Source organism: Littorina saxatilis, linkage group LG7 (genome assembly GCF_037325665.1).
Source record: "Littorina saxatilis isolate snail1 linkage group LG7, US_GU_Lsax_2.0, whole genome shotgun sequence".
Taxonomy (NCBI): domain Eukaryota; kingdom Metazoa; phylum Mollusca; class Gastropoda; order Littorinimorpha; family Littorinidae; genus Littorina; species Littorina saxatilis.
The window spans coordinates 11,374,795-11,446,883 of NC_090251.1; the positions used below are offsets into that span (position 1 = coordinate 11,374,795).

Sequence of the window (72,089 nt, forward strand, 5' to 3'; positions counted from 1 at the left end):
AACCACCTCCTGGAACCTGAGAGAATTATAATCATTGAAATAAACAAGCGACTTTTTTTAAATTTTAAACATGAGAAAGTTTAATCCGGATGCCGATAGAAATAGAGATCAAAGAAGGCGAGAAAAACAAAAAATATAGGCTACTAATTTTTGCAAAAAGATCCCACCCCGGAAGACGAAAAAAATGTTGGTCGTATTTACACATAACGTTTTTGTTCGACATTGCGTTTCACCCAGCGGATCCGGTGGCAGTGACAGAGATAAGGTGAAGCAGGGAAGCTCTTCTGCGGCTAAAGAGAATGAAGAGATCTTCTTTGGTGGATTTATCGAGGACGAGCGAAGAGACTGCATTGTCTGACACGCTATGTCGTTCTCCAGGCAAGAGATTGTCATAACAACCCACCTTCCTGTTTAAAACTTTATTCTGTTTTAGTTTTGTGACATATAATATATGACATAGGGAATCCGAACTCAAGCATTAAGCTAATATTAAAGAATCCAAGAAAAAACATAAAAGGAGAAAACACGATGGCGGACAAAATCAATATGGTTTACTGATTTGAGAATATTTATAATGTATGCAAACTCCTTAGGCCTAAAACAAAAATAGGTGTGGTTACGGTAACCCGACCTACCCTATTTTTAGGGGCCGACCCTATAACTTTTTATTACATTTGTCAAAAAAAAAAAAAGAAAAAAAAGAAAACGAGTGCAGAAAACGCAATGAAAGCGAAAGCGCTCGAGTCGCACACTTATTTCCCTGTCATGTCAAGTAGGTTTAATTTGTAGGCTACACATTAGAAAAAAAAGTTTAAAAAAAAAAAAGGGATTGCCTACCTTCCTACCTTATTTTTTGGGCTATGTTACCGTAACCACACCTATTTTTGGGGGGGGCCTTACTCCTGTCAAAAACATCTTTCAAAGACAAATGTGAGATTTTATGTAGCACCTGTTTGAATATTGTGATCATTAACTTCAACTCTTGATGTTGGTTTTTCATTGCACATTTATTTTGTTTTGTTTGTGTGAGAATTGAATATTTGATATAACTTTTTTGTTTGTTTCTGGTTTCAACCCATACACATATTTCTGTACCGGGTGCAGTATTTAGTAAACATCCGTCTCGTAATTTGAGGCGAAATCGAGTAATAGTTGGGGGGGCATATATCAGATACTTTACGGGTCTACGGCAACCGGAACATTATCAACCTTCCTTGACATTGCGTTAGTATGCAGAGCCGCGTCTGCGCTTGTTATTCTCTCGAATTTATTAGACCGGAAAATTATCAACCTTCCTCCTACCCCTGATTTAAAGGGATCATACAACACACACAAAATAATAATAATAATAATAATAATAATAATAATAATAATAATAATAATAATAATAATAATAATAATAATAATAATAATAATAAAAGGATTCCCCAGATTCTTCAGATTCATCAAAAACTGCCCCCAAACGGTCAGATTAATAGTATCCCTTTAAACAAAACTTTGCGAATCATGATGCAGCAATACAGTGAAAACCTGTTCAGAAGCGACCCGAGTCATGCGAATCTTTAAAGTATTTGACCCGGACTAAACGTTACTATGATATGTGCGATGTCGAACATAACACACACACACACACACACACACACACACACGCACATACTGTGAACAAAAGCCGCCCACATGCACGCGCACACACACACAAGCATTCACGCAAGCACAAACGAACTGACGGGCGCGCGCGCGCACACACACACATACACACACACACACACACACACACACACACACACACACACGCACACACACACACACACACACACACACACACACACACAACTTGAACACTCACAAACACACACATAAACACACCCACAGTCACATACACACACACGCACAATAAACATGCACACAGAGAAACACACACAGAGACACACACACAAACACACACACACACACACACACACACACACACACACACACACACACACACACACACACACACACGCGCGCGCGCGCGCGCGCGCTTCTTGTTTTCATCTGTCCTGTGCAAGGGAAACAATCAAGTTAACACTTCCAGCCACGTTTGCGCAAACAGCTGTGGTCTCCCCTGAAATTCGAGAGGACACGACATGTCGATTCTGATTGTTTGTAGATATTGACATGTATTCTTCTTCTTCTTCTTCGTTGATGGGCTGCAACTCCCACGCATACTTGTGTTTTGCACGAGCGGGTATTACGTGTATGGACGGGTTTTTTTCCGCGCAGTTTCGGCAGCCATACTCCGGTTTCCGGGGATGCGTACTGGGTGTTTTCATGTTCAGTGTGTGACCCACCGAACTCTGACATGGGTACAGGATCTTTACCGTGCGTACTTGGTCTTGTACACGAGAAGGGGGATAAGGCACTAGCAGGTCTGCACTAAAGTTGACATGGTGAGATCGGAAAAATCTCCACCCGGCTTAACCCACTCGGCGCCGCAGGGATTCGAACCCCTCACCTTCTACACGGCAGGCTTCTTTGTGCAATTGATGATTCACGTATATTGCCGTTGAGAAACCAACAATCATTTGTACTCATTTGACAGGTTGATACGATCAAAATGCTGTGTTCACAATAATTCTAAGAAAATCATCAACAACTAACGTAACCGTCAAACATAACTTCATCCACAACTGATGGAGGGCATGAAATATTATCTCTTTTTATAAAAATTCATGGACAAAATAAATCAGTAACACTTACAGATAGATAAATAATAAATTTAATGTAGTGTTCATTTTAGGTCTTCCTAACTATTTCTGCAACACCAAAATCGTAAAGCAAGGGAAGCAACTGGGAGATAAGCAGAGCCTATTTCTTCACATACAGTTTACACGAGTTACGTCCCGTCTGTCGACAATCACCGGACGAGCAATATCATGGGCCAACGATATCTGTGAATAGTTCATGATAGAAATACAAAACAAAACCAACAAAACCCGATCGTATCTACATGTTCGGATTCGGAATGAAACTGCATTTACAGGCAAAATTCTTCGGTTGTTGGGTTGTTATATCGCCTTGAGTCTCCTTGTGGTAAAAAAAAAAAAAATGTGCGCGTTATAAATTCTCGTAGAAGAAAATGTAAGTTTTACGCCCTCACGGCAAAGCCATCAGGGGCATGTTACACGGGAAAACCCGGCTTTGTATGAAAATAAAAAATAAAAATGCGGGGGGGATGTAGACAGCTGGCTGCCGGCTGCTAAAGGAGACCTGAAATGGGCTAGGGACCGGGTTGGGTCGTCTTGAGTCAGTAGCGAGATTTAAGAAACAGCACGTTTCGTTTTGCAGCTCGTTTCGTTTGGTGAATGAGTCACCCCGCGAAACGGAACGTGTAACGAGACGGCATAGGCCGCAGACAAGATTTAGATGTATTCACGTTTCGTTTCGGAATGAAAGGCCGGGCATGGCAGGATATGATCCGCTGACTGGGCATGGCATAATTTCAACTCCACGAGTCAATAAAGGATTGACATACTCGCATTGCACGCACAAGAGCTTCACATTTTTCAATTCATGCACCTGATCACATACGAAGCCAGAATAAAAATTCGATGCGATGACCTACTTCTGCTTCGCCATTTGCTTTCTCACCATGAAGTTGGATAAATGTACCAGGATCAGCACCCTTCAAAATATTTCAGTTCACAACAGTTGTCTACCTCCAATGAACACATTCTCAGCGCTGAAAGACTGTGAAAGGGTTGATGAATCTAGCAATGCATAAAATGGCCAACAAATAAAACTGTTAGTGTGCAAAAATACTCACAAAAGTTGACGAAATATTGTTCGTTTTTTGGGGGTGGAAAACGTGACTGCGTTTTGACGTTCCACGTTCCGTTTCAGTTGACCTTCACCTTTCCAGCGAGAGACCCCCGAAATAATGACGTTTACCACAACTTCAAAACGAAACGTCCCAACGTTTCGTTTCTTAAATCTCCGTAGTGCTGAAATGGTTACTTTATTGGCTGTTGGCCGAACGGACACCCGGGCTTCATTTTTTTGCATGCATGTATTCGTGTTTCCAAGGCCTGAGGCTTTCGCTGTGACCCTGGGATCTTTATCGTGCGCATGCGTGCACACGGGGGTGTTCGGACACCGAGGAGAGTCTGCACAAAGTTGATAGTAACAACCGGTTTTAAAGCCAGCGCCTCTACCGACTGGGCAAACTCCCCCCCCCCCCCCAATTTGTTGGGGTCAAGAAGTTCCATGGAGGGCGGGGGGGTATGGAGTAACACACTAACATTCCCACCCAAGCAGAGCAGCGCTTGGGGTACGCATTACCGTCAAGCTGGCAGTCAGTGCTACCAAATGTCGTCTGTGTCTACCACTCCGTGGTGACTTAATGTGGGTCTATGTAAGCAGATGCCAGCGCAAGCAATCTGATGCAGAGTCAGGAGGCGGTTTGGTACAAGAGAATCTTAGAGGCCACAGCCTCGGCCGTCTAAGGGGATCTGTGTGTCTGGAGGCACATTTGGTTTCTGAGGTTCAAGCGGAGCTGTTGCCTCTGCTCCCAAGTTCCCGTGTCTGGAGGTGTTTTTGGTGTGGAAGCAAACCTGTAAATTCTCGTATTATTATTATCATCTTATATAGCTATTCTGATAGACACGTGGGGGAATTCGGGGGCTGTGATTGGATGGTCTCACACATCCGTATTCCGATCATCAAAGCATAACGCTACGGAAGTTGGTCATTTTTTGCCGATATCTAAAAGCATTATCGGCAATAACAAAGACGCATGGTTCCGGTTTACCCATCTGCACCACACGATGTTTCAATCGACAACAGCATACACTGACAACTTGAAATTCTACTCGGCAATGTTTTTCAGCTTTACAAATGTCGATAGCATAGATTACCCTTTTCTGTTAACTTCCAGATGAAAAAGGACTAAACCAATTATTTTCTGTCCCTAAACACCACAAAATGCCCAAAGTCGAAAGATGTAGTTCAAACAGGGGGTAAAACATATTTTATGGAACAGCCGTTTGTGAGTGCCTGTGTGAGCTCAGTTGCCGACTGAGACAAACTTTCGCATTCGGTTTTTCTTACCTCGTAACTTCACACTGAATACCCCACTTCCCCTCTGAAGTATTGATGATCGACCCATGGTACTAACATTCATGTAGTCGTTTATAAGTGAGGTTGAAAATTTCGCTTCATGACGAGACAAGTATAAATGCCATTCACTCAAAATGAAAACATACTGCCGTCTGCTCGCGTTGTACGGATTAGCTGTTCCGTTATCTCTTCTCCTCCCCTTGTTGCTACCTAGTTCTTCAGTTGTTTCTAGTTTTCCGTTGATGTTATGTTTTGGTCTTCTTCATAAGAAGCCTTGTTCGAAATTAAAAAACTCAAACTTCTTTTTGTTGCATACGAATTAACTAATAACAGCCTGTTTCAACAGCTGTGTTGTTCAATCGAGTGGGTTTTTTTCAAAGTCAGTGTGGCGCCTGCGCGAAACTAATGCGCATAAGAAACGGCGTCTGCTATTAAAACCTGAGATCAACGCATCGACGCAAAAACTGTCATTTTGTAAGTTTGGAACAACAAATCAAGGTCAGAACATCGTCGGCATCATTATACTTGTCTCGCCGTCTAAATACGCCACCTATCGGACCCTATTGCTACGCTGAAAACACAATAGCTGTTAATCTTAAATTAATAAGTCATGTCAAATGTGTACCACCTTTTTAGTCCAGGCATCTTAGCCACTTTAGTGAAGGGAACGTTGAAGTGACAATGACTAGGTTTAAAATGTCCCTTATCAGAAAGTTCAACCTCAGTCCTTTGATGTTTATTAAACACATTTTCATATAAAGTTGGCGCTTCATACGGAAAAATGGCTTTGAAATTGACCCAAATCCTTCTTTGGGCTCTGTAAATGTCGTTTGGGGGTATGGTTGTAAAATGGTATCTACTGGTCACCCCAATGTATAAACTGAAAACTCTTTCTGCACCAGAACACGCAGAAAGGATTGTATCTGCCTGATGTCTGATGCTTTTCAAAATCCCCAACCACTAACACCTTCAAAACGGACTTTAACTGACACTGTTGTTTTTCCCTATATAATCCTTACTATTTTTCCGAGACGTCGTCGTGTTGTGTATTTAGCTTGCCACAACCTCATACATGGTCCTAAAAGTTAAAGTTGAAGAAAATACTAAAGATAAATGAAAAAGCTGACGCAGTGTCATTCGCACCGTGAATCCCCCCATGGGAACATACTAAAGTCTGGTTCCAAATAGGCTCAATTTCCTTCTATGTCTTTGTATTTCTGCCTCGTAGGGGTAGGGGTGTTCAAACCAAAGGCACCTTTAAACCAAAATTCAAATCACACATCTTACAATACTAAGACACTCAGCAGTAAAAGGGTGTCTGCTGGTAAAAAATTCCAAACAATCCTAAAAGTACTTCACTACTAAAAGTGCTTTTAAAAAGAGCCGTTATTTTTCCCTCTATATTCAGTATTGTGTTTTCTGCGAACATGTAGTCTATTTAGATGGTTGTCGTGTGCACTTGAGTTGCTAAAGCGTTTTCAGTTGGGCATATGTCGAAAAGCAAAGCATTAGCCCTTTGAAAACCATCAGAACTGTCACACAAAAATAACATTTACCTATCTCACCAACTGACCAAACATAGGGCTTTTCCTTATGTATTATGTATTGTCGTGTTTTTTGTAGCATACTTGTGAAAACAGCCACCACTGTTGTAAATGATACTTTAAAGAGCATTATTTCATTTTTACAGTTGAAGGACAACCTGGACTGCCGTATATTACAGCTGTTTTACAATCAGCCAAAATTTTCTTAACAAACGTATGTTAAGAACAACTCCCATAGTGAAATTGAAGGAAAACAAATTGAAAATCCCCCTGCCATAGAGGAGCTAAAGAATCAACAATAAACGACTGCATGGATAGCTTGATGCACGAATGCATTGCGGACATGTTTGTCTCCAACCAAGAGAAAGTTCCAAAAAATCCCTTTTGTGCTTCTTATTATACAGTGACGTCAAAGACAGCCTTTTCTGCTGTTCATACATTCAGGGGTTATGGTTACACTAAACGACGTAGTTGTAGCCATACTGCCATCCAGATTTATTTTTTCCTTGCGAGCAGTCACAGGGTGTTTGTGCTGTCTGCCAACCGTTAGATGACCCCGCCCAAGTCTGTTAAGGGACCGTTTGACCGTTATAGAACGCGTCTTTTTGATTTTTTGGCACAGTTGGAAACGGTTGATTTTTATCCCTACCATTGTTTCCAAACATTATATAGGAATGTTTTGTGAACAACGGATAATAGCCGCTACTCGCATGTGTAGCAAAAGTGAGCGTACATACTCACCCTGGTCGTCCAGCCGTTGTCCGTTGCCCGTCTTTATCTGTCTGTACTGAACATTACCTTTGGATATTTCTCCAACGCTATGAAGTGAAGAAACACCAAATGTTGCAAAATGTTGTATGACCCCAAGAGCTCAAAAAAGATACTTGAGAACCTTGACCTTACCTTAAGGTCAAGGTCACAGGGAGAATGAATGTGGTCTAAAAACTGCAAAATTTCACATTGTGCCAGTTTTCTGGAAAACAAATTAAAAACAGCGGGCTTAGTTTTGTATGGTATACAAGAAAAAGAAAGCCTTATCTTCTGATACCATTTTGGTTGACCTCGCTTCAATGTCAAGGTCAGAGGAGCCCTTCAAAGTTGAATTGTAGACATATTTTGATGTGAGCTTGCCCCTTTAACTTTACTATGGACGATATCTCTTACAAACTTACACACTGAGTGGGCCTTTGTTAGAATTTCATAGTGATCCACATCTGGCCACATGTCGTCAGTGTCAAGGTCACATTGACCCCTATCAAAAATGTGACCAAGACGGGTAAAGAAATCACTATTTAAAAGTGACCATGTGTCTTGATAAAAAGTGTTAAAAAGCACCATTATCCTTTGTATAATTATGTTGAATTACTGGTCTTATGTTCAGTGACCTTGGCCCTTGACTTTGGGTCAAGGTCATATGTATTTTCTTAAGAGAAATGTGTAAAACAATTTGTATCGAATGATGCTATTGACAGTTTCAATTGTTTGACCTTGAATTTCGAGGTCACATAAAGGTGAAAGTCATGTAAAGGATACAGTTAGCATGTTTCAATGTATATTTTATGAACCAGCTGTAAGACAAGTCCTACGGGCCTAACGCTTTCTTGCATTGAAATGCCTTTTCTCTTTTGCCTTCTTCTACGGTACCCCTTGGTTATAGAGGATCCAGCTCTGTATACTTGGTTTTACTAAGTGCCTGTCTATAACAGCGAAGGGTGAATGTCGTAAACCAACTCACTGCGCACAACTTGCTTCAAGGTCAAGGTCACAGGGGACATAAAATAATGTTGTTCAAAAACAGTAAATTTTCACATTTTCACAATTTTCTCCCACGTTATTGAGAATGACGACCTTAGCTACAAGTGTTATTTAGGTCAAAGCAAGCCCTATCTATTGATACCAGTTTGGTTGACCTTGCTTCAAGGTCAAGGTCACAGGGGACCTTCAAAGTTGGATTGTATACATGTTTTGAAGTGACCTTGACCCTGAACTATGAAAAAAATCTTTCAAACTTCATAATTGTGTGGGGCACATGTTATATACTGATATTGAGCCACATTTAGTCACATATCATCAAGGTCAAGGTCACTTTGCCCCTTATGAAATGTGACTGAAACGGGCAATTGAATCTCTAAAAGTGACAATGTCTCTTTGTAGAAAGTGCCAATAAGTATGTTTATGCTTCCTATGTCTTGAATTGATAGCCTTGTGATGTGTGACCTTTGATGATCTTGACCTTGGCCAAAGGTCATGTGTAATTTGGTAGGAAAAATCTGTAAACCAGTTCTAATAGTGTACAATGTCCTTGCCAGCTTCAGTTGTTAGACCTTCACCTTCAAGGTCACCTGAAGGTCAAGGTCACTTTAAGACAAAGGTCAAGCATGAGAGTCGCATGGGCTTTGCTTTGTTAAGATTTTTTACCAAGAGACATGGATTTCTTTACCCGGCTTGGTCACATTTTTCATAGGGGTCAATGTGACCTTGACCCTAACGATATGTGACCAGATGTGGCTCACTATGAAATTCTAACAAACGCCCCACTCAGTGTTTAAGTTTGTAAGAGATATCGTCCATAGTAAAGTTAAAGGGGCAAGCTCACATCAAAATATGTCTACAATTCAACTTTGAAGGGCTCCTCTGACCTTGACATTGAAGCGAGGTCAACCAAAATGGTATCAGAAGATAAGGCTTTCTTTTTCTTGTATACCATACAAAACTAAGCCCGCTGTTTTTAATTTGTTTTCCAGAAAACTGGCACAATGTGAAATTTTGCAGTTTTTAGACCACATTTATTCTCCCTGTGACCTTGACCTTAAGGTAAGGTCAAGGTTCTCAAGTATCTTTTTTGAGCTCTTGGGGTCATACAACATTTTGCAACATTTGGTGTTTCTTCACTTCATAGCGTTGGAGAAATATCCAAAGGTAATGTTCAGTACAGACAGATAAAGACGGGCAACGGACAACGGCTGGACGACCAGGGTGAGTATGTACGCTCACTTTTGCTACACATGCGAGTAGCGGCTATTATCCGTTGTTCACAAAACATTCCTATATAATGTTTGGAAACAATGGTAGGGATAAAAATCAACCGTTTCCAACTGTGCCAAAAAATCAAAAAGACGCGTTCTATAACGGTCAAACGGTCCCTTAACAGACTTGGGCGGGGTCATCTAACGGTTGGCAGACAGCACAAACACCCTGTGACTGCTCGCAAGGAAAAAATAAATCTGGATGGCAGTATGGCTACAACTACGTCGTTTAGTGTAACCATAACCCCTGAATGTATGAACAGCAGAAAAGGCTGTCTTTGACGTCACTGTATAATAAGAAGCACAAAAGGGATTTTTTGGAACTTTCTCTTGGTTGGAGACAAACATGTCCGCAATGCATTCGTGCATCAAGCTATCCATGCAGTCGTTTATTGTTGATTCTTTAGCTCCTCTATGGCAGGGGGATTTTCAATTTGTTTTCCTTCAATTTCACTATGGGAGTTGTTCTTAACATACGTTTGTTAAGAAAATTTTGGCTGATTGTAAAACAGCTGTAATATACGGCAGTCCAGGTTGTCCTTCAACTGTAAAAATGAAATAATGCTCTTTAAAGTATCATTTACAACAGTGGTGGCTGTTTTCACAAGTATGCTACAAAAAACACGACAATACATAATACATAAGGAAAAGCCCTATGTTTGGTCAGTTGGTGAGATAGGTAAATGTTATTTTTGTGTGACAGTTCTGATGGTTTTCAAAGGGCTAATGCTTTGCTTTTCGACATATGCCCAACTGAAAACGCTTTAGCAACTCAAGTGCACACGACAACCATCTAAATAGACTACATGTTCGCAGAAAACACAATACTGAATATAGAGGGAAAAATAACGGCTCTTTTTAAAAGCACTTTTAGTAGTGAAGTACTTTTAGGATTGTTTGGAATTTTTTACCAGCAGACACCCTTTTACTGCTGAGTGTCTTAGTATTGTAAGATGTGTGATTTGAATTTTGGTTTAAAGGTGCCTTTGGTTTGAACACCCCTACCCCTACGAGGCAGAAATACAAAGAAATAGAAGGAAATTGAGCCTACTTGGAACCAGACTTTAGTATGTTCCCATGGGGGGATTCACGGTGCGAATGACACTGCGTCAGCTTTTTCATTTATCTTTAGTATTTTCTTCAACTTTAACTTTTAGGACCATGTATGAGGTTGTGGCAAGCTAAATACACAACACGACGACGTCTCGGAAAAATAGTAAGGATTATATAGGGAAAAACAACAGTGTCAGTTAAAGTCCGTTTTGAAGGTGTTAGTGGTTGGGGATTTTGAAAAGCATCAGACATCAGGCAGATACAATCCTTTCTGCGTGTTCTGGTGCAGAAAGAGTTTTCAGTTTATACATTGGGGTGACCAGTAGATACCATTTTACAACCATACCCCCAAACGACATTTACAGAGCCCAAAGAAGGATTTGGGTCAATTTCAAAGCCATTTTTCCGTATGAAGCGCCAACTTTATATGAAAATGTGTTTAATAAACATCAAAGGACTGAGGTTGAACTTTCTGATAAGGGACATTTTAAACCTAGTCATTGTCACTTCAACGTTGTTCTCTAATATGCCTGGACTATTTCTTTGTTGTTGTTGTTAATTGGAATACGATGATATTATTTTGTTTGTTTGTTTGTTTGTTTGTCTGTTCCTGCTATCATTTTTTTGCGTGTGTTATTCGTACGTTGCATTGGTCAGAAAGGGGCAAGAAACTAGTCAAATTGACACCTCCCGCAGAAAATACGGGAACAAACTTTCAGTCCAGAAAATCGTAGTATAGAAGCCGGCCGTCTCACACACACACGGACACGCCATGATATCAAGCAGCCACCTGAGAGAGAGAGAGAGAGAGAGAGAGAGAGAGAGAGAGAGAGAGAGAGAGAGAGAGAGAGAGAGAGAGAGAGAGAGAGAGAGAGAGGGGGAGGGGGGGTGAGAAACAGAGAGAGAGACAGACATCGACACAAACAGAGACAGGGGGAGAGAGAGTGGGTGGGGGAAGAGAAAGAGAAAGAGAGACACAGACAAAGTGACAGAAATAAACAGACACAGAGAGACAAAGAATTAAGACAAAATTCCCCCGTCCCCACCCTAACGTCAACCACCACCCCCTTCCCACCCGTCCCACCCCACCCCACCCCACCCCAAAGCCCTCCAGCTATTGGCCGCTTCATAACAAACTATCATTGTTCAGTATAAACCTTCAATTCGTTCAATACTCATACAGTTTCTCCGGCTCTTTTCAAAATGTGTCTGCGAACAACTGGAGCACTCGCATCAAAGAGCTTTGCAATAACAGGAACGGCGTGCAAGCTAAAACAAAATCCATTGCTGACCTTTATAAAATATTCATTCTCGACAATCGTGTATAATAGTGCAGCATTCGGCACTACCAATATGTCTGAGTCACTCGTTCGCTGGTCGAGAGGACTGCTGCAATTCTGACATCGAGTGTGTTAAGAAATAATCCAAAACAAATTTGCTCGTATTCACTGCCACTCTCAGCCTTACATTTACGTACTTTCGGTGTTATTTTTTTTATTAATCACATACACGTACAAACTCTCTAAAATTCGAGAGGCCAAAAATATAAAGGGTATGTCATTATGGAACAACGGAGATATGAATAAAGTTTTGAAAGTGTTGTTGTATGCTGATGATGTTACATTGTTTTTGCAAGATGTACATGACATGTTCCAAGCCCTGGCTTTGATTGGTAAATTTTCGGAAATATCAGGTTTGAACATAAATCACCAAAAATCCAAACTAATGTGGTTTGGGTCGCGGAAGAATTGTAGGAATGAGTGTTGCAGTTTTGCATGTACAGACAAAATGAAAATTCTAGGTGTATATTTCTGTAATTATATGCGTGCGTCAAAAGTGAAAGAGAATTGGGAAGAGAGAGTGAATGTTGCAAAAAGGCTCATCTGCGTGTGGGAGAAAAGGAATTTGAGCATTATTGGTAAAGTCTGTGTATTCTAAACGTTTATTCTGCCACATTTTGTCTATATAATGCAGGCGCTGATTGTACCAGACGACGTTCTAACTGAAATTAATAGGTTAATGTTTCGCTTCGTGTGGCGTAAAAAAGACTGCAACAGAAAAGCATTTGAAAAGGTGAAAAGAACTGTTTTATGTAACAAAGTAAAGCAAGGTGGATTAAATATGATTGATTTGCGTCAGATGCAGTGTTCCTTTTTGTTAAGCTGGGTTGTGAACCTAACTCTGTCTAATGAAGACCAGAAATGGTCATGGCTCCCAAAAGCACTGTTTTTCCGTTTTGGGAGTCGCTTTGAGTGTTTTTTTGCGAACATTAATAGCAAACCATTTAAAGGATTGAATAGTATTAAATCGGAATTTTGGTCCGCTGTGTTGAAGGCATGGCTTGATAACAATCAAGTCGATAATAATGGTAATTCTGTTTCGGGTTTGTTGTGGAACAACAAAGATATAATTTGTCAAGAAAACCCACTCTTTTTTGCGGATTGGATTAAAAGTGGTATAATGTATGTGAGCGATGTGTGTGAGAATGGACGTTTTGCTTCCTATGAAGAAGAGTGTGAAAGAACTGGCTACACTGCAAATAGATTGCTTGAGTACAATGTTGTTCGAACAGTACATCTCCTTGAAATGTCGATATAAACGATGAAAATTGTTCAGTCTGTGACATTCCGACCTTTTGTGGAGAAAAAATTTAAATCAGTAAAAGAAATTCGAAAGATTCTGGTAGGAAAACAATACAGCCCACCCTGTTCAGAAGGATTTTGGAGAAGAAAATTAGGATTTGAAATTGACGAAAAGAATTGGAACTTAGCAGCCACTGTCACTAGTGAAGTTCCATTACGTGTACTGCATTGGAAAATACTGCAAAACATTTATCCAACTAATATTTTATTGTGCCAAATGAAAGTGAAGGCTGATAAAAACTGTACATATTGTAAGGATGAACTTGATGTATTGGAGCATTTTTTCTTTGAATGCCCAACAGTGCTCAGGTTTTGGAAATATATTGAAATGTACATTTTAGTAAACATTGGCGAAAGAATTAGGTTGAATGTTACATATGTGCTTTTTGGTATAAAAAGTAACAGCAAAAATATGAAGAAGATTAATCACATTATTTTAATCGCAAAGATGTGCGTTAGCATTTTTAAAAAAACCGATTCACGATTAACACTGGAAATTATTTTTGGAAATCATGTTGTTTTGAGATTTCGTTAGTTTGAAGTTTTATTAAGGTAAAGACAGCCATACATTATGATGCGAATATTGTTTTTAAAAAAGATCAATATATGATGACATATGATCATTTTGATGCTACACATGTTGACACGTATATTTTTTTCACGTATGACTATTTTTAGTCCTTTTGTATAATGTAAAAGTTTGTCTGAACCGCATGTAAATGAGAGAGTATGTGTGCAAACAGAAAATACAGTTACCACCCCCCGCGGGTTAGGGGGAGTCCCATATTGGTTGGGACGAGAAAGAATTTACCCGATGCTCTCCAGCATGTCGTAAGAGGCGACTAACGGATTCTGTTTCTCCTTTTACCCTTGTTAAGTGTTTCTTGTATAGAATATAGTCAATTTTTGTAAAGATTTTAGTCAAGCAGTATGTAGGAAATGTTAAGTCCTTTGTACTGGAAACTTGAATTCTCCCAGTAAGGTAATATATTGTACTACGTTGCAAGCCCCTGGAGCAAATTTTTGATTAGTGCTTTTGTGAACAAGAAACTATTGACAAGTGGCTCTATCCCATCCCCCCCCCCCCCCTTCCCCGTCGCGATATAACCTTCGTGGTTGAAAACGACGTTAAACACCAAATAAAGAAAGAAAATTTCCAACAAGCTTACTCCCTATCACCAGGCACCCAATAAAAATCCCCCAAACCCGTGCTGAGGTGGATCAAGCGGAAGTGGCTGCCACCCACCCGGATGAGAACAAACCGCGGGATCTGATTCGTTGAAATTACAACAAATCTCAATTTCAACCAATCCAACACCGCGGCTGACTCCTACGCGGTTGTTAAATTTCTCGTGCATCTCGGCCCAGGCATCTCATAGCAATACAGTACATGATCGTTTACCTTGGAAAGAATTAAGATATCTGTTACCGTTTTTTTGTGAGAAGCTCTTTTTAGTTTTGGTGACTTTCCCAGTTACGTAAGGGTGATTTTGTTATGTGTTCTGTACAAATGACGTGAAATCATTTTTTGTAAAACCTTTCACGAAAAAGATCGCACATGATGTAAAATAAAGATTTTGTGACAATGAAAAAAAAAAAAAAAAAAAAAAAAAAAGAAAATACAGTTACCATGTTTGTTATCTTGTGTTTTATTAATTGAATAAAATTTAAAAAGACCAACAAACAAACAAAAAACTCTCTCCCTCTCTCTCTCTCTCTCTCTCTCTCTCTCTCTCTCTCTCTCTCTCTCTCTCTCTCTCTCTCTCTCTCTCTCTCTCTCTCTCTCTCTCGCACACACACACACACACACACACACACACACACACACACACACACACACACACACACACACACACACACACACACACACACACACACACACACACCCGCGCGCACGAATGTACGCAAATATAATATAACAAACGTATATTATTAGTAACGTCACCAATGCTTGCTGTTCGTTACACAAATGAAAACAATTTAACATGGGGAATTATGAGCAAGTCAGAATTTATGGTAACATGGCATTTTTCTTTTCTCTTCTTCTGGGGAAAGCTTACGAGTAGGGTCTTTTTCAAAAAGAAGTAGGCCGACTTTATTCCTTTTGTACATTTTGTTGTTGTTGTTGCTTTTACTGGCTTAATACCTGATTCTTGACAGCACCCCCAAATATACTTGTGGTTTTCTGTTCTTGTTTTTTAATATCCCTAATTGTTCAACATCTCATATGTTTTTCAATATCCCTAATTGTTCAACATCTCATATGTTTTTCAATATCCCTAATTGTTCAACATCTCATATGTTTTTCAATATCCCTAATTGTTCAACATCTCATATGTTTTTCAATATCCCTAATTGTTCAACATCTCATATGTTTTTCAATATCCCTAATTGTTCAACATCTCATATGTTTTTCAATATCCCTAATTGTTCAACATCTCATATGTTTTTCAATATCCCTAATTGTTCAACATCTCATATGTTTTTCAATATCCCTAATTGTTCAACATCTCATATGTTTTTCAATATCCCTAATTGTTCAACATCTCATATGTTTTTCAATATCCCTAATTGTTCAACATCTCATATGTTTTTTCAATATCCCTAATTGTTCAACATCTCATATGTTTTTCAATATCCCTAATTGTTCAACATCTCATATGTTTTTCAATATCCCTAATTGTTCAACATCTCATATGTTTTTCAATATCCCTAATTGTTCAACATCTCATATGTTTTTCAATATCCCTAATTGTTCAACATCTCATATGTTTTTCAATATCCCTAATTGTTCAACATCTCATATGTTTTTCAATATCCCTAATTGTTCAACATCTCATATGTTTTTCAATATCCCTAATTGTTCAACATCTCATATGTTTTTCAATATCCCTAATTGTTCAACATCTCATATGTTTTTCAATATCCCTAATTGTTCAACATCTCATATGTTTTTCAATATCCCTAATTGTTCAACATCTCATATGTTTTTCAATATCCCTAATTGTTCAACATCTCATATGTTTTTCAATATCCCTAATTGTTCAACATCTCATATGTTTTTCAATATCCCTAATTGTTCAACATCTCATATGTTTTTCAATATCCCTAATTGTTCAACATCTCATATGTTTTTCAATATCCCTAATTGTTCAACATCTCATATGTTTTTCAATATCCCTAATTGTTCAACATCTCATATGTTTTTCAATATCCCTAATTGTTCAACATCTCATATGTTTTTCAATATCCCTAATTGTTCAACATCTCATATGTTTTTCAATATCCCTAATTGTTCAACATCTCATATGTTTTTCAATATCCCTAATTGTTCAACATCTCATATGTTTTTCAATATCCCTAATTGTTCAACATCTCATATGTTTTTCAATATCCCTAATTGTTCAACATCTCATATGTTTTTCAATATCCCTAATTGTTCAACATCTCATATGTTTTTCAATATCCCTAATTGTTCAACATCTCATATGTTTTTCAATATCCCTAATTGTTCAACATCTCATATGTTTTTCAATATCCCTAATTGTTCAACATCTCATATGTTTTTCAATATCCCTAATTGTTCAACATCTCATATGTTTTTCAATATCCCTAATTGTTCAACATCTCATATGTTTTTCAATATCCCTAATTGTTCAACATCTCATATGTTTTTCAATATCCCTAATTGTTCAACATCTCATATGTTTTTCAATATCCCTAATTGTTCAACATCTCATATGTTTTTCAATATCCCTAATTGTTCAACATCTCATATGTTTTTCAATATCCCTAATTGTTCAACATCTCATATGTTTTTCAATATCCCTAATTGTTCAACATCTCATATGTTTTTCTGGCCGCCCTTTTCTGTTTGTTTTGCTTGGTTTTGGCCAAACATGATTATTCTTTTTTGTTCTTTTCATTTCATTTTTCATTTTTCATTTCATTTTCATTACTTTATTGTCCCATCGCTGGGAAATTCGGGTCGCTTCCTCCCAGTGGAAAGCTAGCAGCAACGGAGTCGCGCTACCCAGGTGTCTGCGTGTTTAGGTGTATTCAGCCACCTGCACTTATGGCAGAATGACCAAGGTCTTTTACGTGCCATTGTGATGACACGGGGGTGGGACATGGCTTCCGTCTCTGGGTCTGCACATAAAGTTGACCCGTGTCCGTCCCGGCCCGAATTCGAACCTGCGACCTTCCGATCACAAGTCCAGTGCTCTACCATCTGAGCATACCATGAATAATGCTTTCAGTCCTTGTTTCCTTATCACGCTATTCTCTACTTCACAAACTAAGATAAAAGGTCAGGCAAAATCTACTTACAATCATCTCCATATCTCCTTGAAATCTTCGCTAATTTCCTTCATCCTTTTTCACATCTCACCGATCAAAAGTTTGGAGCGCTTAATCTTTCGATCTTCGCGCCAATGGCATAAATGGCGACTGCACGCAGACGAGAAAACGAGCCAATGGGAGCGCTGGTCTAGGTTTTCCCTTCGCGAAGAGCCAGCTTGGCGTGCAGACGGCCATTTCCACGCGCAAGGTGGCACACTGTCAGTCTTAGTATTGAGTGCTTGCTTGCTTGCTGGTTTTTAAGGTGAATTGATCCATACCAGGAAAAAAGACAAGTTGAGGAAAATATCTTTCCTGTGTGTGCTGTGTGTGTGTGTGTGTGTGAAACATTCGGCCGGATATTCTGTGTAGTTTTCAGTTTTCCTCATTGTTGGTAAGTGACATTTTTGCTTCCTTTTCACAGATTGAATTGTATCCTTTTCTGTTATTTTTCTCGCCAGTGTTCTAGCAAAAATGAACGAAAATTAGTCGACCTTGGTGTACAAAGCATATTTCGTTATTTTTACTGAGGAAAATGCGAATTGAGAGCCTGTATGGTCGTGAAAAGGGCAGTGTTGGAACCTGATGGAGAGAAGGAATGTAGCTTTTGTCTTGATTTCACGCACTTTATACGACCTGTTGAAAGAAATATGGCGGGTGTCCTGCTGTTGTTTGCTTAGTGGGCGTGTACCTGCGTCTATATATAACTTTGGTATACTCACTTATCCTGCATTCTTCATGTCTGAAAAGCTCATACGGGTCTGCCTTCAGACCAGACCTGTCGGTCGGGGGTATCTTCTCCTAAAGACGTCTCTCGCAGCTTGAAAGGGTGGTTTTTGTCGTTGTTCTTGAAGGCGAAAACACGATGAAAAAACCCACTATTCACAGAGAGAGCGATACATTTTTGCCATGAGCGTGAGCGGTTTACATTTACTTAGGTCTGAAGTTTTCTTCTTCTAGCACTGAATAACCGGACCGCCTTTGGGAGGATATCGGTATAAAAATCCCCCATTACACGCGTCAATGGATTAAGTGTCGACCTACTGCAAACAACTGACCAGGCCAAAGAAACAAATCAAAATAATCCCCAAATGTTGTTCCTCAGTGTGAGTCGTGGGTGTCTTAAGTCTAGCCGGAATGTGTCTGGGCGAGGCTACTTTCGACTGACGTGTCCACTAAGAAAGACTAATTTCCTCCTATTTCGAAATCAGTTATCTCGGGCTGTGCACGAAGAGGTCAATGCCTGAAAAGAATGAAGATTGTATTTTATCTTTGCACCAGAAAGAGCAAGAAGGTTGGGTGAATATTTCGAGTTTTTGTTTTGTAGGTCACAGTGCCCGACAGTTCGGTAGAAATGTAGGACAAAGATGGCCGCTCGTCTGGTTAGCTAAGATTATGTTAATAATCAGCCTGATTATGTGTTGCTGTTTGATACAAAAATGAGGAAGCAGCAGAAATATCAACCATACTTCAAGCTGATTTAATTTCAGTAAGGTAAAACAAAATCGATGGTCATGGTGTTACGAGCAAATCAATTTACTCTAACTCTGCACGATGCGGTACATTCCTCTGCACGATGCGGTACATTTCTCTGCACGATGCGGTACATTTCTCTGCACGATGCGGTACATTTCTCAAACGTGTAGTGTGTCGTGTCTGTTTGTGGTTTCAAACCACTGTAGTTCATGTTTCGTGCACGCGTACAATGAAATTTCAACGTTTCCCGTTAGTACAAAAACAAAACAAAAATCCATTCCAAGCTGTCGCATTTTTGCAGCTGTTGGCTCTAAGCCATTACAGTCGCCAAGGTTACCAATGTAGTGATGTAAACGTGCTGTGAATATTTCACACGCACGCCGGCAGGTGGCGTACTCATCAGAACTCCTGTTGTCTGATTGGTTCGTCAAATATTCATTACACGTGCTTGTCTCATTAGTAACAAGGACATGTTTCACGTTTGAACCCAAGTTTTCACAGCGACAGTCTCAGGATTTGGAAACATGAATACACGCTTGCAGGAAAAAGACAAATATTTGGTAGCGCCGTACTGTATTGGCAACTCGCTTTCCACAGTGAGAAAACTGCCCGAATTTCCGTAAGGTTAACCTCAAAGGACTGTATACAATCTTAACCTTAACCTTAACCTCCATGCTGCAAAGGAGGACGTCAAATCTAAATTTTTTCAAAGATTTTTCTGTCGTTTCATTTTTGTCCAACTTCTATCTGGTTGGTTGGTTAAATATGCATTACACGTGCTATCGTGTGAGTACAGGAAAACTGGTGTGCCACTTTTGAACCATAGTATCAAAGTATGTTCCTAATTGGCCACTTCTGCCACTGAGTTGTGGGTTTCTTTTTTCTTTTTTTTCATTTTTGCTTTTCAAGGTTAGCCTACTGTTGAATTCGTTCATCTGCTGAATGAATGAGGCGTTAAATATACATGCTGCCAAGAAACTATTTCTGACGTTTCAGTCTCGTTCTGATTAGGTCGGTAAATATTGACTGCATGTGCTGCCATGTGAATAAGCAGATCACTTTTGTTTGAGCAATTTAATTCAGATCGCAAGTTTATTTTGTGAAGTGTTAGGGAACGTGTGTACTAAAGTTTGGGCAAACTTTAAAGACTTTTCCCTGAATTCAGTTTTGCTTGGTGTATTTTGTGGAGGGACGTGCCTTGGTTTTCTTTCCCTTTGTGGCGGCTTGAAAGTATGTTTCGTTAGGCCAAAAAAAAATAGGTCTGTTTACGGTAACCCGACCGACCCTATTTTTTTTCGCGCGACCCTAGACTTTTTTTTGGCATTTGGGGAAAAAAAAAAAAAAAAAATTGGTTTTTTTTTGCAAAATAACGTAAAAATATGGGTTTTTGGAAAAAGAAAAAAAAAAAAATCCTCACCTACCGACCCTATTTTTTGGGCCTATGTTACCGTAAACAGACCTTCTTTTTTTTGTGGCCCTAGTAGAACTCTCTTTTCAGGCAAAGGAAAAAGGGAAACTACTTTGTGTCTTCAGTACCTTGAAATATTTTCAGTTATTACACAGCATCGACCGCTTCTTAATATTTTAGAACACTCAGGCCACACTATTTGAAAGCTGAGGAATTGAAAATTGTAAAAGATCTATCTTTGCTTTGATCTACCTTTGCTTTGAACACGTGCGCGGGCCCACGTGTATACAGATCGGAAGGCATGGAAGTCAATTTTAAAAGAGGATTGAAATTGTCTGTCATTGTGAGTGAAAAACGTCCAGAGGCAAATTTAATTCGCCCGACCAGTGTATAATAAGGAAAGACTCCACGACCTTTTCGGTTTTTGTTTCGTTTTTGGGACAGATTTTCCTCACTGAATCAGCCATATCTCACTAAAAAGCCAGGCGACGGGTGTTGTTATAGTTTCTTCTTTCATAAGGCCAAAAAAAAAAAAGGTCTGTTTACGGTAACATAGGCCAAAAAAATAGGGTCGGTAGGTCGGGATTTTTTTTTTTTCTTTTTCTCCAAAAAAACATTTTTACGTTATTTTGCAAAAAAAACTAGATTTTTTTTTTGTTTTTGTTTTTTTTGTTCCCCCAAATGCCAAAAAAAAAGTCTAGGGTCGCGCGAAAAAAATAGGGTCGGTCGGGTTACCGTAAACAGACCTTTTTTTTTTTTTGGCCTAACCGTGGTTGTGCGAGGGTCGCAGTATTTTTGCAAATCTCTTTTTAGAATAAACACTATATAACTTCGATGTTACCGAGGACGTGAGTCAACGTCCAATTGTTTCTACTAATGCATGAAGTTAATGTTTGCGTCAAAACAACAATATTATATGCACTCATTTTAATTTTGTTCACTACACGTCTAAGCATAGTGGGCGTGCAATAACCAGTTTATTGTTATTTGTAGGACATTTCTTGAATAGTTATTTAGCCTTGTATAGAAATATTTAGTTTCTGAGACATGTAAGCTCACAGCCACTGTACCATACAACTTCCCCTATACACCTACACCAGGTAAATAGAATTAAGCAGACACCATTCCATCACCTTCCGTCATTGTGTCACTCCATTGCTCCATCATTCCGTCATTCTTCACCTCACTTATTAATCATATATCCCCCACCCCCCACCCCCTCATCCACATTCACCCCCCCGCCCCCCATCATGGCGGCATAAATTGATAACACGGGCGGCAGTGTGGCAATTAAGTTGTTAAGCTCAAAGGTACGTGAATACTTAGAATACCTGAAGCACAGGTAGACATTACACAGGTGAGCGGCACAGGTGTGCAAACCATCACAGAGCGCGTGTGTATGGAGGGGGGAAGGCGCAGGTGTGGAAGGGGGAAAGGCAGGAGCGATAAGAGATGAAGTGGGAGTTTAAACTGGGTAGGGGAGGGAACAGGTGCAAGATATCGACTCAACGGTTCCGTTAGAATGAGGGTTAAATGGTTTGGGTGAGAAGATGGTAGGAGATACAGAGAAAGAGAGCGAGAGACAGACAGACAGACAGCACAGACAGACTGACTGACAGACAGACAGAGAAAGAGTCAGAGAGTGGAAAAAAGATAGAGCGTGTCGGTGTCGTTTGTCTGTGTGTTTTTACATTTTAGTCAAGTTTTGACCAAATGTTTTAACATAGAGGGGGAATCGAGACGAGGGTCGTGGTGTATGTGTGTGTGTCTGTCTGTGCGCGTGTGTGTGTAGAGCGATTCAGACCAAACTACTGGACCGATCTTTATGAACTTTGACATGAGAGTTCCTGGGAATGATATCCCCGGACGTTTTTTTTCATTTTTTCGATAAATACTTTTGATGACGTCATATCCGGCTTTTTGTAAAAGTTGAGGCGGCACTGTCACACCCTCATATTTCAATCAAATTGATTGACATTTTCGTAAAGCAATCTTCGACAAAGGCCGGACTTCGGTATTGCATTTCAGCTTGGTGGCTTACAAATTAATTAATGACTTTGGTCATTAAAAATCTGAAAATTGTAATAATTTCTTTTTATATAATTATAAAACGATCCAAATTTACGTTCATCTTATTCTACATTGTTTCCTGATTCCACAAACATATAAATATGTTATATTTGGATTAAAAACAAGCTCTGAAATTAAAAATATAAAAAATTATGATCAAAATTAAATTTCCGAGATCGATTCAAAAACAATTTCATCTTATTCCTTGTCGATTCCTGATTCCAAAAACATATAGATATGATATGTTTGGATTAAAAACACGCTCAGAAAGTTAAAACGAAGAGAGGTACAGAAAAGCGTGCTATGCAGCACAGCGAAACCACTACCGCGCTGAACAGGCTCGTCAGTTTCACTCCGTTTTGTACAAGCGGCAGACTACGGTCATTGTGAAAAAATGCAGTGCGTTCAGTTTCATTCTGTGAGTTCCACAGCTTGACTAAATGTAGTAATTTCGCCTTACCACTTGTTTTTGTTTACCATGTCTCTCTCTCTCTCTCTCTCTCTCTCTCTCTCTCTCTCTCTCTCTCTCTCTCTCTCTCTCTCTCTCTCTCTCTCTCTCTCTCTCTCTCTCTCTCTCTCTCTCTCTCTCTCTTTCTGTAAAGTAAAGCAAGAAGATGAAGTCCATTTTGTTTTGTGTTGTCCATACTTAAACAGATTAAGAGAAAAATGTATCCCATTTAAATATTATAAAAACCCAAGCACTTTTAGACTCAGCTTGCTCCTGGCTTCACCTCAAGAAACTGTTGTTAGAAATGTATCCCTGTATTTGTATAAAGCCTTTAAATTAAGAGATGTTGTAAACTCTTAGTTAAATAACGTGTAATGTATGCTTTAACCTGTAGTGTTGTGCGATTATTATGTTGTACCTTTTTTGTACCTGATGAGTTAAATTATTTGCAACGTTAACACTCCTTCATAAGGGGCTATGGCCTGTTGAATAAATTATCTGCGTCTGCGTCTCTCTCTCTTTCTCTCTCTCTCTCTCGCTCTCTCTCTCTCTCTCTCTCTCTCTCTCTCTCTCCTCCTCCTCCTCCTCCTTCTTCTTCTTCTTGCTCTTCGCGGCATTCTAGGAAATCGTTGTTGTTGTTGTTGTTGTTGTTGTTGTTGTTGTTGTTGTTGTTGTTGTTGTTGTTGTTGTTGTTGTTGTTGTTGTTGTTGTTGTTGTTGTTGTTTCAGGTTGCACATAGCTAATGCATCTTGTATACAAGATGGGAGAACAACAAGTCTAGTTGTAAATGTGCTATTATCGAAAACAATATCCGCTCCATTGCTCGTGTTTGAGTTACACGTTTGGTGTACGTGTGTACAATACTTTTTTTTTAATTTCGAAAGTTGACATTTTCTTTACTAAAGTGCTAAAAACCATCATCCACTACAAGTGTTGCTGTAATTTTAGTTCGGACCGATTCTCATAGCTGAAATCGCAATTCTCGAACTCATCCAAGGCAAAGAATTAAAGTCTTTCCTTATTCCAATTCCCGGCAGCAGCAGAGGGCAAGAGAAAGATACCCTGATAAGCCGGCCGCTAGAAACGAAGAGCTTGGTGCAACCTCCCACCCCCTGCCTCACCCCCAACCCCTGAAGCTTTCTGATTGTGGTTGCCATAGAAACGCCCTGATGCCTGGAGGTCGCGGGGCGAGGGATGGAATCAAACTGATCTGATCTTTGCACGACATGGAATCGGCAGAGAATGGACGGGGTTTGCTTCTTGGTGAAGATAAATTGCAAATTGAGCTGTGAAGGGGGAGAGAACAAGGTGGGAAGGGTGTTGCAAAATAGAACAAGTCGCGTAAGGCGAAAATACAATATTTAGTCAAGTAGCTGTCGAACTCACAGAATGAAACTGAACGCAATGCCATTTTTCAGCAAGACCGTATACTCGTAGCATCGTCAGTCCACCGCTCATGGCAAAGGCAGTGAAATTGACAAGAAGAGCGGGGTAGTAGTTGCGCTAAGAAGGATAGCACGCTTTTCTGTACATCTCTTTGTTTTAACTTTCTGAGCGTGTTTTTAATCCAAACATATCATATCTATATGTTTTTGGAATCAGGAACCGACAAGGAATAAGATGAAAGTGTTTTTAAATTGATTTGGACAATTTAATTTTGATAATAATTTTTATATATTTAATTTTCAGAGTTTGTTTTTAATCCGAATATAACATAACAGGCACACACACACACACACACACACACACACACACACACACACACACACACACATGTTACAAACGCACATAAACAGATAAAGACAGATACTCAGAAATGTTCGTCAAATTAGTCTGAATCGCTCTACACACACACACACACACACACAGACAGACAGACACACACACGCACATACACCACGACCCTCGTTTCGATTCCCCCTCGATGTTAAAATATTTAGTCAAAACTTGACTAAATATAAAAAGGCGTCTAGCAAAAGAAAGTGTCGTGCAACGTTTGTAAGTGTGGACTCACGCGATTGTGTTTATTACAGGGCTCGGAGTCATCCGTGAACGGCACAGGCTGGCACACACACTGATACACACGCACGGACGCAGGGACACGCACGCGCACAGACATGCTTGCACACACACACACACACACACACATACACGCACACACACATACGCACATACACACACGCGCGCGCGCACACACACACACACAGGCACACACACACACACACACACACACACACACACACATGTTACAAACGCACATAAAGACAGATACTCAGAAATGTTCGTCAAATTGTCCGCTTTTTATTAAAATGTCATGACAAACAAAAACGCTGATCACGATTTCCACACAAGTCATGAATTGTTAACTATCTCGCCGACAATACAAGGTCCTGGGAAGATGGCCCGAATGCACGACCAGGCATGCAGCTCTGGGTGATAATAATCGTTAGACCCTGTCACGATTAGCGAGATTTAGTATCGCGGCTAAGCCCTGAGGAGAATAGAGACCGCTTCATTAGCTGACGATTTGGGTCGATAGGGCGGACAAGATTTTTGTCGTTTGACTGTGTGTCTTCGCTGTGGTTATCGATGCGTGAAATAAGCGGTGTAAGAATGTTTTAAAGAGAGGAAGACTTCCTTGTCGAGAAACTATGATTACAGACAAAAATCGTTGCTTTATGTCAACACAAATTACAATGGCCAAAGCTTCAGGAGATGAAATCTCTTTCGACTTTTGACTGCATGTCCTTGTTCGCTGTTGTCATCGATGGAGATGTGGAGTTTAAGTATGATTTGATGAGTGTCGGCTATTAGTGTGGGAAAACTCTGTATTTGCGTTGTCTTATCATAGATTATGTTTAGCGAGATTTTTTATGTTTTGAATGTGTGCCCTTCTTCGCTGATGCACTATTAAAGATAACGAGTAAACCCCAGTAACTCCGAATGTAACCTCCTTCAAAACACAACTATTTAGAGAGAGAGGGAAAAAATCTAGATCACATTGCAACATTCTAGGTAAGTAAGTATCTAGCTCACAACGTATACAAGAAAAAAAATCTAAATGAGCCTCTCAGGTAATGACAAACCCTCATTGTTTCCGGGTGCACATGCTTCTTAAAATAAAATCTTTACAAATAAAAATAAGATTAAAAATAAACGGCTCTGTCCATGTAAGCAATCTAATAATTATAGTTTCCGAGTGCAACTGTTTCTTGAACAAAAATCTGTAAAAAAAAAAATACTAATAATAAAAAATAAAAATCTCTTTCAATATAAGAATCCTAACACATGTAGTTTCCGAGTGCAACTGCTTCTTGAACAGAAATCTTTAAAAATCACAAAAAAAATCTCTGTCCATTTAAGAATCCTAATGGTTTCCGAGTGCAACGGCTGCTTTAAAACACAAATCGAGAAAAAGACACAAACTGACAAAGCTCGCTCATTCAAGATCCCTGGAGATGAGCTCCCATTGTTTCCGAGTGGTGCGCCAATTGATCCGACACGCCGTATTGTTTCCTGAGAGAGGAAAGGCGAACACACGTTTCCACCGTGTCGCACACTGTTCTTATTGATCTCAGACAGGTAAGCGGAACCACCGTTCTTGTTCGCCATGTTTGCTGAACGCACGATAGCTCAGCGGGCAATCAATCTGAAAAGCCGCTGAAGACTCGGTGGACCGGCGTTGTGATGTTGGGGGTGGTGGTGGGGAGGGGAATGAAGGGGGAGGTCAGGAGCCTGCGCGGCTCTGTCCGAAAATCGTGATGTCATTAGGGTCGCCGTTGAAACCGGAAATGGCGTCACGCACCCACTCGAGTGCCCGGATCTGATCAAGAAGACCGTAGTTGCCGGGGCTCGCTGCGTCTTCCGTCGACAGGAAACCTGCATTCCGAGGATAATTGCTCAACGTTGGTGTTTTTTTCTCCAACTATTTCTGTGATGGGATGAATTCCTACAGTTGGCGACGTTAGCTTTAAATTTCTATCTTTAAAATAGGAAATTTATGATGCATACAGTTAACGGGAATGCAGTCAACAAACCGTTTAATTGTGTTCTTCTTTAGACCGGCCTGGTTGAGGAAGCGCGGGTGTTTGGTTCATTAGGACAAACAGTTACAAGATGCACATTTTGGCAAGCGGCAAATAGGGCCTGGGTTATTCTCCAGAGCGGCGTACCATTTTGGGACAGTATGCATTTTCAGTCCTTTAACTGATTATAACGTATATTAAATGGCAACTGGAATGTATTCGCTTTACATTTTTCAGCAATACTCCAATTAGATGATACAGACATGCAACAAAAAACATAGTATATATTTATGTCTTTTTTTTTATAATTGTTAGTGTCCAAATCCATGTCATAACCTCTGGTTTCCTTGTTACGAAGTTGACGTACTAAAAAAAACCTTGTAATTTACTGAACGTGGACAAACAAAATGTGCAAGTACTTCTAATTCTTTTTCTGCAGCCTAAGAATATATATGGAACCAGTTCTCATTTAATGAAATCAACAAGTTGTGTGTGTGTGTGTGTGTGTGTGTGTGTGTGGGTGTGGGTGCGCGTGCGTGCGTGCGTGTGTGTGTGTGTTTGTGTGTGTGTTCGTGCGTGCGTGCGTGCGTCCGGCCGTGCGAGCGCGTGGGTGTGTGTGAGAGAGAGAGAGAGAGGGATAGAGAGAGAGAGAGCTGCTTTGACAGCTGTGCGTTTTGCCAGGTAAACGAAAAAGCTATAGGCCTAGTTCAGGGAAAAATGAAAAACGTTTAGGCAAAATTAAGCAAATACCAGCAGCAGAAGTCCAAAACTAAATATAAAATCAGTATTTTTGGCAACGATTACAGTTACACTGTCCAAGGTCGAAGACGTCCTTGCATTGTCATACCGTCAACGCGGTTAACGCCTTGACACCGAAGGCCATGAATATTCATGAGATTTCTGATCAAATATTGCCCTGAGAACATCACTGTCCAATTTTAGATAATCTGCTGACATTGGACATCCTTCGGGCAGCCTCGTGAGTCAGGACTGAAGGACATAAACGCTACAGAACACGCACCCCGAGTGTGTTTCTTGACACAATAATATCAATACTGTAGTTCAACATCTTGCTAGGACAGTATGATCCGTTCAGCTCCCAGGCAAAAGCAACGTATGTTTGCAAAAGTAAAATATGACTAGAATATCATGATTTCAACGATGACGATCCGTAGAAAGCTAGACTAAACTCAGGCACATGTTGAAGCAGATGAAAAGAGGCGCCCTCCCCATTTCGATCCCCAAAACAACCACCCGTGCCTTGCACATATACACGCGTTGAGACCGCAATACGGAACCAGGATAGCACGCTTACGACCAAGATGAATAAGAACAATAAGAAAAATCTTTTAATCCGGCTTAAAAGCACTATGAGCGGATATTTGTTTCTTCCTGCTGCTGCCCCTGACGATGACGACGACGATGACGACGATGACGACGATGATGATGATGGTGATGATGATGATGATGATGATGATGATGATGATGATGATGATGATGATGATGATGATGATGATGATGATGATGATGACGACGACGACGACGACGAAGACGATGATGATGATGATGATGATGATGATGATGATGATGATGATGATGATGATGATGATGATGATGATGATGATGATGATGATGATGATAGTATTAAAGTATCCCACACACAAAAACCTGCATATGCCATTCTTCATTGACGTGGATATTATGTCCATGAGGCCAAACAAAAAATTAGGTGTGGTTACGGTAACATAGCCCAAAAAATAGGGTAGGAAGGTAGGCAATCTTTTTTTTCTTTTTTTTACTTTTTTTTTCTAATGTGTACAAATTAAACCTACTTGACAGGGAAATAAGTGTGCGACTCGAGCGCTTTCGCTTTCATTGCGTTTTTTGCGCTCGTTTTCTTGTTTTTTTGTGTTGTTTTTTGACAAATGTAATAAAAAGTTATAGGGTCGGCCCCTAAAAATAGGGTAGGTCGGGTTACCGTAACCACACCTATTTTTTTTTTGGGGCCTGAGGGATCTGCCCCTTTAATAATAATAGCGTTTGAAGATTGCACTGAGTAAACATTTGGCAAGATCGAGAGAACGCGATCCGTTTTGATTGCTCGTCATTCTTGACACACTCAGACTCAACTCTCATCATCGATCCCTCGTTAAAGTTTCATTCAGAGCTGAGCGAGATAGGAAAGAAGGTGGAGGGGGAGCGGTAGAGAGAGAGCGAGATAGAGGGTTTGTTGTGTGTGTGTGTGGGTGTGTGTGTGTGTGTGTGTGGGTGTGTGTGTGTACTACGCCATATAGAGCGATAGAGAAAAACTGTAAGAAATGTGTCACAAATTTGTGTGTACGTGTGCGTGCGTAATATATGTGTGCATGTGTGAGTACGTACGTGCATCCGTTTGAGAAAGAGTGTGTCTGAGTGTCCGCGTGTGAGAAAGACAGGCAGAGAGACAAACAGACAGAAACCGAGTGTGATATACATAGAATGGGCCAGGAACAAGAAAGGACATGGCTAACCAAACCGGAGCTACAGAAAGAACAGAGAGGAGTAGAGTGTACGGGAAGGGGTGGGCGTGGTGGAGGAAGGTGGAGGATGAGGATCGAAATGAACGTGGTGACGAGTTGGACAGGAGGATTACGCTGTCTGACTTTGATGGCATCCCTGCTTCGGTCTGATCGATACCAAAGTACCGTCCACAAGACTTTCTGAAACAGCTAGGCTCGGGCACGTGCACGATTCTAATCGCTAGAGGTTCTCATTTGACTGTACGTTTGACGGGCACAATGGCGTTGTGAACAAGACGCCGGCTTCCCAAGCGGAAGGTTGAATGTTCGAATCCCGGCTGCGCCTGGTGGTTTAAGGGTGGAGATTGTTCCGATCTCACGTGTCAACTTATGTGCTGTTGTGCTAGTGCCTTTTCCCCCTTCGTGTATACACGCAAGCACAAGACCAAGTGCGCACGGAAAAGATTCTGTAATCCACGTCAGAGTTCGGTGGGTTATAGAAACACGAAAATGTCACGCATGCATCCCCCGAAATCGACGTTTGGCTGCCTAAATGGCGGGGTAAAAACGGTCATACACGTAAAATCCCACTCGTGCAAAATACACTATAGTGTACGTGGGAGTTTTAGCCCATGAACGAAGAAAAATGTACGTAGAACCTACTTTGCTATCAGAGTAACAGTGCCCCCCACCCCTACTATGCCCCCCTCCCCCCCCCCCCCACACACACACACCATATCCCAGGGATGCCCAGTCAGTGATTAATTAGTTTGATCAGACTGAGTGCCTCTGTGGTGCTAAGACTGATGGGCGCTGTCAGTCAAGTTCGCAGTGTGGCTAGAGGTACTGGTGGTAAAAGCGAATAAACTCAATCAACTAAGTCTTAGTGGTATTCCGGACACGTTCTGGTGTTCAGTCAATACCCGGTACATGGATGTCTCCGCTTGGGAGCGGCAGTCGGTGAAGCGGGGAAACGTATTTCTAATCAATGGCATTTACATTGTTTATAAACAATTACTTATTTAGCACATGAGCTTCTAAATAATGATTATTTAGCTAAAACTGGTGAAAAAAAACATGAAAAAGTATCCAAATAATTATTTGACAAATGGAATGCCATAGGTTTCGACCCACGGTTCTTCGTCAGCAAACAATAATAAAAAGAATGTAAAAAGAAAGATGACACCAAGAGAAAGAAGACAAGAGGCGAAGCCTTCAAGGCTCACGTAAGAAATAGACAAACAGTAACACAAACTCAATCACTCCGTCACACATACACACCCACACACACAGTAAGCTTAGGTGACACTGTGCAAGAAAGAGAGACACTAGATCTAGATCTGTCTGTCTGCATGTAGCCTACTTACAGGGAGGGACACGACTGCCAAATAGTCTCGGCCCGCTCAAAATAACAATGACCGAGACCACACACACCACGCGAGAGAGAAAGACTACAGGGAGGCATGCCGTCATGATGCATTAATTGACGTCAAGCACTTTTGACCGTGACGTAATCTTATGCGAGCTTTATCCATAGTCTTGGATAACCACTCACACATAGACTCGGAAATGTTAAAGTTTCTACCACAGACATACACACGCACAAACACACACACACACGCACACACACACGCACAAACGCACAAACGCACAGACAGACAAAGTTACGATCGCATAGGCTACACACTTCGTGAGCCAAAAATCAGTCGATGGGAAGACAGACAGCACCTAACGTTCAACAAAAAAAGAAAGAACAAAGTCTAAGGAACAAAGTCTTGGTTAAAAATGACGTTTTGATTGTTATCTTGTTCTTCTTCTTCTCAACTGCAGTCTCTTGTTCCTAGTATTTCTAATCGTCCAAAAATGTTGCCGACATTCTGACTGAGCTGCTGAACTTATCACGGTCGAATTTGTGTGAGTGTGTGTGTGTGTGTGTGTGGTGGGGGGGGGGGGGGGGCTTGACGCCAAGGGCTGTCTTAAACAACATCACCAACATCTTACAGTAACAATTAACTCAATATATCAGAATCATTTACAATTGATACATACTGTAACCCTGTATGTGTGTGTTTTTGAACGGTGTGTGTTCGTTCGCGTGTGTTAGTGTGTTAGTGTGTTAGTGTGTGTGTGTGTGTGTGTGTGTGTGTGTGTGTGTGTGTGTGTGTGTGTGTGTGTGTGTGTGTGTCCGGCCTAAGATACGGCTTCATGTTATCATAAGTTATATCATCTGACTTGTGTGATAGTGACTCCTTACAATATGCCATGCAAAAGATTGACAAGACATTAAGTACGTACTAAATCTTTTAATATGGTAACAAAGGAATCAACAAAAGATTTGGGGGATGCGCGAGTGTATGTGGCGGGGGAGGGGGAGGATCTGGGAGAGACACGGAGACGAGAGAAGTGCCAATGACAAGTGATGAGACACACAGGTCAGACTGGCCGACAGGCGTAATTAGGACTGAGGGTTTGTTCCATCGATCACATGTGACATGAGCCGGCTTGATTAATATCTGGATAGCGGAACAGCTCATGCTTCTTGTAATGAGTGATTTTAGAATCCTCGTGTACTCACAAGAACACACACACACACACACACACACACACACACACACACACACACACACACACACATTCGTCACTGACTGACATACACACACACACACACACACTCACACACACACACCACACACACGCAACACACACACACACACGCACGCACACACACACCACACACACGCACGCACGCACACACACACACCACACAGACACACACAAGTACACATGCATGCACGCACGCATACACATACATACACATAAACACACACCGGCACGCACGCACACACGTACCACACACACCACACAAACATTTCTATTTGTCTGTCTGTCTGTTAATTTGTTGTTGCTTTTTTCGCACAAACAATTATATGAACACAACACCCATTATATGCAAACGTTTCACAAGCTCACGTGTGCACCATAGAATCATCATCCAAAATATAATCCAAGAACATCGTCAGCAACTCAAGGGTACTTAATTACATGAATCGGAAATACGATAATGTTTTGTGCAGCCCACTAAAGTTGTACTTTCCAACACAGAATCCGGTTTGAGCAACTAGTTTATCAAACGCGTTCGCTCCTGCGTAAGTAAAAAGGAGCATGACTCATTTACACAGGTGAATAAACGAGTTTGGGTTTCAGTGTGCACGCACAGACAGTTGACAGTGGAGCTTTATTATTAGCCTTGTCATTTACCTTCATCGCGTATTACAACATCCGCGCACCTTCGTAAAGCTTCGTAATCAATGTTTAGCTAAGAATAAACGAAGGCCGCTTAAATTAAAGGCCAACTCCGCCTCGTTCAGCATACCACATATTGCACGATTGTTAAAGGCTCACTCCGCCTCGTTCAGCATACCACATATTGCACGATTGTTAAAGGCTCACTCCGCCTCGTTCAGCATACCACGTATTGCACGATTGTTAAAGGCTCACTCCGCCTCGTTCAGCATACCACGTATTGCACGATTGTTAAAGGCTCACTCCGCCTCGTTCAGCATACCACATATTACACGATTGTTAAAGGCCCACTCCGCCTCGTTCAGCATACCACATATTGCACGATTGTTAAAGGCCCACTCCGCCTCGTCAAAACAGTTCCCCTCACTGTCTCAGATCTGGTCAGGCTTTTATTTATTTATTTATTTATTTATTTATTAAGGAGATTTCTATAGCGCATAACTAAAAGCACTATGCGCTTTACAATATCACTAGGTATAAGCACACGCAAACATACTCTGATTAAATAGAACTTAGCCTAACAAGACATACTAAGAACACTAAACATTTGAGTTCATACAAAAATAGAGAATTACATTAAATACTGGACAAACGATTAAAATAAGCTTAAGGCCTACACCGACTACAATGGACTATTTCAAATACAAAAATTTAGTTAACTATAAAAGGCAGTGCATAAAACTCCATAATCCTAAGAAGGTTGAACAAATAAAAAACATAAAAGACTATTTAACTATAATTACTTCGTAAAAGATAATAAACATGGAATACAAAGCTGTAATTTTTAACAACAAATCTAAAAAGATTTTCATGCCATATTGCACAACACATTTTGACACACACCCAACCTCACACAAGCACACATACACACTTACACACACACACACACACACACACACACACACACACACACACACACACACACACTGGCACGCGCGCGCACACACACATGTACTCACACACACACACACACACACACACACACACACAATAAATTTTACATGGGATAAGACAATCCCTCCACTTGGTCACATACCAAAATGAGCATTACGTGTGGACAGTGATTGTTTTTGTTGAAGAATTAATTAAGAAAAAAGCACTACTGGTTCCTTTTTTTTTCTTTTTTTTTTAGAAATTAATTCATCAAATATGTCCAACTCACCACAGCTAGCAGTCATAGTGTTGATGTTTGGTATGTGACCAAGTACGGGATGGTCCTATCCCACGTAAAAGCACTGCATGGTTCCTTTTTTGTTGTTGAAATTAATTCATGTAACTAACCACAGCTAGCAGTCAGTGTGTTGATGCTTGGTATGTGACCAAGTGCAGGGTTGGTCCTATCCCACGTAAAAGCCTGACAAGATCTGAGACAATAAGGTTTTCACGAGACGGAGTGGGCCTTTAATCAGCGCACCCGTGTATATAAATGAAGGATAAGTGTGAATTACAATCAGTCTACACAAGAACAATTAGGTTGCTACGATTCGAAGACATTGTTTCAGTGCGATAAGAGGTTCATATTCAGTGTTGAAGAAAGAGTTTCTGGCCCCACGGTAAGATATTTCTCTTCGTTCATATGCAATCCAGCTGTTGTTATATTAGACATATTATTTTAGTTATGAGCGATTGACTTGTGCTATTTACGTTAGTCACGTTATGACGTCTTTTCGAACTTTGGCTTCTGAAGTCAAGAGGTTTTACTTCAAAAGAGAGAGCCCAAAAGAAACGTCTTGGTTGTTTGTGTGGTTGTTTTTTTATCGAACGACAAACGATAGAAGAAAGCGTTCGTGTTCTGAGAATGTACAGAATCTGTTGATACGCGCTGAACTGAGATGCCTTCTTTATATACTGACACCGAGTAAGTAAAAATACAAAATGAGAGAAAAATACTCACCAGCCATGGCTACAATCCTCAATTTCTTAAACAATTTACCGAACGGACAGATCATATGAACAATTAAAGTTTAAATTCAGGATTCAATTAAAATGGACTCATTTGTTCGTTTTGTATTCTATTTGGAAACACACAAGCCAAAGCAATATAACAAAACAAAGAGAAAAAAACAGCCGTTTACGTTATCTTATACACACAAGAACATGTAGCCATGCACAATCGGTTTGCTTGCATGTATCAGAAAACCGTGTCAACAACTAGCTTCCCCCAAACACAGAAAAGACTTGCACTTGAAAAGAAGGGACAGTTTACGCTCTAAACAGCTGTGTGAAATTCGTCCACTCCCCGTTAAGGCCCCGCTAAAGTGTGTGAAAAGCAAACGTGCGATGTTTCAGCTCCTAAACAGACGATCGAGCTTGCGTGTTGGTTTGTGTGCTAAGCGACCGAATGGTACTAGTGTCGCTTCAACTGTCAACAAAGTAACTGTCAATATTTTCGGTTTGGCCTTTTGTTCAACTTAGTCATTCACTCAGTTGTTTCTTCTGTTTTAGCGTTAAAAAACTTTTTTCTGAGGTTTGGGCTTGTTAGAGGTAAAACTATGAATAATATCGTGAAAGTTGTTTCTGATGCAAAAGAAGGTAAGTTCTGTGTGGAAATATTTAACTCAATGAAACATTAAATACGGTATGTCACATTTTATTCGATTCTGAAGCACAAACGTGCCCGCGTTCGCGCTTAACGCAAATGTCAGGTATTTCACTGTTGTTGTTTTTATGTGAAATACAACTAAAACTAAAGGTATATGAAGTGATGACAGTTTTTCATATCAAATGTAAGCTTAATTGACTATTGTCTGACTGGTTTCTGTGACCAAATAACCGGTTTATATGGGATTATATAGGTTTCTTATCTTTGAAGTTCTACCGATTTACAAAACCCCTAGCGTTGGACCACTCGGTGTTTAGGCCTCACCTGCGGACATCAAAGCTCTTTTACCAAATTGTGTTATCGTTACCAAATAATAACGTTTGCTCGTTCCTTCAGCCCTGGTATTTCAGGACAGATAATTCCAAACTACTTTTAGATGCAAGGCTCATTTTTGTTTCGTTGTTCAATGTTAGATCCGTATACTGCAGCAATCTATGTAAATTGTCTAACGGTAGTTATACGATGCACCACATATATAAGTGATAATATATTAGTGATATTAATTACACCCCCGGTATAGGGGTGGGTATAGGTTTCGCTCGATGTGTTTGTTTGGGTGTTTGTGTGTTTGTGTGTTTGTGTTTGCATATAGATCTCAAGAATGAACGGACCGATCGTCACCAAACTTGGTGAACAGGTTCTATACATTCCTGAGACGGTCCTTACATAAATTGGGACCAGTCAAACACACGGTTAGGGAGTTATTGGTGGATTAAAATTATACAAGGACTTATACAGGGACATCTTCATGGTCAAAGGGAAATAACCATTCTCACTCAGTCACTGCCACCAACTGAGAAGGTTATTTCCCTTTGACGGGGGTGTTTTTCCTACCTCGTAGGAATTTCTTGTTGGGGGAAGTCGCCCTTCGCGAAGCCACTCTACTTCACGAAGCTCGCTGCACGAACCTCAGTTTTGGAACGGATTTTTTTAATAACGTGTTTGTTTTTATTTTTTCTTCGTCAAGTCTTCGCTGTCTATAGGCAACTTTGGACTCAACCAAAGGCATCCTTAGTGACCACAGGAAATAAACGAATTCCGAAAATAACTCTGTCGGGATTGTATTGGTTGTGAAAGAGTGAATACCCTTGCTTTTACGGGGACAAACATTGGAGGGGCCAATCACTTGCCAGGAGTGTGTTGGAAACACGTGGACAGGAGCACATGTGAATTTATTTGTCCCTGAAAAAGCAAGGGTATTCACTCTTTCACAACCCATACAAACCAGACAGAGTTATTTCAATAACATCGTCTCTTGATGCGCTTTTAGGCCCCCCCAAAAATAGTCTGTTTACGGTAACCCGACCGACCCTATTTTTTTCGCGCGACCCTAGACTTTTTTTTGGCATTTGGGAAAAAAACAAAACAAAAAAAACAATCTGAACGTAAAAATATGGTTTTTTGGAAAGAAAAAAAAATCCCGACCTACCGACCCTATTTTTTGGCCTATGTTACCGTATGTTGGCCTTATGTAGACACAAACAGTAAGTGGGAGCCTCGTTACGCGAAACCCGCTTCTCCCTTTCGAAGAAGCGTTGTATGTGTCTTTGTCTTTGTCAGTGTCCCCAAACCTGAACTGTATGCTACAGATAGGACAGACGTTATGTGCCTGTTTCAGAGAAACAAACCAAGAAGAAAATGACGCCGAAAAACTGAAGTTATGCTGAACCAGCCTCTATCTCTTTCCAATCGGTGTTTCTTTGCCTTAGTCAGTGTCCGCATAACAAGAAATGTACTGCAAGACAAACTTTATGTGTATATTTCAGAGAAAAAAAACTGGGCAAGAAGAAAATGGCGCCGAAAATCTCTGATCTTGAAGTTATGCTGAACCAGCCTCTATCTCTTTCCAATCGGTGTTTCTTTGCCTTAGTCAGTGTCCGCATAACAAGAAATGTACTACAAGACAAACTTTATGTGTATATTTCAGAAAAAAACAGGCAAGAAGAAAATGGCGCCGAAAATCTCTGATCTTGAAGTTATGCTGAACCAGCCTCTATATCTCTTTCCAATCGGTGTTTCTTTGCCTTAGTCAGTGTCCACATAACAAGAAATGTACTACAAGACAAACTTTATGTGTATATTTCAGAAAAAAAATAGGCAAGAAGAAAATGACGCCAAAAATCTCTGATCTTGAAGTCATGCAGAACCAGTCGAATTTTTTTTCCAAGAAGCTTTACCAATCTTAATGTGTGTGTATTTGTCTTTGTCAGTGTCCACAAAACCTAAAATATACAGGACAAATGTTATGTGTACGTTTCAGAGAAACAAGGCAAAAAGAAAATGGCGCCGAAAATCTCTGACCTTGAAGAGTTCGTGAAGATCTGGGCGTGGGACAGTTTTCTGCGCACACGCATCAAGGAACACCAGAAGCTACGCTACGAGGACGTGAGGTTAGAGGTCAACTGGTCAAGGGTCAAGTTCACCAGTTTCAAGCCGGAATATGCAGATCAACGATTTGCTCAAAAACCTCAATCCCAGGTTGTGTTCAGGTGAGTTGAGGGTTTTTCTCTTTCTCTCTCTCTCTCTCTCTCTCTCTCTCTCTCTCTCTCTCTCTCTCTCTCTCTCTCTCTCTCTCTCTCTCTCTCTCTCTCTCTCTCTCTCTCTCTCTCTCTCTCTCTCTCTCTCTCTCTCTCTCTCTCTCTCTCTCTCTCTCTCTCTCTCTCTCTCTCTCTCTCTCTCTCTCTCTCTCTCTCTCTCTCTCTCTCTCTCTCTCTCTCTCTCTCTCTCTCCCTCTCTTTCGTTTGTTCGTTCGTCCCTCTCTATCTCTAAAAGATACTGCATCTGCTATACTGCCATCATACACACACCACAGAAACAGAAAACTTTAACATTCATTTTCGTCCCGTGCAGATCAACGTACGAAAACTACACAGACAACTTCCAGGATCATTCCTTCCAGACAGAACGGTCCACAGTGTCCAGTTGCACCACGACCGTCAGCAAAGGATTCACCAAGGGCATACACATTGAGGTCAGTTAACGGCTTGCTTGCTGTGTGATTCAGTCTTGATTTGAAGCTTCCGAATTCATGCCTGCTAATTTACAAATGTTTATGTTCAGCCTGACGGGATAAATATTTCTTTTTAAAACTCTTTCTGGCATGTCGCATAAGGCCAAACAAAAATATTTTTTGGTTTAGGGTAACCCTACCGACCCTATTTTTTCCCGCCGACCCTAAAACTTTTTTTCATTTCTAAAATAAAACCCCAACTTTTGGCACATTTTGCGAACCATACCGAGACTGAGGGAAGTAACCTCCTTTAAAATCGACTAACTTTTTTGGTCACGTTACCCTAAACCAACATATATTTTTGTTTGGCCTAACAGCATAATGTCTTAAATGATTTCGTCTGTGTTTTAACGACATGTGTTTGCACAAAGCTCCGAAAGTTTGAATGCAATGCATTGAAGAATTTTTTAAATGTACCGTTTCTTGTCTCATAATCCGCTTAAACGGCTTCAAAAACCGCCTTTATGGCTTTTCAGAAGACAAAGATTGGTGAACAAAACTGAATTTTGGACACAAAATTGAGTTTTCTAGATCTTTCCTAAACATTTTCCGCTTTAGCTGTTCTGATTGTTTTGTCGATTTTAACGCCGGGACCTTGCTTTCGTGAATTTGATTTTGTTTGGGTGTCTGTGTTGTAGATTCCACAGTACGGACAGCTCTGCCTACTTATGGTCAAAGTTATACGAGTTTTTTTTATAATTTTGTAGTAGAAAGAACATTCTGTCTACATTACATATCTGCAGAGAACTTTTCTAGTCCCGTGGACTTTTGATTTTTTTTTGATTTTTTTAAACAACCAGGTGTCTTCTGATTTTGTGAAAATGGGCACATGAGGATACCTTATGTAAAACCAAACAGTTTGCTGAAAAAAGTAGGGGAATGGACGACCTTTCCAGTTGTATAACTTGGTTTACAATAAACGGCCTCATCACAAAGATCTGCACTTAAACGTATCTGCGTAGGTTTTTTTATGACGCGTAGTATATATAAAATGTAAGGAACTTGTGCGGTCATTGTCCAAAGCATTTTCCATGATGTGTACTCTGGATCTTTGATTTAGTCTCAGTTTGCAAAGTTTTGTTTTCATTTCTTGTTCCAACTGTCCAGCCGCTCAGGCTGTCAAAGTGTCCCATAGGACAGCACGTTATTTGACGGAGGCTGAATATGCAACATAATGACGTGACCAGCCGGAAGAGGCAACCGTTTGTTTGTTTGTGTGTGTGTGTTTGTTAATTTGTCTGAGCTCAAACGGTCGTGTTATCTTTTTAAACCAACACAATAGAGAGAGCTAGGTTTGCGTATGGACACTCTTTTCTAGGGCCCAAGACTAAGTGTCAGCTAGCAACAGGTAGCTTATAGCATTCACCTTTAGCCATTCTACATCGCCACAGGTCAAGCTGGGTCTGCCTGACGAGGTTGCCGGGGCAACGGCGGGGTTCGGACGCGAGGTGACCATGGAGTCGACAGACGAGAGCACGCACGAGGAGACCATGACCTGGACCATCAACAGCAACATCAAGGTCAGGGTCACACGGATAGAAAGAGGGATGGATGGCTTTATTTGTTTGTTGATTGTGGTTTCTTGTCTCGAAAACGCACGCGCAGGGCTGGATCTGGGGGGGGGGGGGGGGGTGTTACTGTTGTTGTTTGATTGAACTTATACAGCGCTTCGAGCTGTGGGGAAGCGCTATATAAATGTTCCATTATTATTACTGTATATATTATTACTAGATGATTACCCGCTTCAGTCGAGTCGGCGCACGAAAGAAAGGAGATAAACGCGCAAAACACTGGAGACCTTCTAAAAATAGTAACGTGCAGTGACCTTCTAAAAATAGTAACGTAGTAACGGGAATATGGATTGACGCCACACGGAGGAAGGGAGATAATCGCGGCTGAAAACACTGGAGAAGATAAGGAAGAGTTACTGGTAGTGGATCCAGACCAAAAAAAACCAAAATCGGTTCAGCACGCACAGCGCTGCGCGCTGAGAGCACGTGTTGAAATATCTCATCGACCAGGTTGTGTCCAGGGTGTACCTGAATATGATCACCAAATTTGAAACAGATCCATCGAGAACCTTGGCCGCGCATCGCGCACAGACAGACAGACAGACACTAGTCGTATATATATATCATTATAGATTACTATGTTCTGGAAGCCCCTCCCCCTTACCCGGCAAATCAGTGTGCCTTTTTTCTCAAGGAGAGACCCAAAATACCCCTTTCCCTTTCAAATGCTAAATTTCAACAGCATCTGGGGAGGGGGGGGGGGCGGCAGAGCACGTGTAGAAAGCTTGCCTCAAGAAAAGCAAGAGTATTCACTCTTCCACAACCCATACAAACCCGGCCAACAGAGTTATTTTCGTCTGATGTGAATATTTTTTAACTCTAACAAAGATAGCTGAGGCCATTTCTGAATCCTTTTCAGGTGCCAGCCCACCACAGAACAATAGCAGAGCTGGTGGTACGAGAGAAGGAGTTCAACGCCAACTTCAAGGTCACGGTGCAAATCAAAGGTCAGGTGGTCGTGGTGGTCACCAACCTCCGGGACAACAACTCCTTCGTGCAGTCCATAGAGGGCGACTTCAGCGAGATCATGAAGAACATGGCTGAGAAGCTGGACAAGAACGTTACCATTAGCAACCGTGTGGTCACGTGGGAGATGGAGGGTGCATGTCAGTTCCGCTTCGGAGTGGAACAGCATGTGAGGTTGCGGGAATCGCCGTTAGTCGACGCTAACGGAACGGACTGAGATATGTGGATCAAAACCTGATGCATTCAATAGACGAATTCCGGAAATAACTCTGTCGGGTTTTTATGGGTTATGGAAGAGTTGCTTTCCCTTGTTTGTCCTTAGCTTTTTCATTGCAACACTGAGGTAAGCTACACGTGTCATTGAAGACTTGCCTCAGTGTTTCTATGGAAACAAGGAAAACGCAACATCTTCTACAACCCGTAAAAACTTGACAGAGCTATATCCCAACATCTTCTATTGCAAGTTGAGTAGATGAGCAAGACTGACTGTGAAGATTCCAGTTCAAAAGGTCCAGCAAAATGCGAATATTTTACTGTGGAGTAAATAGCTGGTACAGGTGGGGGGGGGGGGGGGGGGGGGGGGGGGGGGGGGCGAGTGATCGGTAACTGCTGACGTTAATAGCTGATTTCAACAAATGCATTACCTTTTCATCAAGAAGTGCCTCAATGGTTGTCAGAAAACGAGAGAGGTCCAATATATCCATGATTTTATATTCTTCCTCTCTTATGATTAGGATGAACGACTCGAAAGTGGCATACAGTGGTACATGCGATGTGTGGCCCCTCCGATGAGAGGACACCTCCCTTAAAAGGACACCTTCTCTAGGTCTCTTTGGCTATTATCTCTACCAAAATATACCTGTCATGACAGGCCACCTGCAATGTAGGGACACATTTAGCTGGCCCCAAGGGTGTCCTTTCATCGCAGGTACCACTGTATATGGGATGGGGGAATTAATGTGTGACGAGTATGGGGTATGAATACATTTTCCAGTGATGTCACTTTTAGGCTAAATAATGGACACTGCAAGTGTACAACAGCGCGAATGATCAATCAATCAATCAATGACGCTTATATTGCGCATATTCCGTGGGTACAGTTCTAGGCGCTCTGCAGTGATGCCGTGTGAGATGAAATTGTATACGGCCAGTAGATTGCAGCCATTTCGGCGCATATTTACCTTTCACGGCCTATTATTCCAAGTCACACGGGTATAGGTAGACAATTATTAACTGTGCCTAAGCAATTTTGCCAGGAAAGACCCTTTTGTCAATCGTGGGATCTTTAACGTGCACACCCAATGTAGTGTACACGGGGGGAGGGTTCGGACACCGAAGAGAGTCTGCACACAAAGTTGACTCTGAAATAAATTTCCGCCGAACCTGGGATCGAACTCACGCTGACAGCGGCCAACTGAATACAAATCCAGCGCGCTACCAACTGAGCTACATCCCCGCCCGACTGAGCTACATTCCCGCCCGACTGAGCTACATCCCCGCTACCAACTGAGCTACATCCCCGCCCTGGATGCACCTTCAAGTAACATTTTTAAATTTACAACTTGACCATCATTGTGTAAAATGTTTTTTACCACCACACAACTGTGATAAAACTACATGTAAAACATAACAAAACTATTTCCCTTCTTTATTTTATGTCATGAACATGTGAATCAATGATTGTGTATATGAGGCTGTTGTATCAATAATGATTGTCTGGAGCTCTAATTGTTGTAACAAATTGCGAGAACCAGAAAGATCCCATTTTTATAATTCAAATCATGGAAGTGAGAGAAGAAAGACCCACAATGTTATTTCTAAGCTAAGATAGGGTAAGGGACAGAAGTGTTCAGAAGCAAAGAAAATGTAAAACTCGCAAATACAGGACACTTCATAATTTCAAAGAAAATGTTCACACCCTTTCACGCCAGTAACACATCCTCTGGGTAGATACATTTTTTTTCCCTCCGTCTTTACACCTATTCCTTGTCCCGTTGTGCTCTTACAATTCCCTGCATTCCCTTCTCCATCCACATCTGAATTTCGTTCCGCTGCCAGACTTGTCGATTTTACAGACGCTCCAGGGGGGGGGGGGGGGGGGGGGTGTCGGGTCGCTGCGGTGGGCTACCCTCGGAAGACGACACTGCACTTCTGTCGAGTCACTTTGACGGTGTTCAGTAGTGGGTCTGTCTCGAGCTAACGGACGCAGCCCACTCACTACCTACTGTGCCCCAGACTAACTGGGTATAGGTACTTGATCTTGAAACATCATAGCTTAACAGGCGAGGACAAATGTACACAAATTGCACTGGTTGTGATTGTGTATTTTACAGTACTTTAAAACAAATTAAAAACACACCGATTCAAATTGATTTCAGGGATATTTATACAAGAAATCTCGAGTTCATGGAACATGTCCTCTAGACCAGGGCAAAATGGAGACAGCAGTGGTTTTGATGTAGCTCATTACAAATCTTTGAAGTCAAATTAGGCGTCTACAGATTATAGAGTTTCCCCACTACAGTACTATCAACATTCTGCAAACCTATGCATTATTAAAGTAACAACATGCTAAGCAAGAATATTTGCTTGACCTGTTTTTGTCCTGGTTGGAATACCTTCAGAATTCATTCAACCTTATTTACAATGACCTGTAATATAAACTGTATTCTGTGTAAATAAACCCAGAACTTATCATAATTAAAAGGCATTTTCTTTATTTTTTCCAGTTACCTGCTCTTGTTATTGTCAACTTTTCTCCTCAAGATTAATTTACCAGTTTCATGATACAGTGGAACCTCTCCATTTAGACCCTCCATTATAAGACTCCATCTACCAGAAGACTTTATTTTCACAAACCTGCCCTTGAGGCCACCTGTCCAAGGAGACAACCTGTCTAAGGAGACCACCTCAAAGTATCCCCAGTGGTTTTTACGATTATATAAATCAACTGTCCAAAGAGACTGTCAAAAGAGACCACCTGTCTGAAGAGACCACCTGTCTGAAGAGACCACCTGTCCAAAGAGACCACTTTTGCTCAGTCCCTTGGGTGGTCTCTTTAGACGGGTTCGACTGTATTGTCTTTGTATTGTCACTGATATTTCTCTGATTTTGGGAGGTCTTTCAAAAGAGATCACTAACAACAGGCATGGGAATTGAAAATAGTAAAAAAAGGCTGAAAATTTGTAAGTGATAGCAAAGTCAACGTAGCCTTACAAATGACCCTCCCCCCGGAATTTTTTTCTCTCTACAGAACCCAAATGGTGCAATTTGGTGTCATCTGAGCTCCAAGTTTGCTATTAAAAATTCAGTTTTTAGAATAATTTTTGCCTCCCCCATTTATTTTTTCGGCGGACACTTTTGCTTTTTCGGCGGAACAAAAAAATATTTCAGCGGAAATTTGCCTTTCGGCAGACAATTCCCATGCCTGTAACAAGCATTCACCCATGGAAAACTCAAAGGCCCACATATACAACAACAAAAAAGTTTTCATGTTGATTGATGTTTTAATCAGGCTAAGCAAACAACTCATTTGACCAAACTCATACAGCAAATACTTGTGCGCGTCTGAATCAGTGTGGAACAAATGTTAAAATCACTCTCTACGTAAGTTCATGTTCAACATTTTAGTAAACAATAACAACCTAGCTCTAAACATGATCATGATCAAGGAATACATTTATAAAAAAAATTTCACATCAGGGAATAAAAGTAACATTGCAATACATGTAGTACCAGTATAAACAAGAATGCATAATATTTTGTGCTTGAAAGTAACCAGATTTCCCCAAAACATCAGGTCATAATAAAACAACCCAATACCTCATAAAACAATCAAACTGTTCAAAACTAAAAAAAAAATTCAAACAGGACTAAAACTGTGCCAGCTAAACTGCTGTTCTGGGCAAGTTTGGTGCTCTTATACTTCTTCTTCTTCGTCGTTCGCTTGTGCTCTTATACAACCAGCTGTATAAAATAGTTTTAATTGTAAAAATCATTTCCCTCAATCATAAAGCGCTTTCATCATTTTTAGAGTTTAATAAACATTATTTTTTATAAAAAAAACACACAGCCTTTAACAGCTTTCGCATGTATACTAACAAAGAATTCATAGCCATTAGAAAATACAAAGCTTTTTTGCAAGGTTTTTGTTACAAATTTGTTGAGAATTCTTTCCCTCAAAAATGAGAGCCATAATGGCAGTACTATGGTAAAAAAAACAAGTCGCGTAAGGCGAAAATACAACATTTAGTCAAGCTGTCGAACTCACAGAATGAAACTGAACGCACTGTATTTTTTCAGCAAGAACATATACTCGTAGCATCGTCAGTCCACCGCTCGTGGCAAAGGCAGTGAAATTGACTAGCCAGAATAGCGCGGTAGTGGTTAAGCTGAGCAGGATAGCACGCTTTTCTGTATCTCTATTCTTTTTAACTTTCTGAGCTTGTTTTTGATACAAACATAACATGTCATATGTTTTTGGAATCCGGAACCGACAAGGAATAAGATGAAATTGTTTTAAAATCAATTTCGTAAATTTAATTTTAATCATGATTTTTATTTTTCATAGCTTGTTTTTAATTTGAATATAACATATTTATATGTTTTTGGAATCAGAAAATGATGAAAAATAAGATGAAATTATTTTTAGATCGTTTTATAAAAAAATAATTTTAATTACAATTTTTAGAGGTTTAATGACCAAAGTCATTAATTAATTTTTAAGCTTCCTAGTTGAAATGCAATACCAAAGTCCGGCCTTCGTGTAAGATTGCTTGGCCAAAATTTCAATCAATTTCATTGAAAAATGAGGGTGTGACAGTTCCGCCTCAACTTTTACAAAAAGCCGGATATGACGTCATCAAAGACATTTATCCAAAAAATGAAGAAAACGTCTGGGGATATCATACCCAGGAACTCTCATGTCAAATTTCATAAAGATCGGTCCAGTAGTTTACTCTGAATCGCTCTACACACACACACACACACACACACACACATACACCACGACCCTCATCTCGATTCCCCCTCTATGTTAAAACATTTAGTCAAAACTTGACTAAATGTAAAAAATGAAAAAAAGGAAAATGATTTATTTTACTACACTGTATTACAATTCAAACTTGTACATCTAACATTGCTTGTTTAATATCATTTATTTGTTTTAGCATTCACAATAGAAAGCAATACTCTAAATATTGGAGCAGTGTTGCTTGCTGCTTCAGCATCTATCAAACAAATATGAACACTCTCATCTATGTTTCCTAAAACATAACAAAGCTTAACCTCCTCAAATGAAACAATTATACATTGGAGAGATCAATTTATCAGACAGAGTGTTATATTCAACAGCAAGTACTGTCATCCATAACCTCTTGATGTAAAACTCAACCCCTCCAAAATAATATTAGATCAAATTACATGTACAATCAACAACAAAAGTATGCGGAGAAATACATTGTATTGTTGAAACATTTAAAAACACAGATTGCCAAAACGCATCCCTGGGTCCACTAAAAAACCCACTGAAGTTAACAAGATACAACTGGACCGAAAAACACTATAGTAAACAATCAACATGCTACCCTAGTTTTTGCAGACCTGACTGTTTCCATGTAAGTCTAATTAATGAAATCAGCTTTGTTAAAAAAACTTAACACCCTTTCACTCTGTCTACAATAGTAGTATTACATTGTGTGATACATGTATATATATATCACAGGAAATTGCTTCGCATCTTTATGTCACTTCATGCACATGATTGTTACTCAATAACCAATAAATGTTACTATTAAAAAGTGCTTAATTCATAATTGTTATCATATTTTCAGTAGTAACTGCAAAGTTAAAAAGACATGCATGTACTTAAAATCAGTAGAATCTGATGGAATATAAAAACGGAAAACTTTCAGAAGTAATCAACAACATTCATCCATGAAGAAGACATTTGCTATTCATATGAACGAATGATATAAATGAGTCATTGCTTTTGTAAAATCAACCAGTACAACCGGTTCAACTGGCAAAATGAACTCGTTCTTTCTTTTTTTTTAAACAACTGGTATAAAATGGTTTATTCCATAAACATCATTTTTCTAGTCAATTAATGTGGCTACCATAATGAAAAAGTGACATTGCATACTTCTATTTGTAACCATTTAATGTTTATAAGAAACGCACCTAATTGAGTGGGTATTCACTTTATCCAGCAATCGTTTACATTTTGTGCTATATAATGTGCAGTAATAGTCATCACATTTTGTGATAACTAGCTCTTTAATGACCTTTGGTTGAGTTCACACAGTAAAACTTTTTCTAAATTGAGCAATACCCTCATTATAAAAAGATATTAATACAGTATCAAGAGATGTTAAGGTTTCCCAATGGCCAAAAATTATGAAAAAAACAACAACATGAAGCCCAGCCTGCACTTTCTTTTTTTTTGAATATTGAATAATGTTAATGAATAAAACCTGTCTGTACATATATAAACAGAGGACCCCCCTCCCTCCCTCCCCCCCCCCCCCCCCCCCCCCGCCCCCCCCCCCCCCCCCCCCCCCCCCACAAAGACTGAGAAAAATCCTAGCACATGACCAGGACATGTCCTAAATAGACACTAGTTCTGGGAACAGAAAACCCAAGTTAGCATAGCATACTGAAAAAATCAGGTATTGATAAGGATGGAATCTTAAAATGTAAGCAACCAATTACAGAGGTATTGAACAGAAAATGTGGAAAGGGAAGGTCTTGGAATGTGGGATGTTTAAAATCAGGAGCTGATGGTCTCAAAAAAGGGTGGGGGGAGGGAGGGGTCCAATGTAACAAGAAGATAATACAGTGGTACCTGTGATGAGGGGTCCAATGTAACAAGAAGATAATACAGTGGTACCTGTGATGAAAGGGCAACCTTGGGACCAGCCCAAAAATATCCCTACATTGCAGTTAGCCTGACATGACCGCTATACATATTTCAGTCAAGGTAATAGTCAAAGGGACAACAGAAAGTGTCCTTTCATGAGAGGTGTCCTCTCATTAAAGGGGCCCCACATCACAGGTACCCTCCCTTTAAATACCCCCCAATTTAAGACTTCCTCCATTTTAAGACCCCGTTTTCTTAGACTTTCTGTTCATATTCAACCTCTGTAAATGTACCCCCATTTTAAGACCTGATTATCTCAGATTTGGGGAGGTCCTACAGGGGAGGTTCCATTGTATCATGGTATATTCACTGGTACCAAGGGAGGCAGATAGAGACTGAGATGTTACTGGAAGTCAATTCACTGGTACCAAGGGAGGCAGATAGAGACTGAGATGTTACTGGAAGTCGGTATATTCACTGGTACCAAGGGAGGCAGATAGAGACTGAGATGTTACTGGAAGTCGGTATTTTCACTGGTACCAAGGGAGGCAGATAGAGACTGAGATGTTACTGGAAGTCGGTATATTCACTGGTACCAAGGGAGGCAGATAGAGACTGAGATGCTACTGGAAGTCGGTATATTCACTGGTACCAAGGGAGGCAGATAGAGACTGAGATGTTACTGGAAGTCAATTCACTGGTACCAAGGGAGGCAGATAGAGACTGAGATGTTACTGGAAGTCAATTCACTGGTACCCAGGGAGGCAGATAGAGACTGAGATGTTACTGGAAGTCAATTCACTGGTACCAAGGGAGGCAGATAGAGACTGAGATGTTACTGGAACTGGAAGTCAATTCACTGGTACCAAGGGAGGCAGATAGAGACTGAGATGTTACTGGAAGTCAATTCACTGGTACCAAGGGAGGCAGATAGAGACTGAGATGTTACTGGAAGTCGGTATATTCACTGGTACCAAGGGAGGCAGATAGAGACTGAGATGTTACTGGAAGTCGGTATATTCACTGGTACCAAGGGAGGCAGATAGAGACTGAGATGTAACTGGAAGTCGGTATATTCACTGGTACCAAGGGAGGCAGATAGAGACTGAGATGTTACTGGAAGTCTTTCGCTAGTCCTCCTCCTCATCATCACTCTGTTGTTCCAACCCTCGCTGCGACAGCTGTACCGCCCACGACCCGTCACTGACTTTGACGAGGCTGATGATTACTTTACCTTTTTCTACCTGTAAAAAAGCACAAAGTCAGCATCAGTTTACCTGAAACAAATTAGTGATGTTCAGTTTGTATCTCTGCAAAACATAACTGCTTCATCCCTTTTCCCCCCTGAGCGCCCAATACAGGCTATTCAGGCTACACATGCAATGATACCTCTGAAGGATATCTGTTGCCATTTCTACTGCCTTACTGTGATATTTGAGCGATTTGAATTTTGAAAAACTCTCAGAAGTGCTATGATTTGTTCAAGTTTGAAATTGACAGATTTACTTTCCATGCCTTTGGGGGGGGGGGGGGGGTGCTAGAAACAATTGCTGGAAATAGAGAATGAAGATGACATAAATACAAGACATACAAAGCTTTTCCTGCAGTGAAAACAGCATATATGTGTTAAAGAATTTGAGCAGCAGAAAATATCAGCTACAATTGTGTGTAACATCAGACACACTACTTTACCCTGTAGACCACATACATATCGGTTAGAAAAGATTAAAAAAAAGCGGCTGAAAAATCTTACTGGTTTTGCTGTCCTAGCATATATTCATAAGTGCAGACCTGCAATTGATCCGTGACTGTCACAATTCATCAAAGTTTGAAAACAAAGTAAATCAAGTATACAAACTGTCACACTTACTTTCCATGTGCACTGGTCTTTGTTTATCGATCCTGGCAGCTTTCTGACAACTTTTCTGAATGTTGTTTCCTTCCCTTTTGCCTTCACAACAGCTGTCATGTCAAACCCTCTGGAGAAAAAAACCACAGTAGACTAACACCGGAAATTATTCAAACGATTGTATGGGTTGAAGAGTTAATAGCTAACTTGCACAATACCCCGCTTGAATAGCTCTCCTGTGCGAAAGATAAGGAAGGTTCACTTCCCTGCGGGCAAACGTTTTGCTCTCACAAGCGCTGGTGTTCTCTGGCTTGTGTTAAAAAAAAAAATTTAAAACCTCAATCGCCTTTCCTTTGTGCCCGGGCCATGCTTGGGTACTTTGAACAAACTTTAGGATTATTCTCGCGGCTATCATTGCTGCAGCACACTGTTCACATTGAAAATTCACAATTTTCAAGGCGAAGTGTCTGCATTGAAACGCAACCTCTCACAGAGCTATCCGGACATGCCCGCATTTTGCGGCAGATCTCGCAAGGCCACGCAAGTTAACGCAAATTTATCGCGCGATTTGGCGGCGCAGGCTGATAGGGCAAGTCGCCTATTGAGGCAAACTTTCCATACGTACCAGTACTTGTCCACATGTTTTAGACACACCCTCACTAGTGACTGGCCTATAATGTCTGGTGGGAAAGTTTGGTTCAATAAAAGCAAGAGGGCGGGGATGTAGCTCAGTCAGGGCGGCGATGTAGCTCAGTCGGTAGCGCGCTGGATTTGTATCCAGTTGGCCGCTGTCAGCGTGAGTTCGTCCCCACGTTCGGCGAGAGATTTATTTCTCAGAGTCAACTTTGTGTGCAGACTCTCCTCTGTGTCCGAACACCCCCGTGTGTACACGCAAGCACAAGACCAAGTGCGCACGAAAAAGATCCTGTAATCCATGTCAGAGTTCGGTGGGTTATAGAAACAAGAAAATACCCAGCATGCTTCCTCCGAAAGCAGCGTATGGCTGCCTAAATGGCGGGGTAAAAACGGTCATACACGTAAAAGCAGTGGGAGTTTCAGCCCATGAACGAACAAACAATAAAAGCAAGAGTATTCACTATTTCACAACCAGTTATTTTTGAACATCGCGCGTCTATTCACAGAAGAATCGTCCACACAGGCACTTAGTCAATAACAGTGTTACAACTTACATCAAGGACAGATTTACCCAACCACTTCTTTTCCATATAAAATTCCCTCAAACTTAAGATACAGTGTCAGTGTACCAACAATAAGTCTTAAACCTGTTCACATAACAGTGGAACCTCCCTTTAAAAACCTCCAAAAATCTCAAGAAATCAGGTCTTTAAAAAGGAAATGGGGGGGGGGGGGGGGTCGGGGGTCTTAAAAAAGGGGTTCCACTGTACAGAAAAACTATTTGAATACAAAACAAAACACACCTTTCAGCAAATTTGACAGAGATTGTGGCATCCTTCGGCGTTTTGCTGATAAGTCCTGTCGTCTGTAGTCCGTCCACTAGACACGTCACTATCACCTTTTCTGAACCCCTCTCCACTGCACTAGCTGAAAAAAAATGAAAAAAAAGTTTAGAAAAACTAGAAAATCAAAGAAATAGGCTTAAAAAAAAAAGGAAAAGGAAAAGAAAAAGCAGCACCTTTCTATATATAGTAGTTTAGAATTGTTTTTCAACCTTGTTCATCTCGCCCACAGTCATTTTGTTGTTTAGATTTTGTTTAAGATTAAATGATGAAAATGATGCAATTGAAGCACACTTGCTTTCATTAATTTATAATGCCACACCAAAACAAGAAAAAGGAATCCATTTTCTATGTTACAGCAGTACTATAACAAGTCGCATAAGGCGAAAATACAATATTTAGTCAAGTAGCTGTCGAACTCACAGAATGAAACTGAACGCAATGCCATTTTTCAGCAAGACCGTATACTCGTAGCATCGTCAGTCCACCGCTCATGGCAAAGGCAGTGAAATTGACAAGAAGAGCGGGGTAGTAGTTGCGCTAAGAAGGATAGCACGCTTTTCTGTACCTCTCTTTGTTTTAACTTTCTGAGCGTGTTTTTAATCCAAACATATCATATCTATATGTTTTTGGAATCAGGAACCGACAAGGAATAAGATGAAAGTGTTTTTAAATTGATTTGGACAATTTAATTTTGATAATAATTTTTATATATTTAATTTTCAGAGCTTGTTTTTAATCCGAATATAACATATTTATATGTTTTTGGAATCAGCAAATGATGGAGAATAAGATAAACGTAAATTTGGATCGTTTTATAAATTTTTATTTTTTTTTACAATTTTCAGATTTTTAATGACCAAAGTCATTAATTAATTTTTAAGCCACCAAGCTGAAATGCAATACCGAAGTCCTGGCTTCGTCGAAGATTACTTGACCAAAATTTCAACCAATTTGGTTGAAAAATGAGGGCGTGACAGTGCCGCCTCAACTTTCACGAAAAGCCGGATATGACATCATCAAAGACATTTATCAAAAAAATGAAAAAAACGTATGGGGATTTCATACCCAGGAACTCTCATGTCAAATTTCATAAAGATCGGTCCAGTAGTTTAGTCTGAATCGCTCTACACACACACACAGACACACACACGCACACACACACACACATACACCACGACCCTCGTTTCGATTCCCCCTCGATGTTAAAATATTTAGTCAAAACTTGACTAAATATAAAAACAGAAGACAATTTTTGATTTAATTAAATACATACTTGTTGCTATTCGTTCTCCTGCTCCCGCCATTTTGCCTGTTGCCGTCAGACAAGCTGATTTCCTGCCGGACGCGTCAGTTTTTCAGTCACACTTTAAATGTTGATACAGATGTATTGTCCACATTTACAGATTTGACAAGCAGCTAGATCACCAAGCCTGCAATGCAAAATACTTTACTTTGGTAAAATCAATGATATGATATGATATATGATATGATATGTTGACAGACTAGTACTTAGGCTGTTGAGCCTTTGTCTGATCTTTTGATCAGTTGCTATCCTAGCCTAACTTTGAGCTAGGTAAGGTAATACAGTGGAACCCCTCCTCCTTGTTTGAAGACCCCCCAATTGAGAGAAATTCAAGTTTTACGCCCTCACGGCAAAACCATTGGGGGCATGTTCCCGGGTTTTAACCCGACTTTAGATGAGATACACAAGTGTATGCGTGTTTAGGTGGTATCAGCCATCTGCACTAATGGCAGAATGATCGAGGTCTTTTACGTGCCACTGTGGTGACACGGGGGTGGGAGATGGATACCGTTTCTGGGTCTGCACATAAAGTTGACCTGTGTCCGGCCCGGCCCGGATTCGAACCAGCGACCTTTCGATCACAAGTCAGTCCAGTGCTCTACCATGCACCTGAGCTACCCGGGCCCCTGACCCCCAATTTAAGACTCCTTCCTTTTTAAATATCGTAACATCTGTTTGTAGTGGCCATGAAGAGTTACCCTTACAGCACAATCATGTCGATGTCTGTAATTTCCCAGATTTCAAGTTTCGGCTTCAAGCAACAAACGAATCACACATCACAAGCATATATTATTAGTCAAGAATCTCGTCAACATTAAAAAAACCAAAAAACAGGTGACCGCTGATCTATTGTCAAAGGAATACATAGACCCAATTCAACCAGCATGGTATACATATATATGCATGTGATGTGTGAAAACAATGTGTCAGGTGCCCGTCCACTTCGCTGGTGATGGCTGAGGATGCCCCATATCACATCAGGAAGCTGCAATATCATATATGTTCATACGCTCATTCTCAAGACAAAGTAACCATTTAAATGCAAATGTTATCAACAAGAGTAGCCTTGCTACTAAATATTCACAATTGTAAGTCTAACAAACCTACTGAAGTCTGGCTAAATGGTATTAATGTTCTTTTATGACATTCCTTCGTCAAAAGCTCATTTCGCTTCCAGGCAAACAATGCAAGGGACGTCACTTAAAGAGTGAAGGATTTTGGATAATAAGAGTTGCTTCCCATCCATCGTCGCCCCAACTAGTTTGTGTGAATCAGAATCAGAATCAGAATTTGTCATTAAAGCACAGAGCCTATTGACACATACAAGATATATAAGTACAGGAAAACAGCAATATAACATAACATACATGTCATACAAAACCAAGTGGAACAGGGTGAACAAAGAGGATCTGAAGATGAGCATAAGTTATTGAGGACAGTCGGAAGACGCATTGCACCTGCGTAGTTGAAAACAATCGTACACATATTTTGCCAATTGCCTTTGGATGTCGCTGTCAGTAAACAAAGAACTGACTCTTATTTCATCACTGCCGGTGGAAGTATTCGGTACAGTATAGACCGGATGTATAAAACACCGGATGTATGAAAGTCTGGATGTATGAAAGGGGTAGGCAGGGTCCCGGCAGAAGCTACTCTTTGTTATTACTTAGAATTTTCCGGTTGTATGAAAATCGGATGTATAAAAGTCCGGTTGTATGAAAGCAAACCTCTGGTCCCGAGCAGCACAAATGCGTTGTTGCAAGACCGGTTGTAAGAAAACGAAAGTAGACCCAGGTTACCAAATGAGGATGCCCTGAAAACTTCCCCACCAACTGATTTTTATGCAGGTTCTATAGCTGTCAACGAGTTGTTCTGTTTAATTTGTTTCTCCATTCAATCATTTTTTTTTAACCTGTTACAAATTCGTCACCAAGACCCATAAAATCCCAGAAGGCATTTGTGTTACATTTATAACCAGAGACATTGGTCATGGATGCGAATCAGTTGTTACCTGTTTATGTTGTTGTATTTTATGTTGTTGTATTTTATTTTGTTGTATTTTATGTTGTTGTTTTTATATTTAGTCAAGTTTTGACTAAATATTTTAACATCGAGGGGGAATCGAGACGAGGGTCGTGGTGTATGTGTGTCTGTCTGTGCGTGTGTGTGTGTGTGTGTGTGTGTGTGTGTGTGTGTGTGTGTGTGTGTGTGTGTAGAGCGATTCAGACTAAACTACTGGACCGATCTTTATGAAATTTGACATGAGAGTTCCTGGGTATGAAATCCCCGAACGTTTTTTTCATTTTTTTGATAAATGTCTTTGATGACGTCATATCCGGCTTTTCGTGAAAGTTGAGGCGGCACTGTCACGCCCTCATTTTTCAACCAAATTGGTTCAAATTTTGGTCAAGTAATCTTCGACGAAGCCCGGACTTCGGTATTGCATTTCAGCTTGGTGGCTTAAAAATTAATTAATGACTTTGGTCATTAAAAATCTGAAAATTGTAAAAAAAAATAAAAATTTATAAAACGATCCAAATTTACGTTTATCTTATCCTCCATCATTTGCTGATTCCAAAAACATATAAATATGTTAAATTCGGATTAAAAACAAGCTCTGAAAATTAAATATATAAAAATTATTATCAAAATTTTTTTTTCGAAATCAATTTAAAAACACTTTCATCTTATTCCTTGTCGGTTCCTGATTCCAAAAATATATAGATATGATATGTTTGGATTAAAAACACGCTCAGAAAGTTAAAACGAAGAGAGGTACAGAAAAGCGTGCTATCCTTCTCAGCGCAACGAATACCCCGCTCTTCTTGTCAATTCCACGGGCACTGCCTTTGCCACGGGCGGTGGAGTGACGATGCAACGAGTATACGGGCTTGCTGCGTTGCGTTGCGTTCAGTTTCATCACCAGTGCTGGACTGATTGTGTAACCTCTGCGAACGCCAAGAAGAAGAAGAAGATTCTGTGAGTTCGACAGCTACTTGACTAAATATTGTATTTTCGCCTTACGCGACTTGTTATGTTCTTGTTGTTGTTTTTATATTTAGTCAAGTTTTGACTAAATATTTTAACATCGAGGGGGAATCGAAACGAGGGTCGTGGTGTATGTGCGTGTGTGTGTGTGTGTGTGTGTGTGTGTGTAGAGCGATTCAGACTAAACTACTGGACCGATCTTTATGAAATTTGACATGAGAGTTCCTGGGTATGAAATCCCCATACGTTTTTTTCATTTTTTTGATAAATGTCTTTGATGACGTCATATCCGGCTTTTCGTGAAAGTTGAGGCGGCACTGTCACGCCCTCATTTTTCAACCAAATTGGTTGAAATTTTGGTCAAGTAATCTTCGACGAAGCCCGGGGTTCGGTATTGCATTTCAGCTTGGTGGCTTAAAAATTAATTAATGACTTTGGTCATTAAAAATCTGAAAATTGTAAAAAAAAATAAAAATTTATAAAACGATCCAAATTTACGTTTATCTTATTCTCCATCATTTGCTGATTCCAAAAACATATAAATATGTTATATTCGGATTAAAAACAAGCTCTGAAAATTAAATATATAAAAATTATTATCAAAATTAAATTGTCCAAATCAATTTAAAAACACTTTCATCTTATTCCTTGTCGGTTCCTGGTTCCAAAAACATATAGATATGATATGTTTGGATTAAAAACACGCTCAGAAAGTTAAAACAAAGAGAGGTACAGAAAAGCGTGCTATCCTTCTTAGCGCAACTACTACCCCGCTCTTCTTGTCAATTTCACTGCCTTTGCCATGAGCGGTGGACTGACGATGCTACGAGCATACGGTCTTGCTGAAAAATGGCAGCTACTTGACTAAATATTGTATTTTCGCCTTACGCGACTTGTTATGTTCTTGTTGTTGTTGTTGATTTTATCCATTAAACTGATTTTATGTTTAACTCCATTAATAATCTGTTTTGTTTGTCTATTCAGTCATTTTAGCCTGTTATAAATTTGTCATGACTGAAGAGCCATAATAGCCCAGGAAGGCATTTTTTTGTACAATTAAAACCAGAGGCATTGGTCGTGGGTGTGACTCAGTTTTTGACTCACATGCGAAGCAAAAGTGAGTCTATGTACTCACCCGAGTCGTCCGTCCGTCCGTCCGTCCGTCCGTCCGTCCGTCCGTCCGGAAAACTTTAACGTTGAATATTTCTTGGACACTATTCAGTCTATCAGTACCAAATTTGGCAAGATGGTGTATGATGACAAGGCCCCAAAAAACATACATAGCATTTTGACCTTGCTTCAAGGTCAAGGTCGCAGGGGCCATAAATGTTGTCTAAAAAACAGCTATTTTTCACATTTTTCCCATTTTCTCTGAAGTTTTTGAGATTGAATACCTCACCTATATATGATATATAGGGCAAAGTAAGCCCCATCTTTTGATACCAGTTTGGTTTACCTTGCTTCAAGGTCAAGGTCACAGGAGCTCTTCAAAGTTGGATTGTATACATATTTTGAAGTGACCTTGACCCTGAACTATGGAAGATAACTGTTTCAAACTTAAAAATTATGTGGGGCACATGTTATGCTTTCATCATGAGACACATTTGGTCCCATATGATCAAGGTCAAGGTCACTTTGACCCTTATGAAATGTGACCAAAATAAGGTAGTGAACCACTAAAAGTGACCATATCTCATGGTAGAAAGAGCCAATAAGCACCATTGTACTTCCTATGTCTTGAATTAACAGCTTTGTGTTGCATGACCTTGGATGACCTTGACCTTGGGTCAAGGTCACATGTATTTTGGTAGGAAAAATGTGTAAAGCAGAAGGTCAAGCATGTGAGTCGTATGGGCTTTGCCCTTCTTGTTACATTTAGTCAAGTTTTGACTAAATGTTTTAACATAGAGGGGGGAATCGAGACGAGGGTCATGGTGTATGTGTGTGTGTGTGTGTGTGTGTGTCTGTGTGTGTGTCTGTGTGTGTGTGTAGAGCGATTCAGACTAAACTACTAGGCCGATCTTTATGAAATTTGACATGAGAGTTCCTGGGTATGATTTCCCCGGACGTTTTTTTCTTTTTTTCGATAAATACCTTTGATGACGTCATATCCGGCTTTTTGTAAAAGTTGAGGCGGCACTGTCACACCCTCATTTTTCAATTAAATTGATTGAAATTTTGGCAAAGCAATCTTCGACAAAGGCCGGGGTTTGGTATTGCATTTCAGCTTGGTGGCTTAAAAACTAATGAGTGAGTTTGGTCATTAAAAATCGGAAACTTGTAATTAAAATTATTTTTTTATCAAACGATCCAAAAACAATTTCATCTTATTCTTCGTCATTTTCTGATTCCAAAAACATATACATATGTTATATTTGGATTAAAAACAAGCTCTGAAAATTAAAAATATAAAAATTATGATCAAAATTAAATTTCCGAAATCGATTTAAAAACTATTTCATCTTATTCCTTGTTGGTTCCTGATTCCAAAAACATATAGATATGATATGTTTGGATCAAAAACACGCTCAGAAAGTTAAAACGAAGAGAGGTACAGTAAAGGGTGCTATCATGAAGCACAGCGCAACCGCTGCCGCGCCAACCAGGTTCGTCACTTTCACTGCCTTTTGCACTAGCGGCGGACTACGTTCAGTTTCATTCTGTGAGTTCCACAGCTTGACTAAATGTAGTAATTTCGCATTACACGACTTGTTTTCTATGTTGTTGTTGTTGTTTTAATCCGTTAAACTGGTTTTAAGTTTAACTCACTTTTTTGTATTCAGTGCGCGCGCGTGAGAGAGAGAGAGAGAGAGAGAGAGAGAGAGAGAGAGAGAGAGAGAACTCAGAAAATGTTATTTGCTACGCCAACGGTCATTACAAAGCTTCCACGACCAAAAACATTGTCAAAAGCGCAAAAGGGTTGTGGAGGGAACACACACAATACAGTTGAGCCACACACACACACACACACACACACACGCACAGGGGGACGGGGGGGGGGGGGGGGGCGGAGAGTGCACGGTCTTATGCAAAGCAGAACAGTTCCTTACACAAACAGTTGCTCTTTCTATCGGTTGTCCTGACTGTGTCAGTGTACGTAAGTACATGTACTTTTCCACTTGTTATTCACAAACCTTTTCTTCTAACAAGGATATGCATCAAAACATTTAAACATAAAAAAAACAAATAAATACAAAAATGATATGAAAACAAGAGGCGAAGCCTTCAAGGCTCACGTAAGAAATCGACAAACAGTAACACAAACTCAATCACTCCGTCACACACACACACACAGTACACACACACACACACACACGCACGCACGCACGCACGCACGCACGCACACACACACACACACACACACACACCACACCACACACACACACACACACACACACAGAAAGAGCATAGGTGAAACTGTGCAAGAAAGCGAGACACTAGATCTAGATCTGTCTGTCTGCATGTAGCCTACTTACATGGACACGACTGCCAAATAGTCTCGGCCCGCTCAAAATAACAATCACCGAGACTTTCAGTAATTCCATCGCGTGACGTCTAACCCTCGTACGTCATAATGTGACGTCAATGTAATATGACGTCTTCAAATGTTAAAGTTTCTACCACAGACATACATACATACATACGCACGCACGCACAGACAGACAAAAGTTAGCATCGCATAGGCTACACTTCGTGAGCCAAAAACCCTACTTTTATCAAGTAACAGACGCGTGGCCGGATGTATGAAAGTCAATCCACAATATTTTCATACATCCGGTTAACCGGATTTAGTAAAGACCGGATGTATGAAAGACAAAAAGTGGGTCCCGACGACTTTCTTACATCCGGTCTCGACTGTAATAACTGTTGCCTGAGATGAGCATACATTGTACACGAATCAAGGAAGTGAAGTTCATCCTCCACCGGCCACTCCACAGTTTCTGCATAGCCTCTTCAGTCCTCCCTTGGTGTTCCCGTGTATCTGCCCTTTTCGATTTCTAAGTCATGGGCACATGGGTGTGTGTGTGTGCGTGAGTGTATGTTTCTATGATCTTGTAAGAAACACTGAGGGGGGGGGGGGGGGCGAGAGTGAAACTTCATAAGACAGAACAGGTGGAAGAACCTGCACACTGTAGTACAGAGAGAGTGAGTGAGAGAGAGAGAGGCCGGGTCAGTTATGGTCGACCAAAAGAGTGGGATTCCCTGTAGGTGGAGTTCCTGGAGGAGGATTCCCTGTATACAGGGAATACCACAGGATTTAGTTCCTGTAGCTGTCGCTGATAACGGTCACGTGATTGGCGACATCAGTCGGTAAAATTTGATGTTTTTCAATCTCTTTTGATATTTCTTAGAAATTCGAGTATGGTTTGCAAGTTTTATTGAAAAACTCCACTCTGTGGGATTCCCTGTATACAGGGAATCCCCCTCCAGGAACTCCACCTACAGGGAATCCCACTCTTTTGGTCGACATAGACCCCATCAGTGTTAGTGAGAGACTGAGACAGATTGACACACACGTGACACTGACACACCGTGGCACACCGTCACACACACTCACTCACTCATATACACACTCAGGCACACACGAAATTGTATGCAGTATTTCTTTTTTTTTTGCTGAGACAAAAATAAAGTATAACAGCATATATATATGGCAATCCAAAATAGCACTCACATAATTCTAATATCTCTTTGACATCCCTATAGTACGTACATCACATGATTCTTTCTTTCTTTATTTTGTGTTTGACGTTGTTTTCAACCACGAAGGTTACATCGCGACGGGGAAAGGGGGGAGCTAGATGGGATAGACTGAGCCACTTGTCAATTGTTTCTTGTTCACAAAAGCCGCACTAATCAAAAATTTGCTCCAGGGGCTTGCAACGTAGTAGGCTACAATGTATTACCTTACTGGGAGAATGCAAGTTTCCAGTACAAAGGACTTAACATTTCTTACATACTGCTTGACTAAAATCTTTACAAAAATTGACTATATTCTATACAAGAAACACTTAACAAGGGTAAAAAGAGAAACAGAATCCGTTAGTCGCCTCTTACGACATGCTGGGGAGCATCGGGTAAATTCTTCCCCCTAACCCGCGGGGGGTACATCACATGATAACAGCACACTATCACTGCAAATGTCAACAGCACAACTCAACAGCCTGCCGATGTCGCTAACTGGTCATTTTGTAGAAGAAAATTGTTTTCTTCTTAAAACCTGTGTTGTTTTTCTAAGAAATTTATTCATGAATAAATTCCACTCAGTACAGAAATCAGTCAGGACATTAATTTTTGGTATATGTTTAAGTTGAGGGATGACCTTATCCCATGTAAAAAGCCTCAATCAGCTCTGAGATGTTGAGCCAAATCGTTTACACTAAAAGGAATGCTTGGTTTTTTTTTATGCAACTGCACATACACATAAAGCATATACCCAGAGCTGGAGGTAGCGATCGTCTCTTCGATCTGTACATCTTGGGCGCCCAGACCGAGGTCGCTCAACAGCACTTCCAGTAGTCTGAAAGCGTTGGTGGAGCCGCTGAATAACAGAGTGGCTCACTCCTAGCCGTCTGGAAACTTCTCTGCCAGACACGCCGTCCTGCAGCCATCCCAGCGCCCGTCCTCGATCCAATGTTGTCAGTTTCGTTCTTGGAGGCATGCTTACTCAGAGCTCTGGTGCGCGCCCCTAAATACCCATTCCTGTGCAACTTTCGTTGAGGAGTTTTCAGTATAGCCATGGTTTGCTCGTGCACCATGCCAAACACCGACTGCAATACTGCTTCTTCAGCTAAAGTCGAGCAAATTTTATAGGAAATTATCGTGTTTTGACAACCTTTTCACTGCCCCTAAAAACGGTGTTGCTGAACTGCAATGCGTGCAAAACAAGGTCAGGCACGTGCAGCAGTGAGACAGGCTTCTGGAAAACCCAAGTTGGCCATTTTTTCGTCATGCAGTGTTGGCATAAAAAATAACAACGGAAAGCTGTGCAAATCAGAGGCCGGCCCTTAACTTTAGTTCGGCAGTGTATAAGTGTAGCACACAGTCACACAGTTTGTTTGTTTGTTTGTTTGCTTAACGCCCAGCCGACCAGGAAGGGCCAGTCAGGGCTGTGCTGCTTTGACATATAACGTGCGCCACACACAAGACAGAAGTCGCAGCACAGGCTTCATGTCTCACCCAGTCACATTATTCTGACACCGGACCAACCAGTCCTAGCACTAACCCCATAATGCCAGACGCCAGGCGGAGCAGCCACTAGATTGCCAATTTTAAAGTCTTAGGTATGACCCGGCCGGGGTTCGAACCCACGACCTCCCGATCACGGGGCGGACGCCTTACCACTAGGCCAACCGAGGCACACAGTTGCATTACATGCATTGCATATAAAATTCCAAAACAACTGATGGTGATAACAAAGGGAAAGATTTGACATACACTTGCATCCAAAATCATATTTTTTTGTTGGGAGGAATTGCTATGATCAGTTGAATGGATGAAATGACTATCAAATAATATTGTTCTGATGAACAAAGGGAGGTAAGTGGTCAAAAAGCATACAATATGTGGAAGAGAGCAAGTGAGATTTGGAACCATTCTTCTGGCACCTGAGAGAACAACAAGCATATTGAAATGAACAAGCGATTTTTATACTCAAATGTCCTTATGAAATATTATGCAATTATAACAAAAAATTAAATTCAAAGAAAAACCAGATCGGTTGCATTGGTCAGCTTTTGTTTTTCTTTTAAATTTTGTTGATTTTAAAGGTTACTTCCCTTAGTCTTGGTATGGTTCGCAAAATGTGCCTAAAGTTTATTTTCTTTTTTAGAAATGAACAAAAAGTTTTAGGGTCGGCGAAAAAAAAATAGGGTCGGTCGGGTTACCCTAAACCAACAAATATTTCTATTGGGCTGATCAGCCTCCTCTTTGTCTGCTATTTATTACACCCCCGGTATAGGGGTGTGTATAGGATTCGGTCGATGTGTTTGTTTGTGTGTTTGTGTGTTTGTGTTCGCATATAGATCTCAAGAATGAACGGACCGATCGTCACCAAACTTGGTGAACAGGTTCTATACATTCCTGAGACGGTCCTTACAAAAATTGGGACCAGTCAAACACACGGTTAGGGAGTTATTGGTGGATTAAGATTCTACAAGGACTTATAGAGGGACATATTAATGGTCAAAGGGAAATAACCTTCTCAGTTGGTGGCAGTGAGAATGGTTATTTCCCTTTGACCAACGGGGGTGTTTTTCCTACCTCGGAGGAATTTCTTGTTTTTTCTATCTTTTTTTTTTGTATCACGGGTTTTGCGAAGGGCACAGTCAATTTGACATCTTGTTTTGGTATTCAACAATGACTCAATGCGATGATATGCTTACTAAGCTGTCTTACTTCAATTATCTGTCAAAGTCAGTACTTAGTTTATTTTTTGTTTGTCCGAGATTTAAAAATAGTCCCTCTTTAGGGCGAGGACTGGATGTAAAAAAAGCAGATCACTGCTTAATCTATTACCCTCGTTCAATTAAGAATTGTCACTGTCATTTTCAATGATTGTCTCTTCTTGGCGCCTGGGAGCCTCAAGTTCTTTCAATTGGTTAATGCCTACAATGTCTTCAACAGCTTCAACCACAATTCTTCGCTGTATACATGCCTATCTCAGTTGGTGCCAACTTCTTTCAGGGGATGCTACTAGACGAGTGTTTGTTTGTTTGTTTGTTTGTTTGCTTAACGCCCAGCCGACCACGAAGGGCCATATCAGGGCGGTGCTGCTTTGACATATAACGTGCGCCACACACAAGACAGAAGTCGCAGCACAGGCTTCATGTCTCACCCAGTCACATTATTCTGACACCGGACCAACCAGTCCTAGCACTAACCCCATAATGCCAGACGCCAGGCGGAGCAGCCACTAGATTGCCAATTTTAAAGTCTTAGGTATGACCCGGCCGGGGTTCGAACCCACGACCTCCCGATCACGGGGCGGACGCCTTACCACTAGGCCAACCGTGCCGGTGCTACTAGACGAATTCCAGAAAAGAAAAAAAAATGGAGTGAATACTCTTGCTTTTAGTGAGGCAAGCTTACTACACGTGCTCCCTGTCTGCACGTGACTGGCCCATAATGTCCCATGGAAAGTTGACTTCTTATTCTGCGTTCAGTTTATGGGCTCAAACTTACACGTTCACTCATGTATTTCGGCACAGCACGAGTGCGTTTTTACCGGCGTGTATGACCGTTTTTAACCCGCCATTATTTTAGGCAGCCATACGCCACTTTCAAGGGAAGCATGCTTGTATTTTCGTGGCAGGGTAAAAATGGATATACACGTAAAAGCTGTGGGAGTTTCAGCTCATGAACGAAACTTACAAAAAACAAAGTGGTCCATAATTGAGCCCGAAGTCTACTTCGCGAAGAGTACGCTGAGTTTGTTTTTTTTACCAGGGGTAGGACTTTTCCGCGAATCCGCGGATTTCCGCGGACACAAAACTTGTTGACTGAATCTTCTTCTGCGTTCGTGGGCTGAAACTCCCACGTACACTTGTGTTTTTTGCACGAGTGGAATTTTACGTGTATGGCCGTTTTTTACCCCGCCATTTAGGCAACCATACGCCGTTTTCGGAGGAAGCATGCTGGGTATTTTCGTGTTTCTATAACCCACCGAACTCTGACATGGATTACAGGATCTTTTTCGTGCGCACTTGGTCTTGTGCTTGCGTGTACACACGGGGGTGTTCGGACACCGAGGAGAGTGCACACAAAGTTGACTGAGAAATAAATCTCTCGCCGAACGTGGGGACGAACTCACGCTGACAGCGGCCAACTGGATACAAATCGAGTCCAGCGCGCTACCGACTGAGCTACATCCCCGCCCTTGTTGACTGAATGATATGGAGAGAAGTGAAGATGGAACAGAACACTAGTGGAGGCTTGAGTTAAATTGTGCTGACTGAAGACTCCTGATAACTAATAGTAATTTTGAGCTTCAATGCATTGGGGAGTCACTTGGATCATACTATTGCCAGTATTGGATTATGAATACATGGTTCATTACGTAATTATGCACCATTACAATGTTACCATGGTTGTGTGAAAGTGTGTTTTTTGTTTGGTTGGGGTGTTTTTTTGGGGGGGGAGGGGGGGAGTGTGGAGAATGTCTTTTTTACCCGATCTGGGTAATGGACTGGGTGGCCGAGTGGTAACGCACTTGCGCTCGGAAGCGAGAGGTTGCGTGTTCAGGCCTGGGTCAGGCCGCAATTTTCTCCCCCCTTTCCTAACCTAGGTGGTGGGTTCAAGTGCTAGTCTTTCGGATGAGACGAAAAACTGAGGTCCCTTCGTGTACACTACATTGGGGTGTGCACGTTAAAGATCCCACGATTGACAAAAGGGTCTTTCCTGGCAAAATTGTATAGGCATAGATAAAAATGTCCATCAAATAAAGTAAAATGTCCATCTCACACGGCATTAAGTCTCAGGAAACATGAATACACGCATGCAGGAAAAAAATAAAAAATATGGGTAGCGCCGTATTGTATGGCAGCTCGCTTTCCCCAGGGAGAAAGCAGCCCGAATTTCCATGAGGGTAACCTCGTTGGACTGTAAATCTTATCCAATCCAATCCAATCCAAACGAGTTGAATTTTAGTCTCAGAATGCACCAGATTGCACAGATTTTAATGTACCATTTAACAAAAATTCGGGGGAGCATGCCCCCGAACCCCCCTAGAAAAAAGGGATTTCCTCTTTTTTCATCACAAGAGAGTACTCCCACCCCGGTTTACCGAAAGCTCTGTGCAACAAGCTTTAGTGACGTATACTTCACATAGTCCACTTCGCACAGTGACAAGAAATTCCTCCGAGGTAGGAAAAACACCCCCGTCAAAGGGAAATAACCTTCTCAGTTGGTGGCAGTGAGAATGGTTATTTCCCTTTGACCATGAATATGTCCCTCTATAAGTCCTTGTATAATTTTAATCCACCAATAACTCCCTAACCGTGTGTTTGACTGGTCCCAATTTTTGTAAGGACCGTCTCAGGAATGTATAGAACCTGTTCACCAAGTTTGGTGACGATCGGTCCGTTCATTCTTGAGATCTATATGCGAACACAAACACACAAACACACAAACACACAAACAAACAAACACATCGACCGAAACCTATACACACCCCTATACCGAGGGTATAATTAAGGACAGGCTTTACAGTTCACAGTCAAGCGGTTCACTTCTGCGAGGACAAAAATTCCCGCATGTACTTGTTGACCAAGTCGGGTCGGTCCATCTGAACAAAGTGACTAGCGCCCTCTACCACCTTCACAGTTGCGCCCCCTTCCACGCTCAGCTCCGAGCTGAGCTGGGCTAGCCGAGTCTCGAAAGCCTGGTCCTGGTCGCCCCACACGATAAGCGTGGGACAAGCCACCTTGATGTAAGCAGACTTTTCAGGCGTTCTCATGTCAGTTCCGCGAAACTTCTGCCGGTAGAAGTTGATCGGGCCTCTGAACCCAGAGCCTGAAATAAAATCAAAATAATAAGATGGCAGCTTCAAGGCACACTTGTACCTCATACCTCTTGTGTGTCACAATTTGGACCCCCCCCCCCCCCCCCCCCCCTCCATTACCCCTTGATCCACCCCTGTAGCATATTTCAGTTATAGAACAAAATGTCCAAACACAACTCATGTGCCTGTACATGTATAAGTAGTTAGTACACTTGCTTGCTGAATTTTGTTGTTATTGACTGCGAACTTATTCTTACCGCTATGATGTCATTATTTGTATATCGTGTGTGTGTGTGTGTGTGGTGTGTGTGTGTGTGTGTGTGTGTGTATGTGTGTGTGTGTGTGTGTGTGTGTGTGTGTGTGTGTGTGTGTGTGTGTGTGTGTGTGTGTGTGTGTGTGTGTGTGTGTGTGTGTGTGTGTGTGTGTGTGTGTGTACCATGCAACATCCACTTACGTCCGAATGCATATTTGTACCCGTCTACATCTTCCCGTGACACATTTCCTGACTTGACGCCGAACTGTTCACCCAGGACCATCTCCTCCAGAAAGTAAAAGTCCCGCATCCCGATGTACGCCTCTGGGAGCCACGGCACTTGGAAGAAAAACACATACCTGAAACATGATGTAATTTTCAATTCAATATATGTACACCTCTGGGAGCCACGGCACTTAGAACAAAAACACGTACAGGGTGACCAAAAAAAAAAGAGTACCCAAACAAAACGTCATAAATTGAACAAAAATAAAGCAATCTTCATAAAATATATTTACACACACAAGTAGCCTCTGCATGATTCGCACAGAAAAGTTTAGCGTTCTAGCTTGTCTTTCAGGAAAGTTATGCTCATTCTACAGAACATGCTCCAAATGACCTCCGCGCCGCTGCAGGCAAACTTGAACTCGCAGCGCAAAGTTATCAATCACCCGCACGCACTCCTGTTGCGAGATTCCGCGAATGGTTGTTGTGATGGCTCTCTTGAGTTCTGGGATTGTCTGTGGGTTGTTCCTGTAGACGTTGTCTTTCAGGAACCCCCAAAGATAGAAATCTGGGGGATTTAAATCCGGGGAAGGCCATTTGGAGCATGTTCTGTAGAATGAGCATAACTTTCCTGAAAGACAAGCTAGAACGCTAAAATTTTCTGTGCAAATCATGCAGAGGCTACTTGTGTGTGTAAATAAATGTTATGAAGATTGCTTTATTTTTGTTCAATTTATGACGTTTTGTTTGGGTACTCTTTTTTTTGGGTCACCCTGTACCTGAAACATGATGAGTCAGAGAACAAATAACCAAAGGGAAGTAAGCGCTCTATGTGCAAACGACATGTGTAACGGAGTAAGCAAGATTTACAGTTATACGGAACCTTTCTCCTGGCACCTGAGAGAATAACAAGCATTGAAAGGAACAAACAACTGTCATCCTCATGATTCATGATGAAAACGTCAAGCAATCCAAATCTCTGCGATTTTGCGATTTCCGCTCAAGCAAAATAAAACTGCACATGTGCCTGTAACTAACTTGTTGAACCCAAGCGAGAGGGACGAAATAGTGTTTTCTATACTTGCACAATTTATCTTTCACCAGAGGGGGTTAAATTCATATCTACAAGGCCAAAATGCTTCAGCTTCTGGAGGCATGCCATCAGATCTCCACCCCACCCACTTCCGTTTCTAGTAAACATGGTTTGTGATGACAATAATAACCCACCTGTACATCTTATCTTAATACAAACGTGTCTACATGTGTAAAGCAAAAAGGGCAATGACGTTAAAAAAAAGTTCTTCCCTATTCTTTTCAACCGTCAACAGTGCACGTGAAATATTGATCAAGTTATATACACACAGAGCCTTGTGTCAAAGGGAAGGGCAGCCAGTCTTTAGGAACATACCGCTACCAAAAACAAGAGTACTTGTCAAGGAACACAGACGCACAAAACAATTGAAAACGGTGACTGTCGTAAGTACTTACTTAGTTAACCATCGCCTTAGATGGGTTTTTTGTGGGACTTCTTTTTCGTTAATGGGCTGAAACTCTTACTTTCACTCATGTTTTTCCACGAGTGGAATTTTACATGTATGACCGGTTTTTTTCCCCGCCATTCAGGCAGCATATACGCAGATTCCAGGGGAAGCATGCAGGGTATTTTCGTGTCTCTATAACCCACTGAACTCTGACACGGATTAAAGGATGTTTTCCATGCGCACTTGGCCCTGTGCTTGCGTGTACACACGAAGGGGGATAATGCACATAAGCTGACCTGCGAGATCGGAACAATCTCCACCGTTAACCTATAAGGCGGCCGCGGCCGGAATTTGAACTCACGACCTTCTGATTACAAGGTCGATGTCTTATCCACTTCACCCGTTGTTTTGTGGGACAAAAGTGCAGAAGGTGACACTCACCACGACTTCAACAGCTGGCCAAAGCCGCCTTGGGCGTAAGCTACGTCCGAGGGGCAGTTCATGATGACAAGCTTCTCCACGACCTCGGGGTGTCTCTGGGCAACGTTCCACGTCACTCTCGCGCCCCAGTCGTGGCCCACCAGCACGCACTGCTTGTAACCTGGGCAACAACAACAACTTTGACGTCACTGCTTATTCTTCATTTCAAAAGTGAAGGTTATAACGTGCTGCCGAGATCAGCGCGCTGTGCTTGTGACACGGGTCTAGTAATCAAGCTCCCTCACAACCCCTTTTGACTCCCTAACAGAAATCTGAGAAAATCAGGCCTTAAAAAAAGAAGGGAATGTTATAACGGATATAAGTTTAAAATAGAGTTAGAACAGAAAACCAGACAAGGCAAAATCCTAAAACTTAAAAGGGGGTAGCTACTAGTCCTGAATCGGGTGGGTTTTTTTTAAAGAGGAGGGGGTGGTGGGTCCCGGTTCATTGTGTCTTTAAAACACACCAAAATGTTTATCATTGAATGTTTACTATTTAAACATAGTTCAAATCACAGACCTTCAGCTCCATAACATTTGAGGTGAACAAAACATGCAACACAATTGTCACAAGCAGCTGTAATTATTTCGTATTATATGCAATCATTGCAAGCGCCTGTTCTTTGTGCTGTCGTTTACCTGCCAGGTGAGACAGCTAGCACTCGTAGTTTTCGTGCGGCACGGTTTTCTCTAAATTCTAGTGTAACGGGTGTATCTCAGGTGTGCTGTAGTGAGCAGTAAATTCAGTTGTGTGTCAGTTTTATTCATTCTTGCCGTAGCCGTTTACAGGGCTAGAAGTCTGCGTTCCAGACTGGAATCCGTTCTTCATTTGAACGTTACTTTTGCTTCCATAGAGCAAAAGGGAGCTGTCTTCATTTGACAGGGGAATTTCGCGTATGCTTTCATGCAACCAGGATGTGGTGCGTAATTCTTTTCTATTGTTTTCGGTGTAGTTTAGGCTGTTTGCGTGGTACATGTTTGTTGTTTCGTGTCTGTGCGTTTCTTATATGTTCAGGCTAGTCGGTCAGGTATTTCGTTTAAAGAAGGTTAGTTTCTTAGTATTGTTAGTTATGTTAGTTATCAATTTTTGAATATGGTCTGTGCATTATGATAACTTGTGTATGTAAAAAGACGGAAAGCTATTTTCGTGTTACATGTTTGCATAACTTCTGCCAATTATTAAACATGTAATGAATTGGTAGAACGTTCATAACATATGAAGTATTTGTGCGAGTGTGTGAGAGCTAGAGTCATAGAGGCTTTGTCCATTCTTTCCTGCATTGGGTTTGATATATGGGAACGGATAAGCGATGTGAGTTAACCATGGACTAAGAGCAATGCTAACCATTTCAGGTTGCGGTTTTCTTGCCGAGGAGTGATGGAGATGATCCGCCAGCCCAGTCAAGCTAAGCCATTCTACTGTTGAGGGCTGCTATGGACTCGCTTCGCATGGAACTCGTTCTACAGCTGAGGGCTGCTATGGACTCACTTCGCCAGGAACTCATTCTGCGCTCGTGACGTCATTCGTTTTCGGGGCATCTAAACCCAGGATCTCGCTTCACTTCAAGTCACTGTCAGACCTGCTGGACGGTAACTCTTCCGCTAAATCCGTCCCCTAAAAATAACCCATGCAGGAAGTGTAATTTCAGTGTATGATGGAGTGATAGCAAGAGGGTGTGTTTGCGAGGTAGAGATTTGATGTGAGTGAATGAGAGTAATTAGAGTGTAAACGTTAATTATCTTTGGCAAGGGATTGGGGTTATTTGATGTGTAAATGTGAGTTTTGAGTGTTTTGTTTTGTTCAAGAAACGTATAGACTTTATTTATTGTGTTCTGTACCTTTTTACAGTTTGAGAGAGAAAATTCTGTGAGTTTGTGGTTGACAGACTGCGCATATGTGTGTGCGCATATGTGTGTGTGACAAATGGGGGCTCGTCCGGGATTAAATTGGGATAGCTAGCTAGAAGTAGTGGGTCTATCCTAACTTTTCATCGTCACCTCAGATTTTTCTGTTTGCCTTCTGTTTTTCTGATATTGTTTTGTCTTGTTTTGTCATGTCTTTGTGATACCTGTTTATTGAATATCATTCGTGTGATAGCACTAGAGTTCATTACTTTTGTCACTACCGTCGTAACAGTGACAGAAGTCGGTGTTTTCCGCGCATAGTACTGCTATTCATTTTGCGAAAGAAAGCGTTCATTTGCACAGCTTGTTTTTCCTTGTTCGGTATTTATTGGTGTCTAGCTCATTTCATTCAGAAGTACCATAAATACTTTTTCCTTTTCATTTCACTGTTTACTGAAGATAAAGATAAATATGTCCGCAAGGAAAAAACGAAACGCGGCCCTGTCTAGTTTTTCTACGCCTGACCCGACTTTGTCTCTTTCCGGTCATGAGTTATCTACTCCGCCTACTCATAGCGAAGTATTTTCTGAATCAGCTGGAAACTCGGTTAGTCTTAGTGCGGAGCATGAGCAGATTGCCGCTAGGGGCAGAGCGTTGGGTGTCCGTTCCGGTAGTGCACTTGCCAGATTTGTGCAAGAAGAATTGGACCGTCTGCGCCATCAACAGCAGCAAAAACAACGAGTGGGATTGGAGGCTCAGCTGCTAAAAGCTCAACTGGAAGAGGCTCGACTGAGACAAGAAGAGGCAAGAAGAAGACAAGAGAGAGAGGAAGAAGAGGCAAGAAGAAGACAGGAGAGAGAGGAAGAAGAGGCAAGAAGGAAACAGGAGAGAGAAGAAAAAAGACAGGAGAGAGAAGACAGAAGACAGGAGAGAGATGAGGAAGAATATACCCGACGTCAACGTTTGGCTGAGTTGGAGGAGGAGAGGATTCGGACACAGATAGCAAGGGCCCAGCGTGAAGAAACTGCTCATGTTCCCCATATCCGTCCAATAGAACCTGTCCGTCTAAAGATCGATCCTTTTGATACCACCAAAGAAGATTTGGATACTTTTCTCGGGCGATTTGAGAGAGCGGCATCCCTGAGTGGGTGGAACAGGGAACGAGACTGGGGAGCTAGGCTGGGGACACTTCTTAAAGGTTTTTCCTCAGAGGTTTACCTAGAATTGCCTGATGAGGACGCCGTAAAGTACGACAAAGTGGTGGAGATGCTACGTGGGGCTTTTCGTTGGACTGCTGACTCTTACCGCTCCAAGTTTCGTCAGGCGGTGAAAAAGGATGAAGAAACATTTCAGCAGCATGCTACTCGGCTCCGGATTTGGTTTGAGCGATGGAGAAAGGCAGCCAAGAAGGAGGAGACATACGAAGGAGTTCGAGATCTCATACTGATGGAGCACCTTCTCGACAGAGTATCTGGAGAACTTGCCGACTTCATCAGACAGAATGACCCCAGTACCCTTTCTGAAGCTGCTGAACTAGCTGAGAGATTTGCATCGTCGAAACGGGCCAGGAAAAATCCAGTTACGGTCTTTGGTAAAGCATCGGGTCACCAGAAAGGACCAAGTAGCCCGAAGAAGGATGCAACTCCAGCAAAACCTGCTGGCTCAAAGCCATCTGGATTCAAGGGAAAATGTTTCAACTGCGGTCAGGAAGGTCACTCTAGAAGAAACTGTCCTCGTCTAACTTCGGT

At 41.1% G+C, this 72,089-nt stretch overlaps 4 protein-coding genes across 7 annotated transcripts in view; 2 read left to right on the forward strand and 2 right to left on the reverse strand.

Moving 5' to 3' along the window:
- Positions 1-17,868: 17,868 nt before the first annotated feature.
- Positions 17,869-44,883, forward strand: LOC138970679 (uncharacterized). Of its 2 annotated transcripts, none has more exons than XM_070343154.1 (5): positions 17,869-18,094; positions 37,791-38,019; positions 38,381-38,501; positions 39,932-40,060; positions 40,971-44,883. In XM_070343154.1, the coding sequence occupies exons 2-5, from the start codon at positions 37,811-37,813 to the stop codon at positions 41,292-41,294; spliced, it is 783 nt and encodes a 260-aa protein (XP_070199255.1). In that variant the 5' UTR covers positions 17,869-18,094; positions 37,791-37,810; the 3' UTR covers positions 41,295-44,883. The 2 variants fall into 2 exon arrangements, with proteins under 2 accessions (XP_070199255.1, XP_070199256.1); XM_070343155.1 differs by lacking the exon at positions 17,869-18,094 and adding an exon at positions 34,372-34,481.
- A 2,759-nt stretch (positions 44,884-47,642) lies between these two features.
- LOC138970680 (uncharacterized) lies at positions 47,643-54,728 on the reverse strand. 3 transcript variants are annotated; one of them, XR_011457042.1, is made up of 6 exons: positions 53,677-54,728; positions 52,540-52,696; positions 51,225-51,348; positions 49,807-49,915; positions 47,967-49,180; positions 47,643-47,921 (listed from the first exon to the last, which is right to left on the reverse strand). XR_011457042.1 is itself a non-coding variant. In XM_070343156.1 (5 exons), exons 2-5 carry the CDS (start codon positions 52,568-52,570, stop codon positions 49,067-49,069), a joined length of 378 nt encoding a protein of 125 aa, XP_070199257.1. In that variant the 5' UTR covers positions 52,571-52,696; positions 53,677-54,728; the 3' UTR covers positions 47,643-49,066. The 3 variants fall into 3 exon arrangements, 2 of the variants coding, with proteins under 2 accessions (XP_070199257.1, XP_070199258.1); XM_070343156.1 differs by having other exon boundaries at positions 47,643-49,180; XM_070343157.1 differs by having other exon boundaries at positions 47,643-49,180; positions 53,673-54,728.
- A 7,950-nt stretch (positions 54,729-62,678) lies between these two features.
- Positions 62,679-72,089, reverse strand: part of LOC138970678 (epoxide hydrolase 4-like) — a 16,069-nt gene continuing 6,658 nt past the window's right edge. Inside the window, exons 5-7 of the mRNA XM_070343153.1 lie at positions 68,459-68,618; positions 66,513-66,670; positions 62,679-66,069 (exon numbers count right to left, since the gene is read on the reverse strand). Of these exons, the coding sequence (XP_070199254.1) occupies positions 65,783-66,069; positions 66,513-66,670; positions 68,459-68,618 (605 nt within the window). The 3' untranslated portion in view covers positions 62,679-65,782. The remainder of the gene's footprint in view (positions 66,070-66,512; positions 66,671-68,458; positions 68,619-72,089) is intronic.
- LOC138971937 (uncharacterized) overlaps positions 70,813-72,089 on the forward strand; it is a 3,551-nt gene continuing 2,274 nt past the window's right edge. The window contains exon 1 of the mRNA XM_070344783.1: positions 70,813-72,089. This exon is cut by the window's right edge and continues 1,377 nt beyond it. Within this exon, the coding sequence (XP_070200884.1) occupies positions 70,813-72,089 (1,277 nt within the window).

Excerpts from the sequence above, each read along its gene's own strand:
- LOC138970679 (XM_070343154.1), top strand. The coding sequence starts at position 37,811 with ATGGCGCCGAAAATCTCTGACCTTGAAGAGTTCGTGAAGATCTGGGCG. Across the intron at positions 38,020-38,380 it reads CAATCCCAGGTTGTGTTCAG|ATCAACGTACGAAAACTACA; the intron begins GTGAGTTGAGGG and ends CGTCCCGTGCAG. Across the intron at positions 38,502-39,931 it reads CCAAGGGCATACACATTGAG|GTCAAGCTGGGTCTGCCTGA; the intron begins GTCAGTTAACGG and ends ACATCGCCACAG.
- LOC138970680 (XM_070343156.1), bottom strand. The coding sequence starts at position 52,570 with ATGGCGGGAGCAGGAGAACGAATAGCAACAA. Across the intron at positions 51,349-52,539 it reads AGGAGAACGAATAGCAACAA|CTAGTGCAGTGGAGAGGGGT; the intron begins GTATGTATTTAA and ends ATTTTTTTTCAG. Across the intron at positions 49,181-49,806 it reads AAGACCAGTGCACATGGAAA|GTAGAAAAAGGTAAAGTAAT; the intron begins GTAAGTGTGACA and ends GCTTTTTTACAG.